The 72,089-nt window shown below is 43.4% G+C and overlaps 2 protein-coding genes across 7 annotated transcripts; one reads left to right on the forward strand and one right to left on the reverse strand.

The window, feature by feature from the left end:
* Window positions 1–16,860: 16,860 nt before the first annotated feature.
* Window positions 16,861–38,661, reverse strand: AIRIM (AFG2 interacting ribosome maturation factor). Of its 6 annotated transcripts, none has more exons than XM_073562426.1 (6): window positions 38,540–38,661; window positions 36,275–36,547; window positions 33,367–33,546; window positions 30,883–31,004; window positions 24,201–24,290; window positions 16,861–19,818 (listed from the first exon to the last, which is right to left on the reverse strand). In XM_073562426.1, exons 2-5 carry the CDS (start codon window positions 36,544–36,546, stop codon window positions 24,235–24,237), a joined length of 630 nt encoding a protein of 209 aa, XP_073418527.1. In that variant the 5' UTR covers window position 36,547; window positions 38,540–38,661; the 3' UTR covers window positions 16,861–19,818; window positions 24,201–24,234. The 6 variants fall into 6 exon arrangements, with proteins under 6 accessions (XP_073418527.1, XP_073418525.1, XP_073418528.1 ...); XM_073562424.1 differs by lacking the exon at window positions 38,540–38,661 and adding an exon at window positions 38,462–38,486; XM_073562427.1 differs by lacking the exon at window positions 38,540–38,661 and adding an exon at window positions 38,230–38,431.
* A 42-nt stretch (window positions 38,662–38,703) lies between these two features.
* On the forward strand, window positions 38,704–52,135 carry SNIP1 (Smad nuclear interacting protein 1). Its single transcript, XM_073562422.1, has 4 exons — window positions 38,704–39,003; window positions 41,476–41,581; window positions 42,946–43,457; window positions 51,548–52,135. Exons 1-4 carry the CDS (start codon window positions 38,843–38,845, stop codon window positions 51,822–51,824), a joined length of 1,056 nt encoding a protein of 351 aa, XP_073418523.1. The 5' UTR covers window positions 38,704–38,842; the 3' UTR covers window positions 51,825–52,135.
* Window positions 52,136–72,089: the final 19,954 nt, after the last annotated feature.

Here is a 72,089-nt window from a genome sequence, read left to right on the forward strand (position 1 = left end):
AATACACATATCTGGTATTTTTGCATTCGGAAAAGTCAGATCTATTAAAACATAAAATGAACTAATCCAATCAGTAAATGGCGTAATGAGAAAAGAATCGAAACACCAGAAATTTTTTTTTTGGCTGTTGCAACATTGCAACAAGAGGCAATCAAAACATCGTATCTACCCCAAAATGGTATCAGTAAAAACATTAGCTCAGAGCACAAAAAAAGCCCTTACATTGGCCAATATCTCAAAATATTAAAGAGATTTGGGTCTCAAAAATGGCAACACAAGCAAAAATGTTTCCTTTTTTATTTTCCTTTTTACAAATTTTCCACATTTTTCACACAACTTAAAAAAAAAAAACTATGCATGTTTGGTATCTGCGCAATCATACTGACCTGTAGAATCACATTGCCAAGTCAGTTTATCACATAGTGAACACAATAAATAATTATATTCCCCCTTTCCAGTACATCACATGATTGTCATGATCCAGACCGGGTTTTGAGTCCCGGTTTTTTTTTACCCGGTCTGGTCATGTCAAGAGTTAACCTTTCCCAGCCTCAGTCTGGGTTCAGGTTGGCTATTTATCGCCGCTGCTTCCTGCAGGCGATGTCAGTTATAGTTTTTGCCTAGAGCTGCTGTAGCTGATTGCTCTGATTTGTCCTGCTCTGTTTGCTGTCTGAACCCGTGCCTCTGTTTTCCCCTATTCCCGTCTTGACTCAGTGATTCCCTTTAGTGTACTGACTCCCTGGTTTTGACTCAGCTTGTATCCTGACCTTCTTCTGTCTTTTATCTTTTCCACTCCTGATTGTTACTGATCCTTTAGGCTTGTCCCTGACTCTGAGTTTGCTTGTTCCTTTGGTATTGCGCTACAGTCTAGGATTTGACCCTGCTTGTTTGACTATTCTGCTGCCACCTGTGGCAGCCTCACTGCTGCACTGCAGGCCAGCTCTGTTTAGGTGCAGTTCTGCTGCCACTCTACTGCCATCTAGTGGAGCCTGCACCTACCTGCATTGCAGCAGCGTGACAATGATGCAATGAATGGTGTCATTCAAAAGTACAACTTGTCCAACAAAAAACAAACGCTCGTATGGTTATGTGGACGGAAAAATAAAAAACGTTTGGCTCTTGGAACAAAGTGGGGTGGAAAATGAAAAAAAAAATGGAATGGAAAATGGCCCTGGGGTACAGGGGGTTAATAAAATTAATACATTTTACATTATTGGGTCTGTGCATGTTTAAAGAGAATGTACTGGGCAACATTACAATATAAGTAGTGACTTTTTATTTAAACTGTACATCCTTCATATAATAATAAATTTTATCTTTAATAGTTGTTATGTAGAACAAAATAATACCGCTATTGTCAATATAAGTCTATATCGCCATGTCCATGACACATTAGTATGCTGTTGTATACGCGCTGCTAACAGACAGGATACTTGAGGACTAACCTTGAAGGATTACAGAATTAACAATGTATTTTCATTAGCATTATATAAAACTTGCAATGTTGTTTGTCACACAAATCACTTTTAAGATTAGAAAAGAATGAAATGTATATTCTTAAAAAACATGCATGGAATAAGTTCTATATAGTAGGAACACAAAACAATAGCATCACCTGCTGGCCAGTTTGTGAAATGCAGGCATTTCCACATATTTGATACTTTTATGTCAATGTGTATTAGGCCGGAGTCACACTAAACGTATGAAAAATCTGTCTGAGTTTCCCTGCCGAGAGTCGCAAGAGTGTAATGCAAGTGTCATGCGAGTAAATCCGATTTTTCACACCTAGCATCCGATTTACATCCAAATGCAGTGTGATTGCTATCCGATTGTCATTTACACATCGTTTTCAAACAAAATATTCACCAAAACAAACACTCACAGAAACAAAATTGTAGCCCTGAACTAGGCTGGGAAGACTGCATCTGCAATAGGCAAGCAGCTTGGTGTGATGAAATTAACTGTGGGAGCAATAATAAGAAAATGGAAGACATACAAGACCACTGAATCTCCATCGATCTGGGGCTCCACGCAAGATCTCACCCTGTGGGGTCAAAATGATCACAAGAACGGTAAGCAAATATCCCAGAAACAAATGGGGGACCTAGAGCATGACCTGCACAGAGCTGGGACCATCGTATGAAAGGCTACCATCAGTAACACGCTACGCTGCCAGGGTCTCAGATCCTGCAGTGCCAGACGTGTCCTCCTGCTTAAGCCAGTACATGTCCGTGCCTGTCTGAAGTTTGCTAAAGAGCATTTGGATTATCCAGAAGAGTATTGGGAGAATGTCATATGGTCTGATGAAACCAAGGTAGAACTGTTTGGTAGAAACAAAACTCATCATGATTGGAGGAGACAAAATGCTGAGTTGCATCCAAAGAACACCATACCTTCTGTGAAGCATGGGGGTGGCAGCATCATGTTATGGGGCTGTTTCTCTGAAAAGGGACCAGGAAGACTGATCCGTGTACATGAAAGAATGAATTGGGCCATGTATCGTGAGATATTGATTGCAAACCTCCTTCCATCAGCAAGGGCATTGAAGATGAAACATGGATGGGTCTTTCAGCATGATAATGATCCCAAGCACACCGCCAGGGCAATGAAGGAGCGGCTTCGTAAGAAGCATATGAAGGTCCTGGAGTGGCCTAGCCAGTCTCCAGATCTCAACCCCATAGAAAATCTTTGGAGGGATTTGAAGATCCATCTTGCCCAGCGACAGGCCCAAAACATCACTGTTCTAGAGGAGATCTGCATAGTGGAATGGGCCAACATACCACCAACAGTGTGTGCCAACCTTGTGAAGACTTACAGAAAACGTTTGACCCCTGTCACTCTCAACAAAGGATATATAACAAAATATTGAGATGAACTTTTGTTAATGACCAAATACTTATTTTCCATCATAATTTGAAAAATAAATCTTGCCAAATCAGACAAGGTGATTTTCTGGATTTGTTTTCTAATTTTGTCTCTCATAGTTGTGGTCTACCTATGATGTCAATTACAGGCCTCTCTCATCTTTTTAAGTGGGAGAACTTGAGCAATTGGTGGCTGACTATATACTTTTTTTCCCCACTGTATAAATAATAGATAGAATAAAAGCCGGCAATTCATGTTCCGCATACAGTAATATCACAGCATGACAGGTTAGAATAGAATGGCTAGAATAGATATATATACACGTAGAATACATACAGTGCCTTGCGAAAGTATTCGGCCCCCTGGAACTTTTCAACCTTTTCCCACATATCATGCTTCAAACATAAAGATACCAAATGTAAATTTTTGGTGAAGAATCAACAAGTGGGACACAATTGTGAAGTTGAATGAAATTTATTGGTTATTTTAAATTTTTATGGAAAGTCAAAACCTGAAAAGTGGGGCGTGCAATATTATTCGGCCCCTTTACTTTCAGTGCAGCAAACTGTTAAGAACGGCGGAACGCACTAAATAAAAATAATAATAAAGTGCGTTAGCCGCTCGGGGTCCACCATGCAGTAGGAGTTACAACCGCTGCTGAGTAATGGCAGACGAGCAATATGGCGATATAATGCGCACGGGTTCAACTTCACCCGAAGTGCGCAGAGCGGGCTCTGTTCACACACAGAGGCGCCGCAACAAAAACATACAAAAGGCTGAGCCTGTTAGAGTCACAGGCCTCAGGTAAATGCACACACGGTATAAGGTCACAGGAGCAGGACCTAAGACAGAGGAGCTGCGTCCATCTAGACCTACCGTGTGTGCGGCGTCGCTACTGCGAATGCCAAGGAGGGCTGCAACTGCAGCGCGGCGCAGTACACTGCCGCTGGACGACACAGCTACAAAGCAGACGCTATGTCGGATGCTAGCGCAGAGGTGCGGTGTGCACAGTGGCCTAAGGCTTGCCACAGACTGGTTCAGACTACTGAACTAATTCCCTAACCACATGCGTAATATCAGAGGGAAGGGGTTTCATAATAAGTCAGTCACCAGAATCATACATCTGTCACCATTCACACATAGCAGTATAGTCTATACTAGCGCATGGCAGAACGGCCATGCGCACTTTTTATAGCCGTGCGGGACCTTCCAGATCTCTGAGATGGACCAATGAGATCTGGAACAGGACCTGGACACATGACTCCCGATCTCCAATGGGAGATTGTCTCGTGAGCATGCCCAGTAGGAGCACAGAGGAACTTAGTCTCTGGAGCGGTCTGTTGCAAAGTAATCTCCTCTGCAGTAGAAAGACAGCAGGAGACCGCAGAATGTGAGGCTCTGGATTCCTGCAGAGCAGACGCAGAAACCTGATGCCTAACATTATCCCCCCTCCTAGGGCCCCCTCCTCTCTGAGCCTTCCAATCCACCACCCTGTGCCCATCAGAGGCATAGGCCTCAGACTCGTCCGAAGGCAAGTCTGGTGTCCTGGTAGGTGACACGGAAAACCGGGACACGTGGAAGGTATCAGAGGTGGCAAGATCGCCAGGATTAAGAAGGGAAACTTGGGTGACCACGGGAGCTGAAAAACCGCCCGGAGCATAAGTTAAAGTGGGACGCCGCAGTGTGTCTGCGGACGTCTCCACTCTCTGTTTAGGGAAGCTTACCCAAGCACACGAGGCGCATGCCTGAATATATTTTTTACTGTCCCGAGCCCTGTGCGGCCACCATTACGACCCTGCCAGGAGTTTTGCGGTCTGCATGTAGCTACAGTGACCACCTGCCCTGGACGCGTGTGCCCACGCGAGAACCTTCAGCCGAAGGCGAGGGGGGACAAAGGTCTTGCCCGGTGGCACAGAGTTTGGCCATTGTGGGGCCCCGTTATCCTGGTAAACAGAGTGCTGACAGTGGCAACCGCAAGTGGAGCTTAGTGCCGGACACGCCTCGAGACTGGCACGAGACACCTCCATGGGCTCTGGGAGTGAACACTCTGGCTCGGGTGAGTGGGAGGTTGGGAGTCGGAGTAACCTTCCGACTGGATTGAGCACGCTCCAGCCCGCGCTCCGAAAAACAGAGATCAATACGGGTGGCAATGGCAATCAGCTCCTCCAGACTTGCAGGAACCTCTCTGGTAGAAAGAGCATCCTTAACATGCTCAGCTACACCTCTCCAAAACACAGGGATGAGGGCTTTGTCAGACCACTCCAGCTTGGAAGCCAGTGTCCGAAAATGAACGGCATACTGATTAACCGAGAGGGATCCCTGAGTCAAAGCCAGTAGCTGTAGAGAGGTGTCGTGCGTGTGGTCCCAGGAAGACATGCTTAATAGCTGTTAAAAACTGAGCAGCGTTCCGAACCTCTGGGTCACCACGCTCCCATAGTGGCGTGGCCCACTCCAACGCCTTGCCCGACAGAAGGAAAACAATAAACCCCACCTTGGCCCATTCCGTAGGGAATCGCGCAGCCAGTAACTCCAGCTGGATAGAGCACTGGCTGACGAAACCCCTACAGGAGGCGCCATTGCCAGAAAATTTATCGGGCAACGGGAGGTGGGTAACTGTCGGCGCGTGGGAGGATGTGGACATACGAGAAACCGCCTCTGCGATCGCCTGTACAGCAGCCTCCGAAGACTTCGCTTCTGCGATAACACTCTCAAGAGTAGCCAACCGGTCCTCCAGCTGGCGAATGCACTGAAGGAATTGCTACTGATCTGCCATCACTAGCCAGACCCTGGCGCTAGTATAATGTTAGGAACGGCGGAACGCACTAAATAAAAATAATAATAAAGTGCGTTCGCCACTCGGGGTCCACCGTGCAGTAGGTGTTGCAACCGCTGCTGAGTAATGGCAGACGAGCAATATGGCGATATAATGCGCACGGGTTCAACTTCACCCGAAGTGCGCAGAGCGGGCTCTGTTCACACACAGAGGCGCCGCAACAAAAACATACAAAAGGCTGAGCCTGTTAGAGTCACAGGCCTCAGGTAAATGCACACACGGTATAAGGTCACAGGAGCAGGACCTAAGACAGAGGAGCTGCGTCCGTCTAGACCTACCGTGTGTGGCGTCGCTACTGCGAACGCCAAGAAGGGCTGCAACTGCAGCGCGGCGCAGTACACTGCCGCTGGACGACACAGCTACAAAGCAGGCGCTATGTTGGACGCTAGCGCAGAGGTGCGGTGTGCACAGTGGCCTAAGGCTTGCCACAGACTGGCGCAGACTACTGAACTAATTCCCTAACCACATGCGTAATATCAGAGGGAAGGGGTTTCATATTAAGTCAGTCACCAGAATCATACATCCGTCACCATTCACACATAGCAGTATAGTCTATACTAGCGCATGGCAGAACAGCCATGCGCACTATTTATAGCCGTGCGGGACCTTCCAGATCTCCGAGATGGACCAATGAGATCTGGAACAGGACCTGGACACATGACTCCCGATCTCCAATGGGAGATTGTCTCGTGAGCATGCCCAGTAGGAGCACAGAGGAACTTAGTCTCTGGAGCGGTCTGTTGCAAAGTAATCTCCTCTGCAGTAGAAAGACAGCAGGAGACCGCAGAATGTGAGGCTCTGGATTCCTGCAGAGCAGACGCAGAAACCTGACACCTAACACAAACTCACTCCAGAAGTTCATTGTGGATCTCTGAATGATCCAATGTTGTCCTAAATGACTAATGATGATAAATATAATCCACCTGTGTGTAATCAAGTCTCCGTATAAAGGCACCTGCTCTGTGATAGTCTCAGGGTTCTGTTTGAAGCACAGAGAGCATCATGAAGACCAAGGAACACAACAGGTAGGTCCGTGATACTGTTGTGGAGAAGTTTAAAGCTGGATTTGGATACATAATGATTTCCAAAACTTTAAACATCCCAAGCAGCACTGTGCAAGCGATCATATTGAAATGGAAGGAGTTTCATACCACTGCAAATCTACCAAGACCTGGCCGTCCCGCTAAACTTTCATCTCAAACAAGGAGAAGACTGATCAGAGACGCAGCCCAGAGGCCCATGATCACTCTGGATGAACTGCAGAGATCTACAGCTGAGGTGGGACAGTCTGTCCATTGGACAACAATCAGTCGCACACTGCACAAATCTGGCCTTTATGGATGAGTGGCAAGAAGAAAGCTATTTCTCAAAGATATCCATAAAAAGTGTTGTTTAACATTTGCAACAAGCAACCTGGGAGACACACCAAACATGTGGAAGAAGGTGCTCTGGTCAGATGAAACCAAAATCGAACTTTTTGGCAACAATGCCAAACGATATGTTTGGCTTAAAGGCAACAAAGCTCATCACCCTGAACACACCATCCCCACTGTCAAACATGGTGGTGGCAGCATCATGGTTTGGGCCTGCTTTTCTTCAGCAGGGACAGGGAACATGGTTAAAATTGATGGGAAGATGGATGGAGCCAAATACAGGACCATTCTTGAAGAAAACCAGTTAGCGTCTGCAAAAGACCTGAGACTGGGATGGAGTCAATGATCCCAAACATAAATCAAAATCTACAATGGAATGGTTCACAAATAAACATATCCAGGTGTTAGAATGGCCAAGTCAAAGTCCATACCTGAATCCAATCAAGAATCTGCGGAAAGAGCTGAAAACTGCTGTTCACAAACGATCTCCATCAAACCTCACTGAGCTCGAGCTGTTTGCCAAGGAAGAATGGGCAAGAATTTCAGTCTCTCCATGTACAAAACTGATAGAGACATACCCCAAGCGACTTGCAGCTGTAATCGCAGCAAAAGGTGGTGCAACAAGGTATTAGGATAAGGGGCCGAATAATATTGCACGCCCCACTTTTCAGTTTTTGACTTTCCACAAAAATTTAAAATAACCAATAATAACCAATAAATTTTGTTCAACTTCACAATTGTGTTCCACTTGTTGATTCTACACCAAAAATTTACATTTGGTATCTTTATGTTTGAAGCATGATATGCGGGAAGAGGTTGAAAAGTTCCAGGGGGCCGAATATTTTCACAAGACACTGTAGATATACAGATGTCAATTACACACACATATATATGTATATAGCAAAAAATAGTAGAAAAGAACGGCACTCACCGGGTGGTGTAGTCAAGGCTTTATTATAAAAGCATATCAGCGGGAGAACAGGTGCAAAAAGGAGATAGCAACAACGATCGCTTCGCGCTGCAAAGGCGCTTCCAAAGGTTGCTATCACCTTTTTGCACCCGTTCTCCCGCTGATATGCTTTTATAATAAAGCCTTGACTACACCACCCAGTGAGTGCCGTTCTTTTCTACTATTTTTTGCTATGTGGATTAGCTTATTTTCCATGAATGTGCACCTAAGGGTAAAACAGTTGAATTGCCGGCTGCGTCTCTTTTATACTCGTATGATGGTTCGGATGTGTGGACTATTGTGATGGTGCTCGCCTTCTATTTCTGGAATATCTATGTATATACTATATATTAGATAGATAGATAGATAGATAGATAGATAGATAGATAGATAGATAGATACAAGAAAAGCTGGCAATTTATGTGCCGTATACTGTAAAATCACAGCAGCAGTAGATAGGATAGAAGAGATGGATTACATACAGTAAATACAAATAGAATATGTAGAAATATAGATGTCAGTGACTAATACAACTAGTACAGAGTGTGTACAGCTTACTGTACATGTATTTAATTAATAAAAGATTATTTTTTGGGAAAAAAATGGCGTGGGCTCCCACTCATTTTTTGTAACCAGCAGAGGGAAAGTCGACAGCTGGGGGACGATGTTTATAGCCTGTGAAGTGGGTAATACCCATTGAGCTTCTCAGGCTATTAATATCAGCTCACAGCTGTGTAATTAGCCTTTATCGGCTATTAAAACGGGGGACCCCCCAAAAAAAGACGTGGGGTTCCTCTATAATTAATAACCAGCAAAGGCTATGCAGACAGCTTAGGGCTGATATTAATAGCCCTGGAAGGGGCCATGGATACTGGCCTCCCCAGGTTAAAAACATCAGCTCTCAGCCGCCCCAAAAAAGGCGCATCTCTAAGATGGTCCAAGTACTGTGCAATTTTTTTCTCGCACCCATAGGCTTGCATTAGCGAGTCTCGCCCAAGTCTCGGTGACAATCGCAGCATGCTGCGATTTCACACGCACGCTGAATACACCGACGAAAATAAACAGTGATGTGAGCTGCCCCATAGATTAACAATGGGTCGAGTGCTATGAGATGTTTTCTGTATTCATCAGGCATTCTGAATAAATGCGGCCAACGATCGGCCACTAAATAATGTGACAAAGCCATTCTGCTCCGGGTAATTCCATTTCAAGTGAACCAATATAATTTTCCTCTATATTTTAAATATTTTGAAATTTTATTCTCTGGTAATAGTGTGTTATAGACTGTAAAATGTGCATAAAAAATTCTATATACAGTATTTAGTTTGTTTGTTTAATTAATTTTCAAAGTTTTAAAAAATGTGGATTTCTGTGTTGCATGCTGTAACAGCATGTCCCTCCCCTGGCTTGTGTTCCTGCACTGTAATGTAATCAGGCCTAGGTCCACCTCACTTGTACTGCATCTAGTGGGGGATTCTGTTACGGACAGCGGAAGAGCCGGTCGGAGGTAAGTATCACACATAGCAATATCGCTATAACGTCACAAAATCGGTGACGTTATAGTGATATTACTAGCGATATCGCGAGATCGGCCGGCTCCATTTCTCGTCGGGAGCTTCCTGCTGGGCTTCCTGTGGCGCCGACGAGCGACGTGTGGACGCGGGCGGGAAGACGTCAGGATCGCTGCGTCTGAAAGGTAAGTATCGTCTGCTGTATCGCTGCTGCATCGCTGTGAGATCTGCCTGTGTGGCAGCTCACTAGCGACCATTTAGCGATGCACCAGCGATCTTGACCGGGTCGTATCGTGGTCGGGATCGCTAGTGCATCACTAAATGTAAAAGGGCCTTTACTTCTGGAAGCTTCTCAATGTAGCCACATGTTAAAAGTTAGTGTGAACTTCTCCCCTAGATGGACTGATCCCAGGACAAAGGACAATAGACTCATGTGTTGGCTGAGTCAGTTGTGTGGTGACCTGCGAAGGGCTGGGATCTTATGCTGAGGCGAGATCCCAGTGACCGTGTGTATTGTTAGAAGCTGCCATGTGGGACTGTGTTGTGTCCATCATCTGCTGGATCCATTGAATTCACCCAAGGACTATTACTAATTTCCTGGCGTTGGATTGCCGGGTGGCGTCCCCGGATCTGCTCCCTTTGTGCGGACTCATTGTGGACTATTTACGGACGCTATATATCCAAAGAGATAAGGCCTACCATAAATGGCACTTCAAAATTACAAACATATCATAACAGACGAAGAAGTATGAGAACCACATACTTTACCCCCTTGGACGAAGCTGTGGCGAAATGCACGTCGGGGACAGGGCCTAACAAGGTTGTATATTTTCTTTATGCACTCTGTACTTTCTCTGCACTAGTCTTGCATCTAGTTTGTTGGTCAGAGTATTATACTGTAGCAGTGTGGTGCTATATGTATACTTACCTAAGGGATTTTATTTGGTATATCTTTTGTACACTAGTAACTATACATTTCTATCTATATAGACACACAGGTTGTGGTCATCTTATATGATAGTTCACACTGTGCAGATAATGATTAGGAATGTGTTATTTATCGCATGTGTGCATTGGCGTCTGATTTATCACTGCTGTGCAGGGAGGACATAGTGAAGATATACCTGGTATATTTCTGCATACTAGCAACTATTTTATTTTATCTGCATAGACACACATGTTATGGTCACTATATATGATAGTTTACATTTTGCAGGTATTTACTAGGTATGCTCTATTTACCCTATGTGCACACTAGTGTCTGATTCATTATTGCTGTGCAAAAAGAAAATAGTGAACTCTGTAGGGAGATTTGTTTGATTAGCTACTATGATGCTTTATTAAGACATTACAAATTTTATATCTCCCACTGGTACAATATATTTGTGATATATACAGTATGTATATACTTACCTTGTTTGGCTTGTTTGAACTGGAATATCCTTTTATTGTGGTTTTATTGTTTGACCATTGTGCTTTAATAAAATTTAATATTTTATGGCATTACTTCTTCGTCTGTTATGATATATTTACGGACGCTGCAGAATTACCTTCATTTGTGCTGCCCAGTTCCCTGTTCCAATAAATCTTGTTGGATTGTTTATTGGCCTGATGTCTCTTCCTGCTCTGTCACATACCCCGTCACACATGCCTTTACGTTTCTCCTCATAACTTAGGCCAGAACCAAGATAGAGAAACGGAAAAAACAACATTACTCTCAGAACTGTACTGGATTTCACCCGATATGTCACAAAAGTAGCTTTGTTAATATTTTACCCATATGGACTCAAACCCAAAATTTAAGAAGCATTTCCAAAAAAAAAACGTGATATAAATTTTTTTAAAAATTCAGATGTGACTCCTATGCTCCTTGCCACATCTGTGCCAAAATTCACACAGCCAAACCAGATCTCACACTTTGCACTGAAGAGGGGCAGTACCTCGAAACACAGTGCTACAGTGTCATTCTATTTTTGGCTTTTATCCTAACTCATGTGACAAGGTCGACATTGACTTTTAAGATTGCTACTTCCTATAGGTGGCACTAGAGTTCTAATCCTCTTCCTCTATGAAGAGACAATTTGCAAAATTCAAATTGGGATCTCAAAAGGATCATACTTCAAAAAATATCTATATGAACAGTGTCAATTTGAAAATCTCGAATTCAGATCTGCTCAGAATGTGGTCTGTAGGCTTCATGTCTTGTTCTGATCTTAAACCAGGCAAATCATTAGATAATTCTATAGTGGATACAGTGAAAGGTTTTTTAAATAGTGATGAAGTGAGCCGAATTATACCTGGCAAGAAAAACTTATGTCCATAACAGGCAGGCTCTTTCAAATTTGAATTTTTAACTTCAACTTCTGCCAAAATAGGATTTTCAAAATATGCTGACCTAGTGCCTAAGAATTATGTCCCAGTTGGAGGTAGTCGTACACGCTCAGTATGCGCATTGTGGTAGATCAGCTCACTCAGCTGTACACGGAGGTAAACACAGGAACACTGTCTATTTAAGAACTTCCTTTGGTTTATTAGGTGCAGCATAAACTAAGGTGTAGTAAATCAAATAAGCTGCAAGGTACTTTTTGTGAGGGGCAAGGATACAGTGCATCACTCTCTGGAAGGTAGCTGGAGCTCACTGCAGACCGAACGGCATCCTGGTATACTGAAAGCAGCAGTCAGATGTAGAAAAGGCGCCTTCTCCTTGGCACTTGGGGACAGAAGAATTTGCCAGTACCCTTTCGTTAAGTCCAGGGTGGTGATATATCTGGCTGACTCTAGCCTCTCAATTAACTCATCGACCTGGGGCATCGGATACATATCGAACTTGGACAACTCGTTCAGCCTTTATTACAAAACCGCCACTCTCTGTCTGGTTTCAGCACAAGGACAATAGGGCTGGACCAGCCACTCTTTGACTACTTAATGACACCCAGGCTCAACATCCTCTTCACCTCTTTGGAGATCACCTTACAGCGGGCTTTGGGAATCAGACACTGCTTTTGGTTCACCCTCACATAAATACAGCTGTCAGTATTTCATGCTCCACAACCTGTGTATAGGCTGGCAACTCTGAAAACAGGTCTCGGTTCTGCTGAAGCAGCTCACAGCACTGTTGTTTCTGGGCCAGCAAATGTCTCGTGCCACTGTGACATCCTCAACCCTGGCTTCAGGATGGGCCCCTAGGCACGTTGTTTCTACTGGATCTGTCTCACTATGGTTTCAACAGGTTAATTTGAGGGTGCCGTTTGTATAACAACTTGAATAGTGAGAACCCCATAGAGGCCTGTGGGACTTCTCTAACTGAGAACAGTAGGTATGGTAACAGGCAATCCCAGTCCCGGCAACCTTCTCCACAACCTTCTTCACCATAGACTTCAAGGTCTTGTTGAATCTTTCCATGAGGCCGTCCATCTGCAGATGGTACACAGATGTCCTGAGTTGGGTAATCTGGAGGGCTTTACATAATGCTCTCATTACCTTGGACATGAAGGGTGTTTCTTGGTCTGTCAGAATCTCCCTGAACAGGCCCGTCCGTGAAAAAATATGGAGTAGCTCTTGGGCTATATTACTGGCTGAGGAGTTCCTCAGTGGTACCGTGTCGCATAGTCCATGATCACCAAGATGTATTGGTGGCCTCGGGTGGACTTAACTAAAGGTACTACCAGGTCCATGGCAATACGGTCAAAGGGGACCTCTGTAATGGGTAACGGAACTAGGGGACTGCGGAAGTGGGATATGGGAGCAGTTAACTGACAGGTAGGGCACGATCAGCAGAAATTAACAATGTCCCTGTGACACCCAGACCGGTAGAACCTCTGAAGGACTTACTCTTGGGTTTTATCTACACCTAGATGCCCCCCCAAGACATGAGAATGGGCCAGATCTAGTACCCTATGTCTATAGGGTCCCTGGACTAACAGCTGCTCTAATACTTCTCCTCGCTGTTTATTGACCCGATTTAGCAACTCCTCATTAACTGCAAAGTACGGGAACCTGGTGTCGGCTCCCGGCTCTTGAGCAACCCCATTTATCGCAGACACATTTTCAAATGCCCCTTTTAGGGTAAAATCCCACATTTGCGCAGTCCCAAAATTTTACCAGGGAAATCGCCAGTTCAGGAATTTATGCCTCACTGATTGTCTCATCCTCGTCACCAGCCAGGACACACAAGGGGAACTCATTCATCTCCAACTGCGATGGGGTTTCATCAGGGCTGAGCTGGATTCTGAGTCACCTGGTATCCGGTCTTTCCGCACAAGTCACAGGCTGAATTCATATGGGTGTAGCAAACTTTGACTACCCCGACCTCATGGGACTCAGTACCCTGGCTCATTTTAATCGACACTCTCATAACGGCATAGTCCTTGGCATTCCCGCGGATACAGCGGACGCCCACAGGTTTCCTTGGGATCAAGTGGTGAGGGAGTGTGTCCCTTATCAGGGTAACCAAGCTCCCTGAGTCTAACAGTCCTGACACCAGCACCCCATTTATTGTCACATGACATGCCTGCGGGATTATAGTACGAACAGCGCCTCTCTATGCTGCTGTCCATCTCTTCAAAGGATAAGGGGCAACGGGGGGCTATATGTTCCGGACTGCGACATCTCCAGGGAGCAAGTCTTTACCCACAACCCTTGACAACCCCTCAGCGACCCCTTGGGTTCTAGAACTCCATCTAATGTTGGCATTACCCCTCTTTTGGGACTCAAGCTCCTGCTTGGTACCTCAGGAGTATGGGGATGCACCACCCCCTGGCTTTCTTAGGGATCTCATGACTACCTGGTACCGTTCTACTAGGCCCACCTGTGTGTCCACATTCTGGGGATCTCCCTGGGCAACCAAGGTTTGCACCGGCCTAGAAAGGAGTGAATGAATCTGTCCATGAAAAACCACTCGACCATCTGGGCTGGAGGATTCTGACTGCAACCATTTTTACACAAGTTGCAGTAAGTCAAACATTTAGGTTCGAGGAAGTTTGTCCCCATAATACGCCCAGTGGTGAACCCATTGTGCTCTCACCGACGATAGTCACTCCCACGAGTGTCAAAATTTCAGTTTTTAATTTGACATACTTCTGCGCATCCTGTAACACCAAATGACTTTTGGGGCTCATCAGTTAGTTAGGGGGTCAGCACCTCCTCCCACTGCTCTGGTGCTAGCTTCTCACGCTCTGCTACCCGCCCAAACACAGTAAACAATGCTTCCACATCATCACCAGGAGACATAATGGACAGCGAACATTTTGCACTTAACTTGCGCTTCTACTGGTCCATGGTCTCTCTTTTGAAATCTCTTCACCTGCAATCATGCTGTTAGCATTATTGCACTTTATGCCGGTGTCCTAACGAAATGAAAATAAAAATGGACCTATGTACCTTCAGAGAGGGTGAGTGTTGATTTTCTCCTACTCTCTTGCAAGGTTACAATGTGTGTATGATAGTGCACCACCCTGAAGAAATCTGATTAGAGGTTGCATAGCAATTATAGGGGTCTGTACATCCTAGTGAAGAGCTTTATAATTGGTGCCCCAACATTCTTCTGTATTTAACTGTATAATTAATTTGTTTGCTGTACTCCTGACAGTCCTAAAAAAAAATCTGTTTGAAAAAGGCGCCGGCTGCACAGTAGCAGCTTTCAGAAATCATAATTAGAAGAATGAATTGAGCGGTTTAGTTTGTTGAATGGGGTCATTTACTGCTGTCTTGGCACCTCAGGGGTTCTGCCAATATAACATGGAACCCTTAAACAAGTGCAGCAAATCTGAACTATAATATGGCGTTTCTTCCCTTCTGAGCTTTACACTGTGCCTCAAAAGTAGTTTTCAACGACATATGGGGTATCGGTGAACTCAGGATTAATTGCACAACAAATTTTGGGGTCTATTTTCTCCTTTTGCCCTTGTGAAACTACAAAATTTGGAGATAAAAAAGATTTTTGCGGGAAAAATGTGATTTTTTTATTTTTACGGCTTAAAATTATAAACGTCTGTGAAGCACTTGAGGGGGTTCAAGGTGCTCAGTACACATCTAGATAAGATCCCTAAGGGGCCTAGTTTCCAAAATGGTGTCACTTGTTGGGGGTTTCCACTGTTTAGGCACATCAGGGGCTCTCTAAACGCGACATGGCGCCGCCTATTATTCCAGCAAATTTTACATTCAAAAAGTCAAATGGCACTACTTCCCTTACGAGCCCTGACGTGCATGCAAACAGTAGATTTCCCCCATATATGGGGTATCGGCATGCTCAGGAGAAATTGGACAACAAATTTTATTGTCCATTTTCACCTGTTAACCTTGCAAAAGTAAAAAAATTAGGTCTAAAGGAAAATTTAAGTGAAAGAAAAGTAAATGTTTATTTTTTCCTTCAACATTCCAAAAATTCCTGTAAAGCACCTGAAGGGTTAATAAACTTCAGGAATGTGGTTTTGAGTACCTTGAAGGGTGCAGTTTTTAAATGGTGTCACTTTTGGGTACTTTCTGTCATAGAGGCCCCTCAAAGTCACTTCAAATGTGAGGTGGTCCCTAAAAAAATGGTTTTGCAAATGTTGTAAAAATGAGAAATCGCTGGTCAACTTTTAACTCTTATAACGTCCTAACAAAAAAAATTATGTTTCATAAATTGTGCTGATGTAGAAACGTGGGAAATGCTGTTTATTAACTATTTTGTGCGATATGATTCTCTGATTTAAGGGTTGCAAAATTTTTGCCAAATTTCCCTTTTTTTCCAATAAACGTAAGTCATATTAATGCAATTTTAACACTATCATGAAGTACAATATGTCACGAGAAAAGAATCTTAGAATCAGCGGGATCCGTTGAAGCGTTCCAGAGTTATGAACTCAAAGTATTGTAAAAATTGGCCCGGTCTGGAAGGTGAAAAAAGGCTTCGGGGCGAAGGGAATAACCGATCAAATTTCTTAAAATATTTTATATTTTGATAGATTGAACTTCTACGAATTCAGCGATATCAAATATGTGTTTTTTTTATCTGTTAATTTTTAATGCGGCCGGTGGTGGTGGGGTGATAGGTTTTAAAACATTTTTATTACGGTAACTAGAATTTTCAATGTGATTGAAAACATTTTCTGTACATGACTATAGGATTTGTACCTTCATGTATTGTTCCTACTTTTGAGCCTTCTTGTACCTGGCTTATAGGCCTTTTTGCTTTTTTTGCATGTATTTGCTCCCACATATGCTGCATTGTATTGCAATGCTTTTTAATGATCTATAATAAAACATTACTGATTCTATGGCATATATTTTCCTGCTTCTTCTTGTATGATTCGTAAATTATTGGAAAAGCCATTATTACTAGGCAATATATTAATTGTGATGATTCTTTTAATAGATGAGTAGTTAAAAAAAATAGCAATGCATACAATTTTATCATTCTATATCATTTCTTTACACCAGGTTTTATTTCACAGCTCAAGTGTTGAGCAAGATTACAGCAAAGAAAGGCAGAATTTGTACCAAACTCCATTCACGCATCCTTGTCAGTGTTACCATCCGTGATAAACGGACCGCTTATCTCATGTTACCCTAGCTGCACCCATTTGTTTCTCAGATAACTTTGTTCCCAAACCAAAAAAAGAATCTGGAAGCTTTTTTAATTCAAATTACAGCTCTGGCAAAAATGAAGAGACCACCACATCTAAACCCTGTCATGGGCAGCCCATTCTCCAGACCTGAACCATACTGAAAACCTCTGGAATGTAATCAAGGGGATGATGGATAGTCACAAGACATCAAAGAACTGCTTATATTTTTGTGCCAGACACAGTGTGAAAGACTGGTGGAAAGCATGCCAAGACGCATGAAAGCGGTGATTAAAAATCATGGATATTCCACAAAATATTGATTTCTGAACTCTTCCTGAGTTAAAACATTAGTATTGTTGTTTCTAAATGATTATGAACGTATTTTATTTGCATTATTTGAGGTCTGAAAGCACTGGGGGTTTTTGACCATTTTTCTTTGTCAGAAAAGAAATACAAAATGTATCGCTTGGAAATTCGGAGACATGTTGTCAGTAGTTTATAGACTAAAAGAACAATTTACATTTTATTCAAAAGTATACCTATAGAGAGAAAAATCAGACAAACTGAACATTTGAAAGCGGTATCTTAATTTTTGCCAGAGCTGTATATTCAAATTGATCACTAAACAATGGATGTTAGACCACAGATGCAAACTTAAAGAATTCTAATTTATAGAATGGCCCATACAAATGTACGGGGGATACGTGAAACACGGATATAAATTAGAATGCTTACAGTTTTGTGTACAGTCTGAGAAAAAAAACTGGGGTGCGCCTAGACATTTCACACAGATGTTTATAGCCTTCTGGTAGCCTACATTTGAACACATTTATAGGGGTTGTCGGGTCTTAGACTACAAGTCTGCAGTCATGCTATGTGACAGCAGACTAAAGGCCCTTTTACATTTAGCGATGTACCAGCGATCCGACCAGCAATCTGACCTGGTCTGGATCGCTGGTGCACTCGCTAAATGATCGCTGGTGAGCTTCCACACAGGAAGATCTCACAGCGATGCAGCAGCGACGCAGCGCACGATACTCACCTTTCACACACACAGCGATCCTGACGTCCTCCCGCCCGCGTCCAGTGTCGCTCGTCTCACACAGCAGGAAGCCCAGTAGGAAGCGCCCGACGAGAAATGGAGCCGCCCAATCTCGCGCGATCAGCGACAGACAGCGGGGGAGCCGGTCAGAGGTAAGTATCACAGATAGCAATATCGCTAGCAATATCGCTGCTGCGTCACAATATTGCTAGCGATATCGCTATGTGTAAAACCCCCGTTAAAAGTGAATCTGTCAGCTGAAACCGTGGGTGGCATTTATCAGCCACTGGCTGTACAATACACATACTTTCAATCACTGCCAGGTACCGAGCCTTAAGGCCCTTTCTCACATAACGAGATCGCTGAAGCGTCACCGATTTTGTGACGCAACAGCGATCTCGCTACATGTGACACACAGCGGCGACCGGGCCCCCGCTACGATCTCGCTGATTGTGCTCAAATGGCCTGGGCCATTTTCTGATCGCTGGTGTACGGCTGGCCAGCGCGCATCGCAGTGTTTGATGCCAACGAGCGACCTCGTTGGCGACGCAAAACACATGGACGCAGGCGGGAGTCGTCTGAATAGCCGCTGTGTGACAAGATACCAACGACCGCCGAGGTCGTTGTATGGATCGCTGCTGCGTCGGTGAGTATATCTGTCGGTTTAACAGCTCACTAGCGAGCATTTAGCGATGCACCAGCGATCCTTACCAGGCTGTAACGTTGTTGGGACCGCTGGTGCGTCGCTAAGTGTAACGGTACCCTTACAGTGCACAAGTCATACAGACGGCTTCCCGGTGGTTTCTCCTTGCCCACTGATAGTGACTGACATGCCTCTGCCTGCATGTGCATATAGCCATAGACTTGTCAGTCACTGTCAGCATGCGGGAAGAAGCCACCGGGGACACGCCTGTACAACTAGTCAATAGGGCTGATACTTGCCGCTCAAACCCTTTAGGGAATCCTTACAATGCACGCTGTGACTATTCTTTGGTGCTTGCACCTGGAGCAGGTGGTGAAGAATGGGATTAGCATACTCAGGGCCACATTCCCACTAGACTGCAGACTTGTAGTCAAAGGCACTGTATATTAACCAGGGTTTTGTCTCCAGTAACAATAAACACAGAAACATTCAGAAATTACAATTTATAATTCTATATACAAAATTCTAGATCATAATTTCCACCACAAGACTTGTGTAAAATAAGACACAGCAGCTGAAGGATTTGCCAAATTCATTAAGAGATGCACGCTTCTGTGTGCCTTCTGCAGCGCTCTGTTCAAGGCTGAAGTAGAAAACTCCAGTCCTTATATAGAGAGGCATTTATGTTTAAATATATAGTCCAAAATGATTCATTAAAGATTTAATTATGATAGTTCAGATGCTTCTTTATTTCAGGAACCCGTTGTCTTGACTTGTAGTAGTCCTTGGTGTAACACACACATAGTTTTTATCTCCGACTCAGTGAATTGTTCATGAACGTTCATAACAGGAACCCTAAAATCAGATGTATTCTGCTGGAGGAATATTACAAGTACCGATCAGGAAGTACAAGCAATGATCTGCTTCTTCACTGGGCTCTACATTGCTACCATACTTCATACTGACCAATTTCCAATTTGCAATGCTAATATGAAGTCTTTGTCAGTGGCTCTAGTTTGTGGCTTCCCGAAAGAATGATACATTCAGCAACATATCTGTAGGTAGACAAAGGAGTTATTAGAATCTAAGTACACTATAAAAAGTACATGTAGACATGTCCATGCAGCTAGGTAAGCAAGTGACACAGTTACCAAAACTGGCACCCTTGGTGGGATCCACAGTGTCAATGTGTGAAACCCATAAATGAAACCAGGCCATCCTTGAGGGAATGACTAAAAAAGTCTAAACTAGATGTTTTTACATGTAAAAGTTTCATGACCCCTCAAACTGTCAGGCTGTGTGCCCACGATGCGATTTTTAAGCGTTTTTGCCGCGATTTTCGGCGCGAAAACGTTTAAAAAACTTGTACAGAACGCACCCCATGCATTCCTATGGCATTCCGCACATGCTTTGCTAATGCTGCGCTTTTTTCTGCGGCGGAATCGCATCGCGGAAAAAAACACAGCATGCTCATTCTTTTTGCGGAATCGCAAAGAACTGCCGCGATTCCGCACCCATAGGAATGCATGAGAACCGCTTACTTCCCGCATGTGGCTATGCCCACCATGCGGGAAGTTAAGAGTCTCATGTGCGGATGGTACCCACGGTGTGGAGAGCAGACTGTCCTCCAGGCCCTGGGTACCATACCCCTGTAAAAAAAAGAATAAAAAATAAAAAATCGGGGTATATTTACCTTCCGGCGTCACGCGCAGCCTTCCCGGGCCTCAGCGTTCCCAGTAATGCCTTGCGGCAAGGACCTGTGATGACGTAGTCTCACGTTACTCTAGCTGTCTCGTGAGATCACTATAGCAACGCGAGACCAACATTATCACAGGTCTCGCAAGGCATCGCTGGGAACGGGAGCGTCGCTGAGGCTGCGCGGGACGTCGGAAGGGAAATATACCCCGATTTTTTATTTTTTTATCATTTTTAACATTCTATCTTTTACTATTGATGCCGCATAGGCAGCCTCAATAGTAAAAAGCTGGTCACACTTGTCAAACACTATGTTTGATGAGTGTGACCAACCTGTCAATCACTTTCCAAGCAATGCTTCAAATCGCTTGGAAAGTGCTTGAATTTCGCACGCGAAATCACGGCAAAAACGCGAACATAATCACGGTAAAATCGTGCGAAAAAAACGTGCGTTTTCTGGGAAGGAGTCCGGTTTTGAGTGTCCGGTTTAAAACGCTACGTGGGCACATAGCCTCAGGCTGTGTGCCCACGTAGCGTTTTTTTTATCGTTTTTGATGTGTTTTTCGGGATCAAACTGCATCAAAAACGCTTAAAAGAAGCATCCCATTCATTTAAATGCATTTTGGCCTTTTTGTGCCAATGGATGCGGTGTTTACCGCTAAGGAAACGCTTAGCGGTAAAAAATGCAGCATGTTCATTAATTTCCGCTTAGGTCCGTGTTTTTGGCTATTTCCTATAGTCCAAAAGACGCACGGAAAAAAAAATGCATCAAAAACGCGCGTTTTTTGCGCAAAAAAAACGGGCGTTTTCTGGGAAGGAGAACCCGTTTCCTGAGCGTTTAAAAAACGCTACGTGGGCACATAGCCTTATTGTGAACATAAATCCAACGAAGCAAAAACCGGAAGCTTAATTAAAATTAATCAACTTTATTGAACACGTTTAAAATACATTAAATAAATTTCAGTGGAGATACCGTTACAAAATTAGACTGTTCAACAAGGACAATACATGTTCCAAAAAATACCACAATGACAGAAAAATTCTTTTGGATACCCAATCACAAAATAATGAATGCTTAAGTTATTACATGAATCCCACTAAAAATAAATCTGAAGGGCTCGAAAAATGCACCTATTCACAGGATATATGCTAGCCTCTTAGATATGCAGCTGAAAAATGATAATCTTAAATGGTTGTGAATAAGGTATCACCTAGTGGTCATACCAACAAAGGGTTAATTGCCTAAATCAGGCTAAAAGATCATATCAGTGGCTCACACAATAATAACAATGGCTCACATATCAATATAAATAAACCACATTGACTATATAACAAAGGTGCTTTGTGACTAGTGCAAAAATATTTTAGCTGCAAAAATGCATCTGCTAATTGCAATGGCAAAGTGCCCGGAAAATCTGAAAGGGTTAATTGCCTGAATCAGGCTAAAAAAACATATCAGTGGCTCATGCAAAAATAACAATGGCTCACATAGCAATATAAATAGACTGCATTGACTATATAACAAAGGTGCTTTGTGACTAGTACAAAATACTTTAGCTGCACAGTGCATCTGATAATTGCAATGGCAAAGTGGTCAGAAAGCTGAAAGCATTATTTGAAATGCCCTAATGGTGTGTCAGCAGGATATAGGAAATCCAAATTAAGCTGTATTTTAAGGAGACATACAGTTGTGGCCAAAAGTATTGACACCCCTGCAATTCTGTCAGATAATACTCTGTTTCTTCCTGAAAATGATTGCAAACACAAATTCTTTGGTATTATTATCTTAATTTAATTTGTGTTAAATGAAAAAACACAAAAGAGAATGAAGCAAAAAGCAAAACATTTATCATTTCACACAAAACTCCAAAAATGGGCCAGACAAAAGTATTGGCACCCTCAGCCTAATACTTGGTTGCACAACCTTTAGCCAAAATAACTGCGACCAACCGCTTCCGGTAACCATCAATGAGTTTCTTACAATGCTCTGCTGGAATTTTAGACCATTCTTCTTTGGCAAACTGCTCCAGGTCCCTGATATTTGAAGGGTGCCTTCTCCAAACTGCCATTTTTAGATCTCTCCACAGGTGTTCTATGGGATTCAGGTCTGGACTCATTGCTGGCCACCTTAGAAGTCTCCAGTGCTTTCTCTCAAACCATTTTCTAGTGCTTTTTGAAGTGTGTTTTGGGTCATTGTCCTGCTGGTAGACCCATGACCTTTGAGGGAGACCCAGCTTTCTCACACTGGGCCCTACATTATGCTGCAAAATTTGCTGGTAGTCTTCAGACTTCATAATGCCATGCACACGGTCAAGCAGTCCAGTGCCAAAGGCAGCAAAGCAACCCCAAAACATCAGGGAACCTCCGCCATGTTTGACTGTAGGGACCGTGTTCTTTTCTTTGAATGCCTCTTTTTTTCTCCTGTAAACTCTATGTTGATGCCTTTGCCCAAAAAGCTCTACTTTTGTCTCATCTGACCAGAAAACATTCTTCCAAAACGTTTTAGGCTTTCTCAGGTAAGTTTTGGCAAACTCCAGCCTGGCTTTTTTATGTCTTGGGGTAAGAAGTGGAGTCTTCCTGGGTCTCCTACCATACAGTCTCTTTTCATTCAGACGCCGACGGATAGTACGGGTTGACACTGCTGTACCCTCGGACTGCAGGGCAGCTTGAACTTGTTTGGATGTTAGTCGAGGTTCTTTATCCAACATCCGCACAATCTTGCGCTGAAATCTCGTCAATTTTTTTTTTCCGTCCACATCTAGGGAGGTTAGCCACAGTGCCATGGGCTTTAAACTTCTTGATGACACTGCGGACGGTAGACACAGGAACATTCAGGTCTTTGGAGATGGACTTGTAGCCTTGAGATTGCTCATGCTTCCTCACAATTTGGTTTCTCAAGTCCTCAGACAGTTCTTTGGTCTTCTTTCTTTTCTCCATGCTCAATGTGGTACACACAATGACACAGGACAGAGGTTGAGTCAACTTTAATCCATGTCACCTGGCTGCAAGTGTGATTTAGTTAATGCCAACACCTGTTAGGTGCCACAGGTAAGTTACAGGTGCTGTTAATTACACAAATTAGAGAAGCATCACATGATTTTCGAACAGTGCCAATACTTTTGTCCACCCTATTTTTTATGTTTGGTGTGGAATTATATCCAATTTGGCTTTAGGACAATTCTTTTTGTGTTTTTTCATTTAAGACAAATTAAATGAAGATAATAATAACAAAGAATTTATCTTTGCAATAATTTTCAGGAAGAAACTGAGTATTATCTGACAAAATTGCAGGGGTGTCAATACTTTTGGCCACAACTGTACATATTCATCTCTGCAGCATTCACTTCATGCACATTTTCAACAGCACATAAATACACACAACACTACCACATACACAGTACACACACATTCTGCTCTGCTGTGTATACACATATAGCTCTGCTGCATACGTGTACACAAGCAGAAGTGCTGCGTTTATACACACACAGGTCTTCTGTACACATACACATGCACATCCAGCTTTGCTGTATTCATATACTCACACAGCTCTGCTGCATACATACACAGCTCTGCAATGTACATGCAGATGCTCTTTTGCATTCATATACACACACAGAAACTGCCGAATTCTACACACTGATTTTATTACAGCTTGAAGTGTATACACTATCACATTTTGAAGCACCATCCAGGCTTGTGACTGATCATCTAATTTGTGTAATTAACAGCACCTGTAACTTACCTGTGGCACTTAACAGGTGTTGGCAATAACTAAATCACACTTGCAGCCAGTTGACATGGATTAAAGTTGACTCAACCTCTGTCCTGTGTCCTTGTGTGTACCACATTGAGCATAGAGAAAAGAAAGAAGAACAAAGAACTGTCTGAGGACTTGAGAAACCAAATTGTGAGGAAGCATGAGCAATCTCAAGGCTACAAGTCCATCTCCAAAGACCTGAATGTTCCTGTGTCTACCGTGCGCAGTGTCATCAAGAAGTTTAAAGCCCTTGGCACTGTGGCTAACCTCCCTAGATGTGGACGGAAAAGAAAAATTGACAAGAGATTTCAACGCAAGATTGTGCGGATGTTGGATGAAGAACCTCGACTAACATCCAAACAAGTTCAAGCTGCCCTGCAGTCCGAGGGTACATCAGTGTCAACCCGTACTATCTGTCGGCGTCTGAATGAAAAGGGACTGTATGGTAGGAGACCCAGGAAGACTCCATTTCCTACCCCAAGACATAAAAAAGCCAGGCTGGAGTTTGCCAAAACTTACCTGAAAAAACCTAAAACGTTTTGGAAGAATGTTCTCTGGTCAGATGAGACAAAAGTAGAGCTTTTTGGGCAAAGGCATCAACATAGAGTTTACAGGAGAAAAAAAGAGGCATTCAAAGAAAAAAACACGGTCCCTACAGTCAAACATGGCGGAGGTTCCCTGATGTTTTGGGGTTGCTTTGCTGCCTTTGGCACTGGACTGCTTGACCGTGTGCATGGCATTATGAAGTCTGAAGACTACCAGCAAATTTTGCAGCATAATGTAGGGCCCAGTGTGAGAAAGCTGGGTCTCACTCAGAGGTCATGGGTCTTCCAGCAGGACAATGACCCAAAACACACTTCAAAAAGCACTAGAAAATGGTTTGAGAGAAAGCACTGGAGACTTCTAAGGTGGCCAGCAATGAGTCCAGACCTGAATCCCATAGAACACCTGTGGAGAGATCTAAAAATGGCAGTTTGGAGAAGGCACCCTTCTAATATCAGGGACCTGGAGCAGTTTGCCAAAGAAGAATGGTCTAAAATTCTAGCAGAGCATTGTAAGAAACTCATTGATGGTTACCGGAAGCGGTTGGTCGCATTTATTTTGGCTAAAGGTTGTGCAACCAAGTATTAGACTGAGGGTGCCAATACTTTTGTCTGGCCCATTTTTGGAGTTTTGTGTGAAATGATCAATGTTTTGCTTTTTGCTTCATTCTCTTTTGTGTTTTTACATTTAAGGCAAATTAAATGAAGATAATAATAACAAAGAATTTGTGTTTGCAATCATTTTCAGGAAGAAACTGAGTATTATCTGACAGAATTGCAGGGGTGTCAATACTTTTGGCCACAACTGTATAACGTGCATGCCACAGAGAAACACTAACAGGAGATATTAGAGAGAACCTGTCAGTATGATTTAGCAATGTAAGGGCATGGCCATAATGGTGCTGTTATACACATTAAAACTAAACCTTTAGTGTAGAAATCCGTGTTGTGGTTGTTCTTCAATCAACATTTAAAGTTTTGGGGTATTAGCTTTAGGTGCATAGGAGCGGGATTGTGGGTCCACGGCTCCTGTTCCGGCACGCTTTGCCTGCCTCTGGTGTCTGTGTGACAGGTCACTGCTTGTTAGTGACCATCTTCATGTTTGATAAGTGGAATGTGTGAATTTGGCCTTAGAGGCAGTTTGTGGCTGTACAGTGCAGCCTACACTTGACATGTATGGAGTAGGCTCAGCTCCTGAACCCGCTCTCTACACTCTCCCCTGACATGCACCATACATGTATGGAAGATGTCGACAGGGCTGTGAAGTCAATAAGCCAAACCTCCAACTCCTCAATTTCTCTGACTTCCGACCCCACAACACTGGTCACTACTGAGACTGTACATAAAGTGCAGCGCAGATTCATCTCAACTAAATGCCAAGATCCTCAGATCAGGAACAGAACAGACATTTAAAGGGCATTTCATAACTTTCCCAAATTCTTATGAAAGCATTTACAGCACATCTAGCATTGAACTACTGAACCCAAAGTATTATATATTTTAGGAATCGGTCCATTTTATACTGACTCCATCAAAATGAACACCGACTCCACAGCCCTGGATTTCAGGAAGGTATTTATTTTTAAAAGGTATGATCGGCGTGAGCTCTGGTTTCCGATACGTGTGAGTGTCTTCCTCCAGTAGACGTTCAAGCTCGATAATGATGCACGTCAAAGCACAGGTTCGCTCTGCAGACATTTTAGACTAGTCTATGGGCCCATCGGCGAATACGTCTAAATTTATTTTTGCTGGGGGGGTTCGGCTGTAAGACCCGTTGAGCCCACCGAGCCTGTAACTAAAAGCAATGTGAAACCAACCTAAAGCCCCCATCACACACAGTGAAATCGCTAGTGAGATCGCTGCTGAGTCACAAGTTTTGTGACGCCACAGCGATCTCACCAGCGATCTTGCTGTGTGTGACACGTATCAGCGACCACACCCCCCCCCCCCCCGCCGGGTATCGCTGATCGTGCTCTAATGCCCTGGACATTTTTTTGATCGTTTGTCTCCAGCTGGCCAGCACGCATTGCTGCATGTGGCAGCGGGAGACTGTCGATCAGTGAGCTGGAGCTGGTATCCAAGGTAATCCGCGGGTAACTAAGCACGCGCTTCGCTTAGTTACCCGCTGTGTACCTTGGATGCCAGCGTGCTCGCACTGGGAGCTGGTATCCAAGGTAAACAGCGAGTAACTAAGTGCCAAGCGTGCTTTAGTTACCCACTGTTTACCTTGGACACCAGCTCCCTATGCGAGCACGCTGGTATCCAAGGTAGACAGCGGGTAACTAAGCGACGCGCGCGCTTGTTACCCGCGTCGTCGCTGGTCCTGATTGCTGGTGAGATCTGCCTGCAATCACCAGCGATCATGTAGCGACACACCAGTGATCCTGGCCAGGTCATATCGTTGTCGGGATCGCTGGTGAGTCGCTATGTGTGACGGGGGCTTTACTGTGAATTCACAGGTCATACCATTCCTCAGCCCATCATTTCATGTAAAGGGCCTGTCACAATAAGTGATATCGCTAGCAATATCGCTATAACGTCATTGTTTTTTGTGACGTTATAGCGATATTGCTAGCGATGTCGCTATGTCTGATACTTACCTCCGACCGCTCCCCCGCTGGTTATCGCTGATCGCGCAAGAACGTCCTGGACCATTTCTCGTCTTCAGCTTCCCGCTGGGGCTTCCTGCTGTGGAGACGAGCGACGCGTGGACGCGGGCGGGAGGACGTCAGGATCGCCTCGTCTGACAGGTAAGTAGCGACCCCCGACCCCTGCGATGTCGCTGGTGAGATCTGCCTGTGTGGCAGCTCACTAGCAACCACTTAGCGATGCACCAGCGATCCTGACCGCGTCATATCGCTGGTCGGGATCGCTGGTGCATCGCTAAGTGTGACAGTACCTTAAGACAGGAGGAGGATGAGCAGTGCAGTATGACAAAGGTAAACACTATTCACAGGTCCTCTGACAATGGTGCATCTAACTAGTAGAAGTGCATGTGTAAACCACAGCATAATGGCATCACACTGAGGCCTTGCTCCCATCCAGACTTTCTCAAGATCACATACCTTAAGGCTGAGTTCACACGTTGCATTTTTTTTCGCGTTTCCGCGGCGGTTTTAACCGCGCGATTTTGCCGCGAAAAATAAGCATCCCATGCATTCCTATGGGATTCCGCAATGCTTTGCTAATGCTGCGGTTTTTACCGCAGCGGAATCGCTTCGCGGTAAAAACCACAGCATGCTCATTAATTTTGCGGAATTGCGGCGATCCCGCACCCATAAGAATGCATTGTTCCGCTTACTTCCCGCATGTGGCTGTGCCCACCATGCGGAAAATAAGCAGAACATTTGCGGATGGTACCCACGGTCCAGAGGAGAGGAGACTGTCCTCCGGGCTTTGGGTACCATATCCCGGTAAAAAATAGAATATAAAGTAAAAAATATTGTTATTCTTACCTTCCGACGTCCCGCGAAGCCTTCCCGCCTCTCTCCACACTCTCGTTCCCAGTAATCCTTTGCGAAAATGCCCGCGATGGCGTCCGTTCTCGCGGGATCGCGAAGTCTCGCGGTCATCGCGAATTACCGCGAGACATCGCGATCCCGCGAGAACGTACGTCATCACGGGCATTTTCGCGAAGGATTACTGGGATCGGCTGCGCGGGACGTCGGAAAGTAAGAATAACACCATTTTTTATTTTTTTTTACATTTTATCTTTTACTACTGATGCTGCATAGGCGGCCTCAGTAGTAATAAGTTGGTCACACTTGTCAAAAACTATGTTTGATGAGTGTGACCAACCTGTCAATCAGTTCTCCAGGCGATGCTACAGATCCCTTGGAAAACGCTAGCATTTTGCAAGCTAATTACGCTTGCAAAATGCTAGCTTTTCCGCGGGAAAATCGCGGGAATTTAAAATGCGATTTTCCCGAGGAATGGAATTCTGGAATTCTCGCGGTAATTTCCGCGAGAGTTCCGGTATGTGTGAAAGTAGCCTAAGAAGGTCTGTATGGATGAAAGATGTGCTGTGTTGCCATTATGCTATATGGTTCTACTAATTAGATGCACCATTGTCAGAGGACCTCTGAACAGTGTTTACCTTTCCAGCATGGCCTCTCCCTGAAGGCTTGTCTAGAGCATGACAATTGTTAGACTACAATGCTCAGCCTCCTCTCATCTATCAAGAAATTATGGGCTAAGGAAGTGGTATAATCTGTGAATTCACAGACAAGATTTTGAATAGTTCCTTGACAGAACCTCTGTTTAATATATTTTTCCCTGCATCTATTGTGAGTAAACAGTGGAGATTCATCATTCCACTGATTGCATAGTGTGAACTACAGCCTTCTTATTGGCACCTAATGAAATCTGGACTCTCCCATTGTTATTCACTCGAATATTCAAGTGCCTCCACTGAATCTCCATGCTTGTTGATTCAATTGTGAATAGAGCTCTACAGAAAACACTCTTTTCTCACTTCCAGGGTTGATTAAACTCTATGAATGCCGATTCCAACATTTACAGAAGTCACCTAATAACTGCATGTACTACTTACCCCTATGCCTGCACGGTTTGTATTCCATGTGTTGCACAGTTGGTGAATATTTCAGCTCTTAGGGGGTTAAACACTAAAGCTGGCTATATTTGGATATCTTTATATGCAGCTATTTACTACTTGCAAAATATTATATTTCTGCTATTTTTTTGTTTTCTTATTGGCCAGTAACCAACCAATGTGTTTTTTTATGTTTTCCGTGTTCAATTTATTTGCATGCATATTGTTGTTTCTATGTGCACAATTTTTCCAGTAATGCATTTAAATGTTTGGAGAGTTGAGGGGATTTTCTAAATAATAAAAATTAGACTAAGGCCTCTTTCACACTTCAGTTTTTTGCATCAGTTATAATCCGCCAAAAAGGCGGACAAGCGGATCCGTTCTCAACTGATGTGAACGGATGGCACAGGATCCGTTTTCAGACGGATTCTGAAAATGAAGAAATCGCTGGCCGGGAAGGGGAGAGGGAGAGAGAGAGAGAGAGAGAGAGAGAGAGAGAGAGAGAGGGAGAGGGAGAGGGAGAGGGAGAGAGAGAGGGGGAGAGGGGGAGAGGGGGAGAGGGGGAGAGGGGGAGAGAGGGAGAGAGGGAGAGAGAGAGAGAGAGAGAGAGAGAGAGAGAGAGAGAGAGAGAGAGAGAGAGAGAATTTTTTTTTTTTGTCCGGCACCCAGAAAGAAATTCGGGTTAAATCAGTGTTTGCAGGATCCGCCAGAGGAAAAAACGTTACAAGCTCCGTTTTGAAATTTTTGAGGATGGTGACGGACAGCAACTTTTGGCGGATCCTCACAAAAAACGGATGCAACGGACATCAATCCGCCATTAATGCAAGTCAATGGGAAAAAAAACGGATCCTCAAAAAAAATTTGAGGATCCGTTTTTTTTCAAAACCTGGCGGATTGTGACTGATTGTAAAAAACGGAAGTGTGAAAGAGGCCTAATTATTTATCTTCTTGTTAATTCTGGACTGTTTGTGTTTCATTTTTCTACTAATTCATATACCAGAAAAGCACCCAAATAATTCACTACGGTATTTTCGATAATGTGGAGCATTTAACATTTCCTTGGGTGTGCACTCGCTATATTTTCTTCTGTTTTTCATTATTTAATCTTATATAGCGGTATTGTTGGTAATATTGGTCTTGTGGTAAATTTTGATTTCCTCCAGGCAGGGAAAAAATTGTAATAGACATGTCCATCTGGAGAAGGGGAAGGGGGATGAGCAGCATGGGCATGTGCGCTTTCAAATACGGGGACCCCCAATGTATAGGAAGGCATGCTTACAGATCCATATGCATGCATAACACCTAAAATAATGAGCAGAACTCTGATCCACCCTTCAGGACAAGCCCTTACACAATACCTTCTTCTGTTAGCCAGAGCAAATTCCAGATCTCGCCTTGTTGAGCTGGGCATCACTAAGAGCTACATGTCCAAAAAGTATAATTTCTCCTTGCGGAGAACGACATGCTAAGCATGTCGAGATGAGGAGACTTAAAGCCGCAATGCTCCTCTAAGAGATACATGGTCACCCATTCATTTCATGTCAGAAGATATATTTCAGTCGTTATACAATACCTTCAACAAGATGTTGCTTTGTTGTGACTTTATCATTTAATCTTTCCCAAGAATGAGTTAAATCTTTGATATCTGACAATCGGTTATCCTGCACATTTAGAAGAAGCTTCCTTTGGAGGTATCTATGACGTAGTTAAGGCAACTTTTCCTAGATGGCACTCAGACTTTTCTAAACCCTTGAAGTCTCTTTCCCATGACCAGCTGTGTGCTCATCTAATCAAGGACGCTGATGTTATCTAACATGGTTAACCCCTTCACGACATCCACCGTACATATACAATGCAGTGGGAAATGCAATCCCACTAACCCGCCATGCATGTATGGCGTGACGATCATCAGCAGGTGCCAGCTATACTTCATAGCTGACGGCATGCAGAATGCCCACAATTAGTGCTAGTGGCTCTCTCCTTGCTCCGATCGGCACAAAGCAATGCCAATTGTATCACTTCGATGGTCTCTTTGGCTGAAAAATGGCAGCAGGCTCACCCAGGTATGGTGGCCTGTAAGGTCCTGCTTTGAGCGGGACCTCACAGGCCTTCTGTATGTGTCTCATCGACAGGTCTAATACCCTGCAATGCAAAAGCATTGCAGAGTATTAGGTCCACGATCAGACCAGGAAAAGTGGAAGTCCCATACTGGGGCTAAATAGAAAAGTAAAAAAAGGGAAATAAAGTTTGCAAATATGTGAAAAAAAAAATAAAAAGGAAATTTAAAAAATGGAAAAATGTTTTGCAAGTATAAAATCTGGTGATTTCAGTTAAAATAAAAAGAAAAGGAAAAAAAAGTACACGTTTGGTATGCCCGCATCTGTAACTAACCAATCTTTAGAACTGTCATATTATTTAACTCATTTGGTGAACACTGTAAAAAAATGGACCAAAAATTTAGCTTTTTTGTAATAACACAAAATATAGAATAAAAAAGGTAGCAATGAATACGTAATTTTGTCTCCCAAAAAATAAGCCCTTCGATAGCTCTGGTGATAAAATAAATAAAGTTAAAGCTACCTGACTATGATGATGGAAAAACAAATTGTAAAAAAAATGATGTTAGTCTGCAAAAGAAGCAAAACAAAAAAAAAAAGACCTATTAAACCTGTGATCACTGCGATTGTAACGACCCAAAGAATCAAGTTACCTAATCACTTTTACCGCACAGTGAATGGTGTGGAAAAAAAAATAAAAATAAAACCCATCTATAAATTTCTGTTTTTTGTTCAATCTGCCACCCAAAAATTTAAAAAAAGCAATAAAAAAAAGTATGTACTCCAAAATGGTACTAATAAAATTGTCAACTCACCCAACAGAAAACAATCCCCTACAAAACTCGAACAGCAGAAAAATAAAAAAGTTATACCTCTCAAAATATGGCAATGCAGTAACAAATACTTTTTTATATATATATAAATCAGTGTTTTAGTGTGCAAATTATGAAAATACTTGCACTGGCCCAAAGAATAAAGTCGTCTTATCAGATTTACTGAAAGATGAAGAGAGTAAAAAGGCGTAAAAAAAATAAACATAATTCCTGAATTGCTTTTTTTAATTGTTCATTATATTTTGCAAAGATTAAAATAAAAAGGAAATAAAAAAATTATTTACCTACTAATAAATAAATAAAGTTGCACTCTGTAGCTCTATAGCATGTAAACATGTAATATATGACATCTGAATTGCATTACTGCTCTGGATAATAAGAAAAATGATTTGACCAATTCATGCATGCCCAGCAGCCAACGACAAGACGATCTCCGGTTGCTCGGAACCTATCTAATGTGATTCCTTTCTTAAGGCCCTTTTACATTTAGCGATGCACCAGCGATCCGACCAGCGATCTGACCCGGTCAGGATCGCTGGTGCATCGCTAAATGATCGCTAGTGAGCTTTCATACAGAAAGATCTCACAGCGATGCAGCAGCGACGCAGCGCACGATACTTACCATTCACACACAGCGATCCAGACGTCCTCCCGCCCGCCTCCACGCGTCGCTCGTCGTCTCAGCAGGAAGCGCCCGACGAGAAATGGAGCCGGACATTCTCGCGCGATCAGCGATGGACAGCGGGGGAGCCGGTCGCTGGTAAGTATCACACATAGCGATATCGCTAGCAATATCGCTATAACGTCACAAAACCAGTGACGTTTTAGCGATATTGCTAGCGATATCGCTTAGTGTAAAACCCCCTTTAGGCTGGTAAGGTAGGTAGGTCCTCTCTGCCATTAAAACCGCCACAGGCTGATGGGTGGACTGCTCAGTCAGAGAGCAAATATACAAATAGCAAAAGACTGGTAAGTAAAGGTGCAAACTGAGTAGCCATCGCAATACATAACAAAGTTGCACTCTACACACATATATGTATTTTTTCTATTTCTATCTACTGGCTATCACGGTACGAAGATAATTTTTTCCTGTGTCAGATGGCATAAACTTGTGCATAAAGACGTGAATTTCCTTCAAACAGTAAAAATCTCATTTAGAAAGGATACTGGTTTCGGTAATATTTTTCGGTGTCTTGCAGCCACTCCAACATATCGGCTATAGAAGGGCTGTGACAGGTGCGTTCCAGGGATGCCTCGAGGCTGAGCCTCTCCATGTTCACTTCATAAACATAGAGAACCGATCCCACCTGGTGGCTGACAGAGTCCCTTACTCCTTGGAGTATACACCTGCAATAATAAATCAGTCCTGTCATATTGCATGTATCTTACCTTCTTGACATAACTGGAACACTACATTTACCATAGAAATTATTGTTCTACATGCCAACATATACGGTAGATATCATATGATCCATTATAGCTCGGAGTCCCTGAGCCATGATGACCCCTCTTCTCTGTGACACTGCTATGTTGGTTGGGCAGCCAAGATTTGCTGCAAATTCACTCCAGTGTATTTTTTAGTATGTCAGCATTTTAGCACAATTTTTGCTAACTGTGCAACGTCTAACGCCAAAATTTCACCAAAACAGTTTATCTCCAAAAAAAGTCTTTTTTTTTTTGCTTTGGCTAAATTCATGAATCGCATGAACCATTTTGAAGAATTTTCTGCCAAAAATGGAAACTAACACCACGAAAGAAAAAGCCTTAGTGATTTATAAAAAAAAAAACCCCAAATGATGATTTGAGACCTGTGTTTTTTAACCATGTTAAAAATCACATGCCCTGTGATTCACAAATCATTTGCGGAGTTTTTTTGCACTTAAATGCTGGTGTTTTCAACAATATACCAGGAGAAAACTAGAATGGAGTTCCACCAAATTTTTGCAGTTGATAAACCAGGCAAAGATATCTGGAATCATTAAACCCTTCCAAAAAAGCAAAAAATAAAATAGAAAGGCATTAACAAATAAAATAGTTACAAAATGACAAAATAGAATTGGGTGCAAACAAAAAAAAAGGTGCAAAACACACATACAACTAACTAGACAAAAAACAGGTACCAATGCAATGATAAATCAGGGCCAAAGAGGATTCTGTGTTTTGAAATATCTGAAGCACAAAAAACAAAACCGTAAATAATGAAACACTAAGGCTCTGTTCACACTAGGCATTTTTTCTGCAGCAAAACCTGCACTCTTGGCAGAAAAGAAGCAGCATTTTGGACTGCGTTTTTCAGGATCCCAAAGATCAGCTTTGCCACAGAAGCATGAACACGGGTCACCAATGCAAGACATATGGTCATGAAAAAATCCACATACAATTGTAACAGCAGGAGGAGGAGAATTGGTCTCCAATAGTTTACCCAAGACCCTGGCAGAGCATTGAGTTTGCAGGACACTGTTGACTTTTACACTTTGCCTGATCAACTCAAGGACTGACCATTGTTCAATTTCACACCTTGACCAGCCAATGTTTATTTTGTAAAGGGCCTGTCACACTAAGCAATATTGCTAGCAATATCGCTATAACTTGTGACGTTACAGTGATATTGCTAGTGATATCGCTGTGTCTGATACTTACCTCCGACCGCTCCCCCGCTGGTTATCACTGATCGTGCGAGAACGTCCTGGACCGCTTCTCGTCGTCAGCTTCCTGCGGCACTTCCTGTGGAGAGACGAGCGTGGAGCCAGGCGGGAGGATGCAGGATCGCCGCGTCTGACAGTTAAGTAGCGACCCCCGTCCCCTGCGATGTCGCTGGTGAGATCTGCCTGTGTGGCAGCTAACTAGCGACCACTTAGCGATGCACCAGCGATCCTGACCGCGTCATATCACTGGTCAGGATCGCTTGTACATCGCTAAGTGTGACAGTACCTTAAGCATCACTAATTTAATTAAACTGCCATTCTCAGGTGACCAAGACAAGATGGTAGACCTGGGAAAAAAAAAATCACAAAAATAAATGCTGTACTTGTTTTTATCACTAAAATGCAGCAAATCCTGATACCGGCAAACTTTCAGCATTTTTTTTCACCACCCATTACTTTCAATGGCTGAAAAAAGTTGAAAAAACACTGAAAGAAGTGACATGCTCTATTGTGCAAATAAACAAGAAGAGGACACAAAATACAAGCTGTGGGCATGAGATTTCTGAAATCTCATAGACTTTGCTGGTACTGTAAAACGCAGCTGAAAATTTGCATTTAAAAGAAAATGCTGAAAAAGCCCCTAGTATGAACATAGGGAAACTGAAGCAAGACCAGGACAGTGCAAACTTCCTGCTGGAGCTTGACTGCCCGCACTGCGGGTGCATCTTCCGATGACACTGCATGAGACCATGAGGTCATGAAGATGTAGGGGCCTAGCGTGCTGATATCTGAGTGCCAGATGGGGAAAAGTTTGCACTGCACTTGTCTGGCTGCCATGTATTACAGAAGTGGACATCAGACTAGAGTGCTGCTAATTTTTTTTTGCTCTAATAACAAGCAAATAAATTTACAATTCTTGACGTGCTGAGTTTCTAGAGTTGACATCTGCTAATGATAGTGGACATCAAAATCTGAAAAAGCCACCGGAAACATCTAAAGTATATAGCCTGGGTTCGTTATTTTAGCATTTCAATCATACAGCTAGTTTTCATTTTTGCGGTTTTATTTTTTTTTTTGCCCTTTTTCAAAGGGGCAAAACTTTTTTTTAATTTGCCTTCATTATGGAAGTACAAGAGATTGTTTATTTGAGGGATGAGTTGAAGTTTCAAACAACATCCATGCATTACCATATAGAGAAAGGAAAAATGGATGAAAACACAAAAAGGAGACAACAGCAGTGATGGTACATAGCTCTGATTGCTGCTGTTTTAGGCAGTCGATGGTTGTGTAGCACAGCCGGCATCTGACCTGTGTGGAACATGTCAACCTCCTAACATATATTTCTATCATTGAGGGCTTATTCATAAACACGGATTTAAGATTTAGTATCAAGTATACAAACTTAAATTTCAACCACGGTGAAAACCTACATGTTCTCATTGAGCTTCTCAAGAGTTAGGTCAATGGCAGCCTCAAGTTTATAATGAAGGCGATCTTGTAGATCAGTAAAAGCACTGAGGGGAGTCTTTGAAAAGACAACTTTCTGACAAGCCTGCAGCTGCTCTGCCAGGTTACTCAAGGAGCTCACCAAGGGAGCGCACTCTAATATAGCTCGGTTCCATTCCTTATGTTGTAGCTCTACAGCATTGAAGCACCGTCTGAGGGACTGCTGAACAGAATGCAGGGCGGCATCTTCTGGCATTCTAGAAAAGAAATGTATATATTGTAAATCATTACATAATATAGAAACATATGGTTGCAAGAAAAAATAAGAGAACACTGTAGGACAACCTAGATTGCTATCTAAGCCATGACTGTAGACAAACACAATCTGACTAATCGAATAAAGTACAAACAGTTGTATTGAGCCCAGAACATTTACTAGTGATAATGTCCTATGCCATACGTAGTAAGGGATGAAGGCTAGGTACACAGTGTTTGTGCCCACTGTATACTCAGGAGGTATGCTACCAACAGTGTGCACGGTCAGGAAGAATGCTACGGAATCTGCCTGCTATAGGGACCCATTGCAAGAAAATGTAAACTGCTTGGTACACGCTTCTTTGCAATGGTAATCTGCATCAGATGGCGCCGCCTGCTGCTCTTTCCTATGTAGTAAAACAACCGGTATGTGTGCACGGACCTGCCGCACAGAAACTGTCAAACTATGGCAGAGGGCTAGCACATATGAGGACGGCTTCCCCGCTAACAAGCAGCAGCTCTGGAGGATAGGACTTTGTATATATGGTGCCGTAATAGCTCATAGCAACATAGAATTTTGGAACCTGCATAAAGGTTATACGCCTGTAAAACCCCAGCATGGTAACAGGAAGACAAAAATGTGCTTCCATTTTCTGGCTGATGTCACTGGAGGTTGCTTAGGATGAGGAATTTTGATTTGTGGGACATCGGTGAAGGCAGAGAAAGGAGCAGCTAGTATTATTCTTCAGAAGAAAAGCCGAGTGCCCTGTCTTCAAACCACTTTGTGTTATGCTGCACCAGCCAGGATATAATGGAACATCAATTTCACCAGGATTGTGGTGGTAGCAGGACCAAAATCTTTCCATCGGGTTTCCTTGAAGGGAACCTGTCACCCCCCCCCCCCCAGGGCGTTTTTAACTAAAAGAGCTACCTTCAGCAGCACTAAGGCTGCACTCTGTGAAGGTGGCTCTTCTGTTTCTGACCCCCATTAACGGTGAAATATTGATTTTTATAACTAGGTCCTCATACCTGGAATCAGTCAGAGAGGTACGGCGTGTCCCTCTGTTTAAGCCGCCTCCCAGCTATCCATCAACCCCCCCCTGTAGCGTCCCGGTACTGCCTCCTCCTGTGTTGGATGCCGGAGGGCGCCTGTGTCGTTCCAACAGTTCCTGGGTATGCGCAGTGCGCGCTGCCTGGGAACTGACATCAGGCTATTGCGCCTGCGTGTTTTGGAGTCCCCTGATCCCGTCCCGCAGTGTGTTATGATGTATTCATACTGCAGCGCTGGGGATCTTGCACCTGTGAATTGAACAGCTTTAGCTTCGCCTGCCCCATCTCCCTCCTCTGGCAGTGTCTGATGAGCTGTACTGCCAGTTCCTCTCAGCTCATCAGACACTGCCAAAGGAGTCCCGGATATCCTCTGTAAGCTATGATCATATGGACTTGCTGAAAGATCTTTAAGTCGTGAATCTGCTGAAACATCAGCATGCGTGATATATCGATTGTTCTGCATTATTTTGCATTGTTTCAGGGGATTACACAATTTGCATTGAACAAACCCTTACGTTGCAGTCTTTAACAGCAGTCAATGTGGCGCCCTAAGCCTTATGCCAAAAAAAAAAAATCACCACATATCTGCAAAATGTGAACTCAGCCTTAAAAGTAAACTATTGTGAAAAAATACCTGCAGAATAAATCAGTTATTAAATGTATTTGCTTCACACATTTTTGGCAATTTTTGTCTAAGAATAGAAATGTAGCTATTTCCCCATTGCTCAGACGCTTTTGTCAGGAAACAATACATGGATATAGCCCAATGGTCGACCCTGTCACTAGCTCTTGTACTGAAAGGTCATCGTGAAGGGAGCAGGGTCAGGAATGTGATTGGTGGAGCTTGTGTTATCAGCTGTGTATACCCCGCACACGGGGACGGACCACCAGTGACCCAGCCGCCCCCGATACCAGCGCACATGCCCGGAGCCGAGGAGCTGTACCTGAGACATGGGATGGGCTAGAGAACGGCCCTCTACGTCATCACTCTGCGCTCTCAACAAGCTTTATTGAAACGCAAAAGAACATGTGAACACTGAAGTCAGCCGTGCATTCCGCTACGTCACTGGTTTACGGCATCTACTAGTTAACGACGCAAAAGGTCTTCTACGCATGCTTGCAGCCAACCGGAAGTGATGTGCTGTGTACCGGAAGTCTCGACTCTCGGCAACCTCTGGTGTTTCCGGCGTTGTAGTAGTCGAAACTAATCTCAACCTGTACTGGGGAGCGCAGTGGCAACCAGGACGATGAAGGAAGCGGAGAGGAGGCATAAGAGGAGGCCGCACAGCCCGGACGTAATTCCTATGAAGGAGGAGAAACGGAGTCCGAACAGGCGGCACCGCAAACGGCGAAGTCCGAGCTCCGACTGCAGTAATGGGGACTCCCCGGCGGCCGGGAGGAGAAGCAGGTACGTTACACTGCGGGCCACATCTCGGCTATGGTAAGGCCGGGGGAGAACTGCGAGCCGCGTGCAATGGCCGCAAAGGAGACACTGGGATTTTGGCGCGTCCACTAATGAAGGGTTAGCTGCAGTACTCCGGCCGCATTCCTAGCAGGCCCGAAATACAGTAGCATTAACGAGATGTTCCACAATAGGATGTGTGTAAATAAAATGTCCCTGTGCTGAGATAATCTTATAATGTGCCCCTGCTGTGTGCTGTGTAATGGCCGTGTCTCACCGTACAGGGGCATAGCCTGATCATACCACAGCTCCTGGGCAGGGGAGGAAGCAATAGAGTATACAGATATTACAGCAGGGGATCTCAGCTGATTCTTTATGAGGTAAAACATTTCCCTACCTGTTTTTACGCAATGTTTTACCTCCAAAGAGAGAATTTGCTACAATCCCCTGCTGTACAGTCTGTATACTCTTTCTGCTTACCCTCTAGTCAGGAGCTGTGGTATGATCAGACCATGTTCCTGTACGGTCAGACACGGCCATTACACAGCACACAGCAGAGACACATTATAAGATTATCTCAGCACAGGAACATTTTATTTACACACATCCAATTGTGGAGCTTATTATTCCAAGATCTTTTGATTAAAGTGTAGTTTATTGAATTTGGTGTATCTGGTGGTTAGTGTGCAGTGCCCTTCACAGATGTAATCCAGTCAGTGACTGGTACATTTCTGGAACCATTACAGTGAGGTAAATCTTCATGAGTTTTATGGGCGGGCACCCATATTGGCATGGGTTGGCGTGTAAACACCAAATGTCATATTTTTCCACATATTCACAGTTGCACAAAGATGTTGTGACTTATTAAGGTGTTTTACGCCCGAAATGTCTTGCTGAATGAAGGTCTTTTGTGTTATTTGCCTTTCTAAGTGGAGCATAGATGGCTGCAGTAAGGCAGCCAGTGACTGATTCTTGCTGCCCTCGGTGCAGGCAGTATGAATCGGATGACGGCTTCTCTTTATGGAGCCATATGTAGGTGTCCCTCCAGTGTTAGGTGTTTGTCTGAGACTAATAAACACTGATGGCATGGATAGACTCAGCTGCATGCTTGGCAAGGCATCGGCAATTATACACTTAGTTCTTTTACAACCCCAGACTTTTGGCTCGGAATGAATTCTGATCAGCGATATTGCAAGGTGCTCACCACATATTTAGTGCTATTTAACATAGAACCATTGTAGTTGCTGTATGTTCATACAAGTGCTTGGTTGCAAGCATATCCCTTTTTACATAAGGCAATGCCCTGTTGACAAATAATAATTTGAAATAGAGACCGGCACCAGGTTTTTGCGAAGTAATGTGAAATCGGTATATTGTAGAGACCCTGATTCCAACAATGCATCATTAACTGGGTTTTTTACTGTAGTTTTGATAAAATCACTTATCAGCAGGAGATTCACTCGAAAATTTAGTAAATTACTGCTTTGTAGCCCTCCATATTCTTGAGCTCTGTATAACCCCACTTCAGCAATGATTGACAGCTGCCTGTGTGCACTGTACAGGGACAGAAATCTGCTAATCAGTGATGTGGATGGAGTTATATAGAGCTCAGCATACTGACCACTGCTTAATCGGTTATCAAAACTGCAGCACCAAGTAAAGTAGGTGACACATCTCTGAATCAGGGTCTTCACCCCTACATTATGCTACTCTCAGATTGGGTAGCAACAACCTGGTGGCAGTCACTTTAAACTCATCATAAAATACGCAGTCAGGCAAGCAATCAGCATTTGATTAGCGGATATGTTTACATTGTCAATAGTTGGGATTGAAGGTTCATCAGAGCCAGGATCAGCCTGTGTAAAATGGCCTTTATTTGAATTAGTAGGACCTAAGCATGATACTCATTGAGATCATGATCATTTCCTTGGTAACCCCCCTAGCCAGTGCGCTGTCGCACCTGATCTGAGGATCCGTTGTGAAGTTTAACATTGTAGGGACGATTTAATGCGGTTCTCTGGTGAAAAGGTAAACTTGGCAGTGGACAGCCAAGGAGTCAAAGCAAGAAAAGAATGCATACTCATCCCCACACTGCTGTCATGCGGTCTCCGTGCAGGGAGCGATGGCATCAACAGCCTCTTTAGCTTGATTGCTTACTGTCTGACCTCCTTGTTTGATGTCACACAGACCCACACAGACCATGAGTTATCAATCAAACTGCCTGCTGGGCAGGTAACGACCTGAGGAGGCATTGGCTGGTGTTGTGCTCTGTCACTTCCAGATCACTTAACGCTTCACTGGCATATGCATTGCAATTCAGCAAGCAGTGAAAATTTCAAGCCGTCAATTTATAACAAAGATCTGCAGGCCAATATGTGTGATTTGAGGGGTTGATCTTACTGACAGATTCCCTTTAAATTTCACTAATATGATTTACTTGTAGATGCTAAACATTCGTGTTTTTTGTTTTTTCTATAGGTCACCAGGGAAACGGAAAAGGTCACATGTAAAACGAAGCCGATCTCCAAGGAGTAGGAGGCAAAGAAGTGAAAGTCCTCCACACTTTCCTGTGAAAATAAAACAGGTACATATGGGGTTTCCATTTTCGGGGAAAAATCAAATAAAAAAATCTGAGTTCCGGTACCAGTTAATAGTTTGGACGTGCCTATTCATATAGTGGTCGTCCTTTGTCTTACTGGAATGTGCACATTGTAGATTCAAACTGGAGGCATCAAACACAAGTGAACACATATGGTCACAAGGAAACGTGTGAAATAAACCTTAAATTCCTCAAAGTTACTCCACTTTTACTCTGATGACTTCTTTAAAACATTTGGTATTTTCTAGTCTGCCACTCAGAATCTCTCTGTTCAGGGGTGTGAGCTGCAGAAGTTGCTCCTTGTCTGGCAGCCTCATTGAGACCACTTCAGCACCGGGTAAGGCTATGTGCCCATGTAGCGTTTTTGATGCAGAACATTCCTGAGCGGAAACGCACACCCTCTTCCCGGGAAAACGCATGCGTTTTATGAAGCGCTTTTGTAAGCGTTTTTGACGCTTTTGTTAAGCGTTTTCGCATGCATTTTCCTATGCGTTTTTGCAATACAATTGAATGTATGCGGAAACGCATGCGTTCCCGCAAAATTAATGAACATGCTGCGTTTTTTTCTGCTTAGCGTCTCCGCAGCGGAAAAAAACGTACCATTAGCACAACACGTGCATTTTCCATTATATTACATTGGATGCTTTTTTTAAGCGTTTCCACAGCAGAAACGCTTGTCTAAAAGCGCCTTTGAAATGCTTAAAAAACGCAACGTGGGCACACCGCCTAATAATGACATTGCTGCAGAAATGACTAGGCAAGAGAACCCCTTTGTTTTAGATGCTTGCTTTCATTGTCTTTTACAGTTTATGAAAAAAATCTTACTTGACAATTATTAAAGAATCACTCCATCAAAGTTTTTATCTTAACAAATGGCAGTCATCATATTATATAACACTGTGTACTTACAGTGCTCATTTGCCCTTATACACAGTAAATTCTCATCTTTTCTCTGTTTTATGTAGAAAGGGGAATTATCTTTTCCCTGCAAAAAATCATCTCTCTTCAACTTCCAACCCTCTGGCACGGCTCCTAACGCCTCGCCAACCTCCGGGGATTTGCAGTGATGACTCATGGAGGGAAGAGAGACTTGCTGTTTCTATGTAGAGCTTAGAAGGATTCAGCTAGTCTGTGTTCAATCACGTGATGTCATAGATTTTATGGAAAACAGAAGAATTGACTGTAGAAAGGCAAAATGAGCAATTGTAAGTACACAGTGTTGTATAACATAATGACTGCAATATATTAAGAGGATAAACATTTTGTTGGGAGGAGTGCTCCTTTAAGTATAGATTTTTATTGTAAAATATTACTGATTATATACCTTATATGTACGAATGTTTCCAAAGGAAAGAGATGAGAACTCGCACAGAATTCATGATGACCGGCAGCCCACGCATAGGAACCGACATAGAGACCAAACTGATAGAAACCGGAACAACCTGTCCAGACACCGAGAAAGGGAGCGGGAGGAAAACAATTTCAGGGAGCAAAGAGCAGAAAGAGAATTCCACAATGACAGGAGGAGAGAAAGAAGACAAAGAGAAGAGCAAGAAGGAGAGCAAGGGATGGAGTCTGACAGCACTACTAATAAGAAAGACGCACCAAACTTTGAACTTTCTGGAGCATTACTTGAAGACACAAATACCTTCCGAGGTGTGGTAATAAAGTACAGTGAGCCTCCTGAAGCTCGTGTACCAAAGAAGCGTTGGCGATTATACCCTTTCAAGAATGATGAGTCTCTCCCAGTCATGTACATCCACAGACAGAGTGCATACTTGCTGGGCAGGCAAAGGCGGATTGCTGATATTCCTATAGATCATCCTTCCTGCTCCAAACAACATGCGGTCTTGCAGTACAGGTAATAATAATTTCTACCTTTTCATTGAGGGGCATAGTGCTGGAACTAACAATTTTAGGCTATGTGCACATATTGCAAATTTGTTTGCGGAAATTTCTGCACGGTTTCTGCATCTCGGCAGAAAATGCAGTGGAAATTCTGCGCTTTTTTGATGCGGATTTGAATGTGGAATTGTGTGCGGATTTGTTAGCTAAATAAAGATTTATTGGTTGAAATGTGCTTCAACCAATATAGGCGCTATTCTAGATTCTCCACCCACAAACTCTTCCTCCTTCTGATATGTCCTTTTAACAAATCTGCTGCGTTTTGGCAGCAAATCCGCAAATCTCTACATCTGTGTTTTTGCTGCAGATTTGAGTGACTGAATGGGTGAAAAATGCTATAGATCCGCAAAAAGAATTGACATGCTGCGGAAAATAAAATGCTCCGAATCAGGACGGAATTTTCCACATCATGTGCTCAACAATTTGGAATTCGCATTGATTAACCTTGCTTTAGGAATCCTTTGCATTTTTGGTGCAATTCCGCGCAGAAAAAAACCCGCTGCGGATCCGCAACAAATCCGCATCGTGTGCCCATAGCCTTATTATTTTTGGTTTTGTTGGGGTCTGTAGCTTTGTCGTTAAACAATGGTGTGACATCAGTAGGACACCATGTCACTAACATTTACAGCTGCTTGTAAGACTTGAGGATATAATCAGCGCCGGCTGTGTATGTTCTGATACACTGCATAGTAGTAAACTGCATGCATTTATATTTTAGCATTATTAACCCGTCCACAAATGGTCGTAGTTGTAATTTCATTTTGCTATTGAATTGCTTCATCTGCACCTACATTGAATGGTAAACTATCAGGTCCACCTATTATTTTACTCTACCAATCATCAGTTAGTCCCTTATTTATGTATTCCAGGAATGTTTTTACTGTCTTACATAACTGCATATATTTGAGTATTTATAGCACCTCTATCTATGCTAGTGAAAAAGGACTAGTCCGATGAGGCATTGCTCAGTAGCTGGAGTAGTGTGCCCTGGAAGTGATTGACGGTTGGTCACTGCACTGTTTGGGTCTTAAAGTTTGCGCAACTCCCTGCATCTCTTCTGGCCCTCTCAGAGCTATGACAGGGGAACACAAGTGCCAGGAGGAGCGCAAACTGGAAAGACTCAAGCTCCGCAGTGACTGATAATCACTGCTGAAGGAGCGTGACTGCAGCTGCTGAGCATGGATTAGTGTCTGCGAGTAAATGCCTCGCCGGACTAGTCCTGGTTAATTCGCATGCAGAGAAGTGCTGTATAGAAGTTACTTTTACTTAAATGTGTTTTTGATTTTTTTTTTTTTTTTTCCAGTTTCAGTGCACTTGGATTTTTTTTTCCCTATTTCCCAGCACATATCATGGGTAAACGTCATCTCTTCCTGCAAACAATTTAAACAAAATGATACTCGCACTATGAATCAATGGAGAATAAAAATATATATGTGTGTGTTACCTGTAGGATCAAGGCAACAAACTCATAAGCATTAGATGTTAGAGGATACTGAGTATTGATGGATCAAACTACAAAAAGACAAAACAAAGCATAAGTTTTAAATCTGAAAATGCAAAGTCATACCAAAAAAAAACAAAGTGTGAAGTGTCCAAGTTAGACTCTAGTGACTAAGAGCATGGTCGGTATTGCGTTCTAATAGTTAATTAAAAACACCTACCATATAACTATACAAACATAAATAAAAACAGAAACAAACACACTGGGGGAACCATAAAGTGCTATAAATGTACCTTGCACATACCCCCATTGTGACTATTACCTCTGAATAGGAGTGCAGTGGGAAACGCCCGATGGTTCACTAATGTGAACAGACTTTTAAGCAGTAGATTCACTGCTGTGAGCGGACTTTTAAGCGATAGAAGCCAGTGGCATATATTGCTAATCATTTAGGAAGTCTCTCAATTAGTAGATAAAAGCTAACTATGCAGACATAAATAAAAACAGAAACAAACACACTGGGGGAACCATAAAGTGCTATAAATGTACCTTGCACATACCCCCACTGTGACTATTACCTCTGAATAGGAGTGCAGTGGGAAACGCCCGGTGGTTCACTAATGTGAACAGACTTTTAAACAGTAGATTCACCGCTGTGAGTGGACTTTTGCTTTTGAGCGGTAGAAGCCAGCGGCATATACTTGCTAATCGTTTAGGAAGTTTCTCAATCAGTAGAAAAAAAACAAATAAAACACCGAGCTCTGTTCCGGTCGGTAACAGGCTCCAGGTGCTGGCAAACGTCCGATAATTCTCCAATGGTGATAGATCCCGCGTGAATGGCGTGAGAGCAGGGAAATGAGCATAAATGATCGCTCACCAAAGTAGACACAGTCCAACGGCGGTCAGCATACCAGCCGCATTATAGATTGTAGGCACCTGCGGTCAGCGTGGTGTGAATCTGGCAGGACCTGCGATGATAATCCAGATCACGAGAGGCGCGCAATCACGTGATGTCTGATAACAAGAGTGCTGCTTGAGCCAAAATTTCAACTAGTTTCGGAATAGCACGGATTCCTTCCTCAGGGATCTTCCTGCAAACAAACAATTATTATACAGCTACGTCCACCGAAAAATAAAGGGGATCTGAATCATTCCCTTTAAGGAGGGGCTATTCCTATCTGTAACACAATGCGCCATAATTGTCTGATCGATGTGTTTCATCTCCATTCATAAAGGCAGTGTGAGATGGTCACCCGTTCACTAGATGGGTCCTAGATGTGAACATCTCATGCCACCATGAATGGAGAGTTGACCAACATCTATCATACAATTATACTGTAGATTATACCATTAATGTCGACCGGAAACATCGCCAACATAAATGGTACATTCTCTAAACGGGATACAGTCAGCACTGGGGACCGCAGGGATCTGTGCTGGGACCAATTCTTTTCAATCTCTTTATTAACCCCTTTACCCCCAAGGGAGGTTTGCACGATCATGGCCGGGCCAATTTTTACAAATCTGACCACTGTCCCTTTATGATTTAATAACTCTGAAACGATTCCATGGATCCCGGTGGTTCTGACATTGTTTTCTCGTGTCATATTGTACTTCATGTTAGTGGTAAAATTTCATTCAAATAACTTGCATTTATTTGTGAAAAAAACGGAAATTTGGCGAAAATTTCACAATTTTCCAACTTTGAATTTTTATGCCCTTAAATCACAGAGATATGGCACACAAAAAACTTGATAAGTAACATTTCCCACATGTTTACTTTACATCAGCACAATTTTGGGACCAAAATTTTTTTTGTTAGAAAGTTATAAGGGTTAGAAATTAACCAGCAATTTCTCATTTTTGCAACACCATTTTATTTTTACGGACCACATCACATTTGAGGTCACTTTGAGGGGTCTATATGGTACAAAATCCCCAAAAGAGACACCATTCTAAAAACTGCACCCCTCAAGGTGCTCAAAACCACATTCAAGAAGTTTATTAACCCTTCAGGTGCTTCACAGGAATTTTTTGAATGTTTAAAAAAAAAAAATGAACATTTAACTTTTTTCACAAAAAAAATTACTTCAGGTCCAATTTTTTTTTTATGTTACCAAGGGTAACAGGAGAAATTAGACTGCAAAAGTTATTGTGCAATTTGTCCTCAGTACACTGATACATGATATGTGGGGGGGGACCACTGTTTCGGTACATGGAAGAACTCAGAAGGGAAGGAGAGCCGTTTAACTTTTTCAATGCAAAATTTGGCTGGAATTCAGATCGGACGCAATGTCACGTTTGGAGAGCCCCTGATGTACCTAAACAGTGGAAACCCCCCACAAGTGACCCCATTTTGGAAACTAGACCCCCCCCAAGTAACTTATTTAGATATGTGGTGAGACCTTTGAATCCACAAGGGCTTCACAGAAGTTTATAACGTACAGCCGTACAATTAAAAAATCATATTTTTTCCACAAAAATGATCTTTTCACCCTCAATTTTTATTTTTCCAAGGGTAACAAGACCCCAAAAGTTGTTGTGCAATATGTCCTGAGTACGCTGATACCCCACATGTGGGGGTAAACCACTATTTGGGTGCATGGCAGAGCTCGGAAGGGAAGCAGCACCATTTGACTTTTTTGACTGGAATTGGGATTGGACGCCATGCCGCGTTTGGAAAGCCCCTGATGTGCCTAAACAGTGGAAACCCCCGACAAATGACACCATTTTGGAAACTAGACCCCCCTACGGAACTTATCTAGATGTGTGGTGAGCACTTTGAATCCGCCAGTGCTTCATAGAACCTTATAACGCCCGGGCGTGAAAATAAAAAAATCATTTTTTTCCACAAAAATCTTTTTGCCCCCAATTTTTTATTTTCCTAAGGGTAACAGGAGAAATTGGACCCCAAAAGTTGTTTTTCATTTTGTCCTGAGTAGGCTGATACCCCATATGTGGGGGTAAACCATTGTTTGGGCACATGGCAGAGCTTGGAAGGGAAGGAGCACCATTTGACTTTTTCAACGCAGAATTGACTGGAATTGAGATCAGACGCTATGTTGCATTTGGAGAGCACCTGATGTGCCCAAACAGTGGAAACCCCCCCAATTCTAACTCCAACCCTAATCTCAGCCCTAACCCTAGCCCTAATGGGAAAATGGAAATAAATACAATTTTTTTTTGTTTTTTAATTTTATTATTTTTCCCTAACTAAGGGGGTGATAACGGGGGGTTTGATTTACTATTTAATTACTATTTATTTTTATGTTTGGCAGCTGTCGCACACTAAAAGACGCTTTTTATTGTAAAAATAGTTTTTGCATCAGCACATTTTGAGACCTATAGTTTTTTCGTATTTTGACCCACAGAGTCATGTGAGGTCTTATTTTTTGCGGGACGAGTTGACGTTTTTAGTGGTACCATTTTCAGGCGCATGACATTTTTTGATTGCTTTTTATTCAGATTTTAGGGATGCAGAATGAACAAAAGCCAGCATTTCAAGAATTTCTTTTGGGGGGTGCGTTTATACCGTTCCGCGTGCAGTAAAATTGATAATGCGGTTTTATTCTGCGGGTCAGTATGGTTACAGCGATACCTCATTTATGTCGTTTTGTTTTTTTTTTGTTTTGGTGCTCTTATGCAGTGAAAACAATTTTATATAAAAAATAAATATTTTTGCATCGCATTATTCTGCGAGCTATACCTTTATTTTTTCGCTGATGACGCTGTATGGTGGCTCGTTTTTTGCGGGACAAGATGACGTTTTCAGCGGTACCATGGTTATTTATATCCGTCTTTTTTATCGCGCGTTATTGCACTTTTTGTTCGGCGGTATGATAAATCATTTTTTTTTTTTTTTAGGGGTTCGGTAAAGGGGTTAACTAGTGGGACAGTTTTATAGGGCGGGTCGTTAAGGACGCGACGATACCAAATATTTGTACAATAAAAACTTTTATTGTTTTTTGTTTTTGTTTTTTTTTTATTTCCAAAGAATGAATTTATTAGGGAATATTTTTTTTTTTTTTATAATTATTATTATTTTTTTTTTCTTTATTACAATGTCCCAGGGGGAACATAACTGTCATGTGACAGATCGCGGATCTGTCACATCACAGATCGCTGTGACAGATCAGCGATCTGTCACAGGCATTGAAGCCGGCTTCCTCATGCCTGCGCTTTGCAGGCACTAAGGAAGCCAGCTCCCTGCAGGCCCCCGAAGGTCCCCGTCACCATCTTGGATCCGGGGACCTGCTGGGAAGGAGCCCCCCGCAGCAGCGCTGCACATTGCGCTGCTGTGGGGGGCTTAGGGAAGCACGGAGGGAGCCCGCTCCCTGCCAATGCTTCCCTTTAACCCCCGGTACACCGCGATCGTGTTTGATCGCGGTGTGCAAGGGGTTAACGTATCGGGGGAGGTCCGTGACCGCCCCTGACACATAGTGCCTGGTGTCAACTGTGATAATCAGCTGACACCCGGCCGCAATCAGCTGCGCTCCCCCTGTGCGCGCAGCTGATCACGCTAGACATACTATCCCGTCCATAGGCATAGGGGCCCGGGTCCCATGGATGGGATAGTGCGTCTGATGTCAGAAAGGGGTTAATGACCTTTTGGATGGGTTTGAGAATAAATTGTCAGTCTTTGTTGACGACATCAATCTATGTAGGATACTAAAATCTGAAATTGACATTACAATATTGCAAATCGATCTCTGGATAAGGTGTCTGAATGGGCAAACACTTGGCAAATGAGATATAATGTAGATAAATGTAGAGTAATGCACCTAGGATGGAGTAATCCTATTGCTGCATATACCTTAAAGGGAATGTCACCCCTTTTTTTTTGAGGTATCATATGATATCATTCAATTGTGTGTCACATAAGGATTCTCTTAGTACTTTTGCTTCCCCCTGACCCCGCACCTTTCATGCATAAATAAATCTGAACTGATATAAAAAAGGTAGTTATGCATGAAAGGTGCAGGGTCAGGGGGGAAGCAAAAGTACTAAGAGAATCCTTATGTGACACACAATTGAATGATATCATTATATGATATCTCAAAAAAGGGGTGACAGATTCCCTTTAAATGGGAGTGTACTCGGGACTACAGAACAGGAGAAGAACTTGAGTATTCTGGTTACAAGTAAGCTGAACACTAGTACTCAATGCCAAGCAGCAGCCGCAAAAGCAATCAAGATGTTGGGATGTATACAAAGAGAGAGAAAATCCGGTGATCCCAACAATATTGTTACCCCTTTATAAATCATTTGTGAGGCCACATCTAGAATATGGGATCCAGTTTTGGGCTCCACATTCAAAAAGTATATTCAGAAATCAGTCAGTTCAAAGGCGGGTAACTAGATTATTACAATGGGATGCTTGTTTAGCTTAGAAAAAAAAGCCTCAGAGGAGATCTTATATATATGTGGTCAATACAAAGGACAGGCAATGACTTATTCCTTCCAAAGACCATACTAAGGACCAGGGGGCACTCATTATGGGTGGAGGAAAGGCGATTCCGACAGCTAAATAGGAAAAGGTTCTTTACAGTTAGAAAAGTTAGAATGCGGAATGCCCGATCACAAAAATTAAAAATGACAAACACTATAACAGCTTTTAAAATGATTTCCTCAGTACACATAATCTTGTGCGTTATAGTTAAATTAGTGACAAAAAAAAACAATTGTTGGAGAAAGGTTGAACTTCATGGACCAAGTTGTTTTTTTTTTTTTTTTGTTTTTAACAAATGCTGAGGCATGCACGCCTGTAAGTTGTTTATAGTCCAGAATTATTGTGTGCGCAGTCTTTTTTTTTTTTTTTTTTTTTTTTTTCCTTGAGGCGGATTTCTTCAGAAACCATGTGCACTTAACCCCTTATATACTCTTCACCTGAGGGTATCCCGTGAACAAAGTTATATCTTGTAATAATAATAATTTCCACAATAGGATGTGTGTAAATAAAATGTTCCTGTGCTGAGATAATCTTATAAATGTGCTCCTGCTGTGTCTCACCGTACAGGAACATGGTCTGATCATACCACATCTCCTGGTTAGGGGAGGAAGTAAAAGCATATGCAGACATAGCCAGGGATTGCAACTGATTCTTTCTTTGAGATAAAACATTTTTTAAAAACAGTCAGGGAAATGCTCAGCCTCACGGAAATATTCCGCTGTGACCCTCTGCTGTAATGTCTGTATACTCTTTTGCTTCCTCCCCTGCCCCAGGAGAGCTGTGGTATGATCAAACTATGTTCCTGCACGGTCAGACACAGCCATTACACAGTACACAGCAGGGACCCATTTATATGTTAATCTCAGCATAGGAACTTTTTTTTTTTCTTCGACACATCCAATTGTGGAAATTATTATTACAACTTATTAAAACCAACTTTAAATTCACTTTGTTTGGGGCAAAACCCCTTAAACTCATCCCACACACAAGCAGCTCCCATGCAAGCTACATATGTGGAAAAATAAAAGTTTGGGCTCTGAATGTATTGTCGTAAGCATTCAAATACAAATTTTTTAAATAATGTCACTTTGGCGTGAATGGATAAAGGGGTTTGACTGGTGTGTGTAATTTTACCGCATTTTGTCTTTTTCTCTAGAATGGTGGTGTTTACCCGGGCGGATGGAACAACAGGTCGACGGGTCAGACCATACATTATTGATCTGGGGTCTGGAAACGGCACATATCTGAACAACCAAAGAATCGAGCCACAGCGGTACTATGAACTGAAAGAAAAAGATGTACTGAAATTTGGCTTCAGCAGCAGGGAATATGTAGTTTTACACGAATCGTCAGACACTTCAGAAGTGGACAAGAAGCAGGATGATGACGACGACGAGGTGGATGATGAGGTCGATGAGGGGACAGAAGACTAACAATAATGCCCAATGGACCAGTCATATCTGATGTGAAATCTGGTTTTCTGGGGAGGATCTGTAAATCCCTGCCTCATTATGTCAGTAAGATCATGCAGGACTAGTGGCATCGGTGTGCATTGTTTCCAATACTCAGGTGTAATTAAACAGCGTTCCTGTGAACTGCGACCTCTGAGACATTGTCTTTGTAACACTGCTGTTTATATTCTGTAAATTTGTAACTCTGTATATGTTTCACTATATCTTTCCATGGACTAATGCCATTCATGTGAAGGTATCACATACTGGAATTAAAGGTACCCTTCTGCCTCCCGGAGAGTTTATTCAATGAGTTGGCAAAAACACACTAATAGTTTGGTTCTTAGTGAGCTAACAAGACCCCATTTATAAAGGCACAAACAGTGATTCTGCACTAAAGTAATATTTTTATAAAAAGAAAAGTTAATTTTCTGCGGGATGTTACTCCATTCTGTATGCCTATGGCACCTAACCATCTCCAGTAGGTTAATATTTAGAGATAAGTGTATAAGCCAACAGGCTTGATAAGCGGGCTTAGAGCCTATAAAATGGTGACAAATCTCCAGGTTTTATTCTGTATTCTACTCTTATTCTTTTCTCTACAAAATAGAACTGACCAAGAAAGTCACAATGAAAGTGTGTGTGTATGTACTTGTATACATACAGTTCTGGCAAAAATTGAGACCACTTTCAAATGTTCAGTTTGTCTGATTTTTCTCTTTATAGGTATATTTTTAAGTAAAATTTAAATTATTCTTTTAGTCTTTAAAACTTCTGACAACATGTCTCCGAATTTGCAAGCGAATAAATTTTTTTTTTCTGACAAAAATGGTCAAAATTTAAAAAAAAAAAAAAAAAAATGCTTTCAGACGTCAAATAATGCAAAGAAAACAAGTTCCTAATAATTTAGAAACAACAATACAAATGTGTTAACTCAGAAAGAGTTCTGGAAAAAGAATTAAGAGACCGCCACATCAAAACCCTGTCATGTGCAGCCCATTCTCCAGACCTGAACCCAATTGAAAACCTCTGGAATGTAATCAAGAGGATGATAGATAGTCACAAGGCATCAAATAAAGAAGAACTGCTTACATTTTTGCGCCAGAAGAAGTGTGAAAGACTGGTGGCAAGCATGCCATGACGCATGAAAGCTGTGATTAAAAATCATGGTTATTCCACAAAATATTGATTTCTGAACTCTTCCTGAGTAAAAACATTAGTATTGTTGTTTCTAAATGATTAGGAACTTGTTTTCTTTGCATTATTTGAGGTCTGAAAGCACTGGGGTTTTTTTTGTTTGTTTTTTTTTTTTTTTAATTTTGACCATTTTTCTTTTATTACTTGGAAATTCAGAGACCTGTTGCCAGAATTTTATAGACTAAAAGAACAATTTCTAGGTATATTTTTGAGTAAATTGTAAAGAGAAAAAATTAGACAAACTGAACATTTGTAAGTGGTCTCAATTTTTTCAAGGTATATATGTAGTGTATATAATTTTTTTTTTCTCAAGTAATTGAGGCTAAAAATAACTACTGTAACTGGTTTAGTTAAAAATTGTGCACCATTTAACTTTTATAGCTTCTGTATTGCGCTTGCTCCAAAATCAGTTAACTGAGAATCAGTCAGTGTGCTCGTGACTGTCTGATGGCGGTTGTAATTTTTTAACCATTTTTTTCAGAGCTCTCACCTGCTTTATAACTACAGACCACATCAAAATTTAATATGCAAGGAAACTACTAGCCTGTAAAAGCTAAATAATGCAAAATTTGTAATGAAACCCGACTACAAAACAAAATTTTTTTTTATTTTTTTTGGCCCCATGTACATGCATTTCAGTAAAAAAGAAAGCGACCTATTTAACCCCTTAACGTCCAATGACTGACACAGTCCATCATTGGACGCTCATCGCCGGAGCCCGCACCTTTTCTGGGACATGACAGCTCATCTGATCAGTTGACATGTCCCCCTACAGCCGGTGGGTGAAATCGCGATTCACACAAGGCTGGTAACATGTGAAATGCCGCTCTTCACAGTGGCATTTAACATGGAAGCGCGTCCTTTCCTGCTCCCATCGGCGCTCGTGTCACATGACCGTGTGTCTTCCACGGGTTGGCATGACAACCCAGGGTCAGGAAAAGACTCCTTTGGTTGTCATTGCTGCATAGCTATGAGCACCACCTAGTGGTCTGTGATCATAGCAAGTGAGCATTTCTGATACATAGAGCATGCATGGCTGCAGCCCTGCTATATGTATCAGAGGCGATCAGACCAGTTCAGCTTCAAGTTTCCTATGGAGACTATTGAAGCAAGTAAAAAAAAAAAAAAAAGTTTTTAAAAATAGAAAAGCTCAAATCAACCCCCCTTTCACCCCATTCAAAATAAAACAATAAAAAAATCAAATGTACACATTTGGTACCGCTGCATTCAGAATTGCCCGATTTATCAGTATAAGAAAATTAATAGAATCGGATAACGGCGTAGCGAGAAAAAAAAATCAAAACGCCAGAATTAGTTTTTTTGATCACTGCAACGTTGCAATAACGGGCGATTAAAAGATCGTATCTGCACCAAAATGGTATCAATAAAAACATCAGCTCGGCACACAAAAAAATAAGCCCTCGCCCAACCCAAGATCACGAAAAATGGAGACGCTACGGGTCTCTCAAAATGGCAACCTTTTTTCTTTTTTCTGTAACAAACGAATTTTTTTACACCACTTATATAAAAAAGAACCTAGACGTGTTTGGTGTCTATGAACTCGTAATGACCTGGAGAATCATAATGGCAGGTCAGTTTTAGCACTAGTGAACCTAGAAAAAAAAAAGCCCGACAAAAAACAAGTGTGGAATTGCACTTTTTTTTTTTTTTTTTTGCAATTTCACTGCACTTGTAATTTTTTTTCCCATTTTCTGTTACATGACATGCAAAAATCAATGGTGTCGTTCAAAAGTACAACTCGTCTCGCAAACAACAAGCCCTCACATGGCCATTTTGACCAAAAAAATAAAAAGTTATGGCACTGGGAAGATGAGGAACAAAAAATGAAAATGCTAAACCAAAAATACCCTTGGTCATTAAGGGGTTAATGGCAATGTTGTGTAGGGATGTTCCTACTGTAGTAAGATGAGACCTTTCAAATATGCTTTTAGCCTTGGGAGGAGAGCAAAGTTGGTCCAGCCCCAGGCTACAGCCAGAGGACTGGGGCAGTAGAGGCAGGAGTATATTAGATGGTTGTCGGCTGAACGATGTTTTGGCCTATCGTTCGGCTAAAGGCCCCGTCTCACTAAGCGACTTACCAGCGATCCCGACACCGATATCAAGGTGTCAGGATCGCTAGTAAGTCGCTATGTGATCGCTGGTGAGCTGTCACACAGACAGCTTCACCAGCGATCAGCACAGCGATGCCGAGCGCCCGGCATCGCTGGCCATCCTGTAAAAAATAGAATCAAAATAAAAAATATAGTTATTCTCACCTTTCGACGTCGTGTTCAGTCATCCCGCCTCTCTCCACGCTCCGGTCCCAGTGATCCTTTGCATGAATGACCGCGAGATTTCACGGTCTCGCGGGATAACAAAGTCTCGCGGTCATTCGTGCAAAGGATCACTGGGACCGGGAGCGTGGAGAGAGGCGGGATGGCTGAACGCGACGTCGGAAGGTGAGAATAACTATTTATTTTATTATTTTTTACACCTGATCGCTGGTCTCCCGCTGTCACACGCAGCGATGCGTGCTGGCCAGCGGGAGACCAGCGACCAAAGAATTGTCCATAGATTTCTTGCAGCGATCAGCGATACCGGCAGGGGGGCCGCTCGCTGATCGCTGTCACACAGCGATCTCACTGGTGAGATCGCTGTTACTTCACAAAAGTTGTGACTCAGCAGCGATCTCGCTACCGAGATTGCTTAGTGAGACGGGGCCTTAACAGCCATCTCTGTCCCATACCCAGAAACTCTCCCTTGGCTTGAGTGCTCCTGTGTTCTTTGTGAGAAAGCTGCCAGGTGACACGTTGGAAGCATATGCCTGAGATAATGCAATTGTCAGCCTGATGGATGTAAATTGGCTGGAGCTCCCAATACACGTTAGAACGTTATCTGAGACCTTATATAGACATTAGTCTAAGGTATATGGTGGCCCTGAGGCCTCTTTCTCAAAACCAGATGTGGAAGGAAACATTTGCACTACTTCCATGGTTTGGCTTACAGTGCTGATGGAAAACTCAGTGGCCTCTGAATAGTTGATGGGCTCACAATACCTCTTAAATCTCTCACAACCCCTGTAATATCACAGTGCTGCTTAGATTTGGGGTAAATGGCTGTAGACCTCTTTAAGCAAACAGTTAATGGAAACATATGTGTGGTAAATTTTCTGTGTAGCCCGTCCCACTATCAATCAATCCTCCCCAAGATGCACTACTAGAGTATTTTTATATATGTATATAATGCCCTCATTCTCCAGCACGTAACATCTGAGGAAGTCACAAACAATGAGATGGTAAACTCATCTAGAATGACTGTCTTTTGGACCAGACAGTTTTACTAGTATCATGCGTGTAGTTATGGAAAAGGCAAAACTGAGTTTTGCTAATTTGGAGGAGTGATGTAGGGAAACTCATTGGGAATGGCATCTCCAAGAGAGGCTGTGTAGTTGGGTCGTTGCCTCGTTAGATTGACTTTCATGGGTTCTCCATTCATACACACCCAGTGCCATAATGCAATGTGGGGTCTTGTAGATGGTGAGGAAATAAAGGTTTGCCTTACATTAGTGGGGCTCATGAATCCTTGTAGACTGCTGGATGCCATGGAGTCCATCTTTGTTACTTTGTATTTGTGACTTGTATGTGTGGTTCCATACATAATGTTTTGTACTGTATATAGTCTCAAAATATGAAATAAAGTCGAATTTGCATATTACCCCAAATGTCGATGCTGCATGCCACATGGTCACACTCCTGTGCATTGCTTGATGTTACATTTTAACCCTTTCCTGTACATGAGTAGGGCGGACTTTCTCCACTGTTCTAAGAATATGCACCAAAGCCCCGCTTATCACAATGTTTTCCTTTTTTACAATATCTGATTGATCATCATTATACTTTTTGAAACATTTCATGGATTTCTAGATATTTTTTTCCGCAAGATTTAGTACCGCAGCAGCGTGTAAAATAGTGAGCATCAAAAAGTTACTGAAGTGTGAATAAAGCCTACCAATGGCTGAATGCTGAAGCACCTACGTCTCAGTGAAGGCCTCTCGTCTGCTATAATCTGTTAGCACATAAATCCAAAAAAGAAATCTGTCAATAGCAAAATAGCCCCTGCTTGGGTAAAAATGAAGGCTAGCTTTTTTTTTTTCTTCAGACTCTAGGTGAATAGCATTACCAGGCTTCTTTAGCATAAGGCTATGTGTGCACATTGAGTAAAATTTCTGCATCTCTTGGCAGGAAAAACAGCTGCAAAAACGTGTTTTTGATTGATTTGAGTGAGGTCAATGGTGAAAAACACAGAGAATATTTTCTGCACCAAATCCACAAGACAAAAATAAGCAATGCATACATGAATGAGGCTTCAGGTTTCTCATTCACTTTGCTGCCATCAGGATTGCTTCAGGTTCATGTAGAAATTCTGCAAGGAAAAAATGCACCAAATCTGCAACATGTGCACACAGCCTAATTGGTACTATGTGAACGTCTAACTGATCAATTAATACAGGGGTGGGCCTGTGATGACCTTTGCTCTGGGGACCAAAGTGCTCGGGCCCAGAGCTGTGTTTTGCTCTATGTTGTTTCTCTGTAAGCACATACATGCAGCGTTCACTATAAGGTGCTGTGACCCGTGCCATGGAAGATTATGTCAGTGAGGACATGCTCTGTGGGCAGAGTTAGCACATAATAAGCTCCTCTTGAACAGAATAAACCACCGTCTCCAGTGGTGTCTATGCCCCATCCCAGTGTCCCCAGTAATGTACAGTGGGGGAAATAAGTATTTGATCCCTTGCTGAGTTTGCCCACTAATAAGTAAATGAACAGCCTATAATTTTAAGGGTAGGTTAATTTTAACATTGAGAGATAGAATATCAAAAATAAAATCCAGAAAATCACATTGTATAAATTCGCTCAACTCTACTTCTAATCAACTTGTTACCTGCATTAAAAACAGCTGTCTTACATTGCCACCTTTATAAACGACTCCTGTCCACAGACTCAATCAGTCAGACTAACCTCTAGAACATGGGCAAGACCAAAGAGCTTTCTAAGGATGTAAGGGATAAGATCATATATAGAAACCGTTGGCACAACTCATTAAGGTGGTGGTGCACAAGTAGGATCCCAATCCGTATGTTTGTATAAACTAACTTGGCACACACACGTGAATTATGAAGGTGAGAAGAAGTATTTTAATGAAATGCAGTACATACAGTAAACGTTTCGGTCACAGCGACCTTCGTCAATGTACTATGTAATGTACTGAATACACTTGTTTATAGGGCAACCTGTCCTTAAAGAATAATGCCAAAGCATAGAGGATTGATTGTTGAATCAAAAGAACCGGTTATGAGGGCGTGAGGTGGGTAATGGTCTGGACGCGGTTTCCACCGCTTGTCTCCCGTGGTGTGACCCAAATGGCCCTGGGGAGGATGTCCTGTTACCCACTGGGTATTCTAAGATTCGTGATCAGAGTAAAAGCATCAGCCCAAGATTAATTTTATAGTTTAATTGCCTTAAGGGCGTACTAGATAATTACAGAAATATACAGAAAGCTATACAATGGAATTACAGTGGATTTGCAGTCAGAGTAAAATATAACAATAAGGGTACAAGACTTAGAGATATTAGGCTGGAGGTCAATTTACCAGATTGTAGGGTGCATGTGGGTGCCGGGAGCTCTGCAGTCCACAGGTACAAGAATCTTAGTTGCCGGACAGACCCCCAAAGCACGGGCCGCTACTCCCCTTGGCAGGTCTGTCCCCAGTTCCTTCTTAGATCACCATCGTCTGGTTCTTCTGTGTGAGTGTCTGTCTCTGCCATGGGCTGCTAGTTCTTAAACGCTAGATTCCCCCCCTGTGTCAGAGGGTGGGCTAATAATCTCCACCCTTTAGCTCTCTGCAGAACTTATTCCCAATATCTAAGAAAGGGGGTAACTTTCAACAGCATGATCGGATCAGGACATGAGAGGTACCAGTGAATGCGGTTTGTTTTGCCTGTCGTGTGAAGAGCAAACATGGCCCCATTGGTTCGCTGTGGAGGGCCAATCTATGTATCTCAGGTCCCAGAACCCTCACCGACTCAGGAGTCACTGCCAGATGCGCGATTTCCTCAGGGTCTCGGATATTTTTCATGAGTCCATAACTCGAAAGATGTGCTCATAATCCATGATCCTAGGATGGAGCCGGAGAGGCTGGGAGAGAGAATGGATGTGTATTTCTGTGTCTAGCTGGCAGGTACCTTCTAGTTGAAGCCCTCAGGCATCTTCCTGCCCCATGCTGGCATGGCTCCTTACCTAAGCTTTGAAGTTCTGTTTTGTGCCTTATCTCATTATCATACTAAAAGGCCTTGCTATTCAGCATTGGAACACTAAATCCTGCTTTCTTCAATATGCTTACAGGCCCTGGGGGGGTAGGAGCAGTTAACTCCTTCATCACAAGGAGGATTTATATAAACTAGAAGCTTGGGCTGATAAATGGCAAATGAGCTTTAATGGGGATAAATGTAAGGTCATGCACTTGGATAGAACAAGCAAGACGTACAGTTAGGTTCATACATACTTGGACAGAGACAACATTTTTCTAATTTTGGTTCTAGACATTACCACAATGAATTTTAAACAAAACAATTCAGATGCAGTTGAAGTTCAGACTTTCAGCTTTCATTTGAGGGTATCCACATTAAAATTGGATGAAGGGTTTAGGAGTTTCAGCTCCTTAACATGGGGCACCTTGTTTTTAAAGGGACCAAAAGTAATTGGACAGAATAAATAATTGTAAATAAAATGTTCATTTCTAGTACTTGGTTGAAAACCCTTTGTTGGCAATGACTGCCTGAAGTCTTGAACTCATGGACATCACCAGACGCTGTGTTTCCTCCTTTTTGATGCTCTGCCAGGCCTTCACTGCGGTGGTTTTCAGTTGCTGTTTGTTTGTGGGCCTTTCTGTCTGATGTTTAGTCTTTAACAAGTGAAATGCATGCTCAATTGGATTGAGATCAGGTGACTGACTTGGCCATTAAAGAATATTCCACTTCTTTGCTTTAATAAACTCCTGGGTTGCTTTGGCTTTATGTTTTGGGTCATTGTCCATCTGTAGTATGAAACGACGACCAATCAGTTTGGCTGCATTTGGCTGGATCTGAGCACACAGTATGGCTCTGAATACCTCAGAATTCATTCAGCTGCTTCTGTCCTGTGTCACATCATCAATAAACACTAGTGACCCAGTGCCACTGGCAGCCATGCATGCCCAAGCCATCACACTGCCTCCGCCGTGTTTTACAGATGATGTGGTATGCTTTGGATCATGAGCTGTACCACGCCTTCGCCATACTTTTCTCTTTCCATCATTCTGGTAGAGGTTGATCTTGGTTTCATCTGTCCAATGTTCTGCCAGAACTGTGCTGGCTTTTTTAGATGTTTTTCAGCAAAGTCCAGTCTAACCTTTTGATTCTTCATGCTTATGAGTGGCTTGCACCGTGCAGTGAACCCTCTGTATTTACTTTCATGCAGTCTTCTCTTTATGGTAGATTTGGATATTGATACGCCTACCTCCTGGAGAGTGTGGTTCACTTGGTTGGCTGTTGTGAAGGGGTTTCTCTTCACCATGGAGACTATTCTGCGATCATCCACCACTGTTGTCTTCCGTGGGCGCCCAGGTCTTTTTGCATTGATGAGTTCACCAGTGCTTTCTTTCTTTCTCAGAATGTACCAAACTGTAGATTTTGCCACTCCTAATGTTGTAGCAATTTCTCAGATGGGTTTTTTCTGTTTTTGCAGCTTAAGGATGGCTTGTTTCATCTGCATGGAGAGCTCCTTTGACCACATGTTTCCTTCACAGAAAAACCTTCCAAATGCAAGCACCACACCTCAAATCAACTCCAGGCCTTTTATCTGCTTAATTGAGAATGACATAACGAAGAGATTGCCCACACCTGTCCATGAAATAGCCTTGGAGTCAATTGTCCAATTACTTTTGGTCCCTTTAAAAACAGGGTGGCACATGTTAAGGAGCTGAAACTCCTAAACCCTTCATCCAATTTTAATGTGGATACCCTCAAATGAAAGCTGAAAGTCTGAACTTCAACTGCATCTGAATTGTTTTGTTTAAAATTCATTGTGGTAATGTCTAGAACCAAAATTAGAAAAATGTCTCTGTCCAAATATATATGGACCTAACTGTATAATTATGTGCTTAATTGTAAAGCACTGGGCAAAACTGTAACTGAAAAAGACCTGGGTGTATGGGTGGACGACAAACTCACATTTAGTGGCCAGTGTCAGGCAGCTGCTGCAAAGGCAAGTAAAATAATGGGATCCATTAAAAGAGGCATAGATGCTCATGGGGAGAACATAATTTTACCTCTATATAAGTCACTAGTGCGACCACACTTAGAATACTGTGTACAGTTCTGGTCTCAGGTGTATAAGAAAGACATAGCTGAACTGGAGCGGGTGCAGAGAAGAGCGACCAAGGTTATTAGGGAACTAGGGGGTCTGCAATACCAAGACAGGTTATTACACTTGGGGTTATTTAGTTTGGAAAATCGAAGGCTTAGGGGAGATCTTATTACAATGTACTGTATAAATATATGCGGGGACAGTACAAAGACATTTCTAATGATCTTTTTACTCTTAGACCTGTGACAGGGACAAGGGGGCATCCTCTACGTCGGAGGAAAAAGGTTTAAGCATACTCACAGACGCGGATTCTTTACTGTAAGAGCAGTGAGACTATGGAACTCTCTGCCATATGATGTTGTAATGAGTGATTCCTTACTAAAATTTAAGAAGGGACTGTATGCCTTTCTTGAAAAGTATAATATTACAGGGTATATACACTAGTTTCCTTAATATTGCTTTGATCCAGGGAGCTAGTCTAATTGCCGTATGTGGAGTCGGGAAGGAATTTTTTTCCCCAATGTGAAGCTTACTGTTTGCCACATGGGTTTTTTTTGTCTTCCTCTGTATCAACATGTTAGGGCAAGTAAGGATAGATTATGGGTTGAACTAGATGGACTTAAAGTCTTCCTTCAACCTTAATAGCTATGTTACTATGTTACCTGTCACGCCAAGGCAGGCGGAGCAAGGTTAGTGAACCCAGTAGACCACAGAGTACTCTGTGGTAGCTGAACCCTAGGAACCAGTCGGACAAGGATATCAGATGAATCAGCAAAGCTTTATTCAGGTTATAAAGCAGGTGAACCCACAAGGGAGAACCCCCTGGGCTGAAACGGAGCTCCGGCGAGCGAACCCTTATACAGGGATAGACTCGGCGCAGCCAAGGAAGCTCACGTGCAACAGCTCCAGAGACCAGAGGGTCAGACCCAAATGGGACAATGGTACTAGGAGAGGAGGACAGAGAGGTCCAGGGAAGCGGAGAGTGAGAACCAGCAGGGCCAAAGGATACCATCAGTGTCTGAAGGTAGATGGTAGGTATTCAAAACAACGGCACTAGGGAAACAACACTGGATATTAGTTCAGGCAAGACAGAATAAGCAACCACTGATCTGGGACCTGAGAACAGCAACTAAGAACAAAGCACAAAGTTGCCCAGGCACCTCCCAAAGGAAGTGAGACATTACCGTAAGTATGAACAGATCATCACAGCACAGACAGCCCTAATAGAGAACAGGTGCTCTGCTGCTTTAAGTATGTGCAGGAAGCAGGGTGCGCCTCCTAAGAGCATTTCCAGGAGACCTGCCAAGGGGATGCAGATTCCTAGCAGGGAACGGAGCCGCCGATCGTCTGAAGCCACAGACAGGGTGAGTGAGGTGCATAGCACCACGTGAGGAGCACCGGTCTCTCTGTCCATGAGGGACTAGGTCCACGGCTGTAGGTATGACAGTACCCTTCCCCTTGCACCTCCCTTCTTCACTCCAGCCAGGAACTTTCTAAGGAGGTACAAGGCATTAATGTTATCCTCAGGCTCCCAGGATCTCTGCTCAGTACCAAATCCCTTCCAGTCAACCAGAAAAACCGTTTTGTTCCCTCTCCGTTTTACATCAAGTATGGCCTTGACCTCAATGACATCACCAGCAGAGACAAGGGAATGAAAGCTCCAGGATCCCGGAAGTCGCGTCCGAGGACGACGGCTTAAGAAGGGAGACATGAAAAGAGTTGTGGAGCCGCAAAGAGGAAGGCAACTTCAGTTGGTAGTGTGAAGTACAGTATTCAGGTGTACAGGACATCTTGTTCTCCAGGATCCATTTTTGTGCTTGCGACGCCATTTTGTTGTTTACAAGATACATTTTGTAATTAGGTGAAAGTTCGCAGCTGTTATGAAACTAGACTGTTCTAGCTTGTACAAGATATGAGATATGAGACCCTAAAAGAATGTGCTATTGTTCTATTCTCTATGTCACGTAATTAGGGACATATTCCGGTTTTCTTGCAATATTATTGGCTTACAAAGGGAAATGAAGTTATTGGTAGTTGAGAACTTTGCATAATTAAGCAAAATGTTATAAAAGAAGTGACTAAAATAAAGGGGCTTAGTGATCTGCCTGGATCCTCCCGTACAGAGACCCCCGTCTCCGTGTGGTCATTCCCAGTTGCTAGCAACGCCCTATTGTCAGGAACACCGCACTGCACTTGCTCACTGAGCCAGGGCACGTGTCCTGAGTACAAAGACTGTGCAAAAAGATACCTGCGGAGCGAGCAGCAGTGGTGACAATGCATGCTCCAGGACCTGAATCACGTGACTGCTGGGGGCGTGGCCTAAGCTCCACAGAGCTAGGAGCTGCAGGGAAACTCCTAGAAGGGTAACTACAGGACAATGTTACCAAGGGGCATAGACAGAAACCAGATCAAGCCGAGGTCAAAGCACGAGATAGCAGGACAGTACCAAAGGGATTAGACAGAAAGAATAGTCAGGACGTAGCAATAGATCAGAAAACCAGAACGGGCAATAGACGGTACAATAGGGGTAAACTGTAATGGAGTAACAATAGCCAAGCCAGGAGGTCAGAACCAGAAAAGACAATGGTACCAAAAACGAGAGACGGAGTACAGAGTGAAGGAACAAGCCGGGTCATACACGGGAAGCAAACAAACAATACAGAGTACACACACACCAGGGGTCAGACACACCAGCATAGCAGTATAACTGACAGAGAATGCCAGTATGAGTGAGCATAAATACCCCTCCCAGATCCAAAGAGAGGCCGGCAATGTTAACCCTGTCAGAACAGGACATTAACCATGTCCTAACCATGACAGTACCCCCCTCTTAATGGGGGGCCACCGGACCCCCAGGTTTCTCAGGGTACCTGGCATGAAAAGCCCGCACCAGTCGATCAGCGTGCACCGAACTGGCCGGAACCCACGATCGATCCTCAACGGAATATCCCTTCCAATGGATAAGGTACTGAAGTCTCCGGCGCACCCACCGCGAATCAATGATGCGCCCTACCTCGTACTCCAGTTGACCCTCTACCAACACTGGTGGAGCCACGGATGAGGGCACAAGGAAGGGCTGCGTGCTAGGAGCCACGCAGGGGGCACGCCACACTGGCCAGTACACACGGCTGTACACAAACACGTGGCACTTACCACGGCACAGGAGACGGCCAAGGGGAACCCACGCCGGGGTTCAATGCAAGGACAAGGTCAGTTATAATGTCAGGAACACCGCACTGCACTTGCTCACTGAGCCAGGGCACGTGTCCTGAGTACAAAGACTGTGCAAAAAGATACCTGCGGAGCGAGCAGCAGTGGTGACAATGCATGCTCCAGGACCTGAATCACGTGACTGCTGGGGGCGTGGCCTAAGCTCCACAGAGCTAGGAGCTGCAGGGAAACTCCTAGAAGGGTAACTACAGGACAATGTTACCAAGGGGCATAGACAGAAACCAGATCAAGCCGAGGTCAAAGCACGAGATAGCAGGACAGTACCAAAGGGATTAGACAGAAAGAATAGTCAGGACGTAGCAATAGATCAGAAAACCAGAACGGGCAATAGACGGTACAATAGGGGTAAACTGTAACGGAGTAACAATAGCCAAGCCAGGAGGTCAGAACCAGAAAAGACAATGGTACCAAAAACGAGAGACGGAGTACAGAGTGAAGGAACAAGCCGGGTCATACACAGGAAGCAAACAAACAATACAGAGTACACACACACCAGGGGTCAGACACACCAGCATAGCAGTATAACTGACAGAGAATGCCAGTATGAGTGAGCATAAATACCCCTCCCAGATCCAAAGAGAGGCCGGCAATGTTAACCCTGTCAGAACAGGACATTAACCATGTCCTAACCATGACACCTATGAATTAATTTGGAAATCACTGGATCAACCGTGAAGGGTTACTTTAGCCCTCCCTAAATAGCTACCCCGACAGTAGCATACCTCATTGATTCTCCAAGGGACCTCAAATGCACCCATGAACCAAGGAGCAAACTTGTAGGAGAGAACCTTGAGACGAATGTGCCTAGAAGAGAGCCATACCTTGTCCCCAGGTTGGAATGGAGGGGATCCAGATGTCTCTTGTCTGCGTGATCTTTCATCCGCATAGATACCCTTTCTAATGAAGCCTTGGTCTTGGACCAGATCTTCGAGAAGTCTCTACCAGGTCCTCGGCTGCTGGATTACTGAAAGTGGTGTTCAAGGGGGTAGGAATCCTAGGGTGTTTCTTGCCTGCATGCCTGCACTTATCCTGCCCTCATAAACCTTGTCCATGTATGCTTTTCTGAAATAAAGGACTTAGGTTTTTATGATACGATAAACAGAGTGTGCTGCTTTTTTTCCTTATTTTTTGGATTGCCTCGTGTGCTTCTTCAAGCAAGCACCTTCATTCCCGTGCTTTCACCCTGCAAAGTGTTGCTGACTCAGAGTCCACCCACTCCACCAGTAAGTAGACTGTTTCTTAGTGCCATTCTAGTGCCATTTTTTTCTTTTTTGATTTAGACCCACCGACATGGTTGTTGTAAGAGAACTCCACCCATGGCAACAAGGCAACCCAGTAACTGTACCCAGTGAGTATCTGGTTCACCCGTTCCACCTGCTATTGTACTGCTGGTGACATGCCGAAGAGAAATCCAAAAGAGACCTCCAGCTGCTTGCAGAGGGATCGCCAGAACCGGGACACGAACTGCACTCCCTTGTTGGACACAATATGAAGCGGTAAGCCATGAAGACGGAGAACATGTTGAACAAACAACTTGGCCAGCTTGAGTGTGGAGGGAAGACCAGATAAGGGAATGAAGTGACCCATCTTGGAAAATTGATCCACAAAGACCCATATCATAGTACAACCAGAAGACACCGGCAAGTCGGTGATGAAATCCATCGCGATGTGCTTCCAGGGAGCAGACGGCACGGGGAGAGGCAGAAGACGACCAGTGGGAAGCTTTTTGGGATTCTTATTGCGGGCATACGAGGGAAAAGCGGCGACAAAATCACTGACATCTGGACGCATCTTGGGCCACCAGTAGTGCCGTGAAATCAGCTGGGGTCTTCTTAAGCCCCGCATGACCAGCAAACTTAGACGAACATCCCCATAGAAGTACACATTTCCTGTCCGAGACACGGACAAATGTCTTACCGGAGGCGGTTGCAACAGTCGGACAGGTGCTACGGTTATTATTTTACACGGATCAATGATGTGGCGGGGTTCCTCATCTAGGTCGTCGGAGATAATAGACCTGGATAAAGCGTCAGCCTTGATGTTATTTTCAGCTGGACGGAAGTGGAGACAGAAGTTGAACCGGGCAAAGAATAACGACCATCGAGTTTGACGAGGATTTAGCCTCTGAGCCGACTGAAGGTAGGACAAGTTTTTATGGTCGGTGTAGATAATAACCAGATGCACTGCACCCTCCAGAATGTAACGCCATGTCTCCAAGGCCATTTTGACGGCCAACAGCTCCCGTCACCAATGGAGTAGTTACGTTCGCAGGGAGAGAACGGCTTGGAAAAGAACCCACAGGTCACCATCAAGAGGAAGCGTCCACATCCATGAAAAACTACTTATTGACCATCGGCTTATGGAGAGCGGGAGCAGTAGAGAAAGCTTGTTTGAGGGACAAAAAGGAAGACTCTGCCTTCGGAGGCCACTCCTTAGGATCGGATCCCTTTCAAGTCACAGCGATGAGAGGTTTGGTCAGCTCCAAGAAGTGTGGAATAAACTGCCGGTAGTAATTGGTGAACCCTAGGAATCGCTGAATAGCCTTGAATCCAACAGGACGCGTCCACTAGAGAACAGCAGACACCTTCTCAGGATCCATTTCGAGATCCGTGTCAGAGATGATGTAACCCAGGAAGGGCAGAGAGCTCCGCTCAAAGAGGCACTTCTCAAACTTGGCATACAGACGATTCTCTCTTAACCGTAGGGGGACCTGACGGACAATTCTCCTATGAGTAGGAAGATCCGGAGAAAACACCAAGATATCATCCAGATATACAGTACAACCACACAGATGTAGAGAAGATCACGGAAGATGTCATTGACAAATTCCTGAAATACTGCTGGCACGCTACTTAGCCAGAAAGGCATTACCCGGTATTCGTAGTGACTGTCACAAGTGTTGAAGGTGGTCTTCCACTCATCCCCGGGATGAATCCTAACGAGATTGCAGGCTCCTCGGAAGTCCAATTTAGTGAAGATCCTGGCCCCACGGAGGCGATCAAAGAGCTCTGGAATAAGAGGCAGAGGTTATTTATTATTCACTGTGATAGCACTGAGACCTCAATAGTTGATGCATGGACGTAAAAACCCATCCTTTTTCACGAAGCAAAATCCCGCATCAGCTGGGGAGGAAGGAAGATTTCTTGATAAACCCCTGAGAAAGGTTCTCTTTGATATAGTCGGACATTGCTTGAGTCTCTACAAGCGACAGAGGGTAAATTCGACCTCTGGGAGTAGTAGAACCTGGAATGAGATTGATGGGACAGTCATACGACCTGTGTGGTGGTAGAGTCTCCGCTTCCTGTTTGTTGAACACATCTGCAAAGGACCAGTAGGCCGATGGTAACCCAGGCAGGGCTGAAGGAGGTCGCGGAGAGTGACCTGGTTGCACAGGTGTGAGACAGTGATGACATGACTGACCCAAACGAATGACGTCTCCTGTCCACCAATCCAGGACCGGTTCATGTGTTCGAAGCCAAGGAAGACCTTGCAGAAACGGAGGGGAAAGGTTTGGTAGCACATAGAAGGCGATCTTCTCTTTATGAAGAGCTCCGATCTGAAGTTCCACCTCTTCTTTGATGCCTAGGATGGAATCTTGCAAGGATATTCCGTCCACGGAGGTGATGATTTGAGGATGCTGCAAAGGAACAACAGGAATCCCAAAATGACGAACTACAGCTTACTGCACAAAGTTACCTGCTGAACCGGAATCCAAGTACGCCGTCTCAGAAAATCACCCGCCACCAGCCGACACCTATATAGACACAGTAAGGGGTAGAGAGCATTCACTCTCACCAAGGAAGGCCTCGCTTTCCAGACCTAGGCGGAGTAGTTTTCCGGCCTCTTGGCAGCGAAAATGGGTAGGACTCCCACAGTATAGGCACAGCTTCTTGGCAAACCTCTCCTCACATTCTCGTTCACCCAACTTGATGTGGTCAACCTCCATAGGCTCGGGAATTGGAGTTGGAGCTGGAACTGATGGAATAAGGGGTCTTTGGAAAGATGGAGCTACAAGGGGAAATCGACTCTTCTGGGCTCTTTCCTTGGTCCGTTCCTGAAAGCGGAGATCGATTCGGATGGTGAAAGAGATGAAGTCATCCAAAGTATCGGGTAGATCCCGAACCGCCAATTCATCCTTAAGTCTCCCGGATAACCCACGTCAGGTTAGTCGGACCAATGTAGCTCAGAAGCCAGAGTACAGAACTGGACCGAGAGAGAACCTTGTTGTGGGTTGAAGAGATCTTCCATCAATGATGCCACTCGACCTGGCTCGTCAAAGATCTTGCGGAAGGTGTCCAGGAAATTTTGAAGATGGGACACAATGGGATCGTTCCACTCCAGTAAGTGATTGAACCATACCAAGGCTTCTCTTTCCAAGTGGGAGGTGAGGAATGCCACCTTAGCTACGTCTGTAGGATACTGCTGGGGCAACAACTGGAAATGCCGCTGACACTGATTCAGAAATCCCCTGCACAACTTGGGATCACCAGAGTATCAAGTGGGTTTACAGAGAGGAGGAGAAGTGCTGGATGCAGCGGCAATCACTGGATCAAGCACTGGTACCGGAGGAGAAGCTGCCGTCATTAGCATGTTGGTCAGGTATTCTTCCACAAAGGTCATATAATTCAACATTTGGGTTTGCATCTCACGTTGCCGGTCAAGTTCCTAATGTAAATCCGCAATTTGTGTAGTATTGGTGGGTTCAGCAGCCTGAAGAGAACTAAGACGGGCATCCAGGGTCTGCATGAAAGTCACCAGTTGATTCTGTCTTTGTCGAAGGCCAGCCAGTTCCCTTTGGGTGGAGAATCGGGCATCAGCGGGGTCCATGGACTGGGCAAAATCTGTCACGCCAAGACAGGCGGAGCAAGGTTAGTGAACCCACTAGACCACAGAGTACTCTGTGGAAGCTGAACTCTAGGAACCATCCGGACAAGGATGTCAGATGAATCAGCAAAGCTTTATTCAGGTTATAAAGCAGGTGAACCCACAAAGGGGAACCCCCTGGGCTGAAACACAGAATTCCCCCGAGGGAGCTCTGGCGAGCGAACACCTATACAGGAACAGATGGTGCAGCCAAGGAAGCTCACGTGCAACAGCTCCAGAGACCAGAGGGTCAGACCCAAACGGGACAGTGATACTGGCAGAGGAGGAGCGAGAGGTCCAGGAAGGAACTGGAGAATGAGAACCAGCAGGGCCATAGGATACCGTCAGTGTCCGAAGGTAGATGGTAGGTATTCGAAACAGCGGCACTAGGGAAAAACTCTGGATATTAGTTCAGGCAAGACAATGCAAGACAGACTAAACAACTGCTGATATAGAACCTGAGAACAGCAACTAAGAACAAAACACAAAGTTGCCCAGCCACCTCCCAAAACAAGGGAGGACTTTAAGTATGCATAAATCATCACAGCACAGACAGCCCTAACAGAGAACAGGTGCCCTACTGCTTTAAGTATGTGCAGGAAGCGGGGTGCGCCTCCTAAGAGCATTTCTAGGAGACCTGCCAAGGGGATTCAGGTTCCTAGCAGGGAACGGAGCCGCCGATCGTCTGGAGCCACGGACAGGGTGAGTGAGGTGCATAGCGCCGCGTTAGTAGCACCGGTATCTCTGTCCATGAGAGACAGAGCCGACGGCTGAGGGCATGACAATACCTTTGACTGAGAAGGAATAAGAATTGAATCTGTTGAGACCAAACCAATTTTCTATTTAGAGCACTAGCACTTTAAGATATTGTTTGTTTGTCTGTACGTACATATTGGCCAACAACCTTTTTAGGTACGTAATTATTAAAAGATATGCTTCAAATATTTTTTTTGCCTTGCCCTGCTGAAAGCTCACCCTTGAAATAGTTTCCTAAAATAAAGTATTTTTTCCCAGAAAATTATTACAATTGTTTTCATATACACATGTTTATTTCCTTTGTGTATATTGGAACAACACAAAAAGATAGAAAAAAAGGAAAATTGGACATTTTCTAAATTTTCACCAAATTTCAGATATTTTCGAAAATCATATTGAATAATTTATATCATGAAGTACAATCTCAGAATCACTGAGATCCATTGTAGTGTTCCAGAGTTTATGTGACACTGGTCAGAATTGTAAAATTTGGCCTGGTCATGGATGTGAATACCAGCTTGAGGGTGAAGGGATTAACTCACCTCTAAGTGATGGCTGGAACGGATTCTTTTTGGTTCAATTTGTAATTTTAAGTGGTATTTATGATGTTGCTACTTTTAACTGCTTTTCTAGGTTTACCTGAGTCCGAAGCGCAGGTGAGTTTGCGACTTTTATAAAGAAAGCGTAGCAGTAAGTTGTAGCGATCACAGATGTATGTTACACTGCATGTCTACTTATAGTGGGAAATCCATCACTGCTCTCATTACATCTCTAGTAGAGTTGAGCGAAACAGGTCGGCCAGATTCATAAGTCGCCGACTTATGGCAAAGTCGGGTTTCGCCGACCGAAACCCGACCACATTGTGAAGTCAGCCATGCGGTCGGCAAAATGAGCGCCAAAGTCGGATTTCCCAGAATGCTTACACGTGACTTTTTTCAGCCACTGAGCAAGGACGTACACTGTGGGCAACGAGATATGTGCAGCGTCCGGGGAGAAAGAGAGAGAGAGAGATTTTGCGCACTTTAAAAAAGTGGTCCGGCATGTAGGTGTGTTTACTGTCCTCCACTCCCTGCCGACTTTGCTTCCCCATTGACTTGCATTGGGCTTCGTGTTTCAGTCGGACCTTTGACTTTTCACGATAGTCGGCCGATTTCGTTCGACTCGACTTTTGAGAAAGTCGGGTTTCATGAAACCCGACTCGACTCTAAAAAAGGCAAAGTCGCTCATCTCTAATCTCTAGACCTCAGGCAGTTGGAGCTCTGCCGTATACATCACACAGGAGACACCAAGACTGCTATATATACATTAAACCACCAAACGTTTAAAAGAATCAGCGTAGGGTATTCCATTTATTATGTACATATTGCCATAAGGCAAATAATCCCTAACTAAAGATTATATTGTGAATAAAATATAACTTTTATTTATTAAATTAATAGAACTAATGTGTAATATTAAAAACACAAGTTTGTATTGGTCACTACTGAGAATCTTCTTCTTTTGTCCTGAGTTGCAATTTATATGTTAATGGTCATGATTTACATCACTATATGGGGAGGGGGCTTTCAATTGTATGCATAGGCATTTAGTATGTTCAAAATGTAAAGAATCCTCTTAGGGGGTACAATTATTATTAAAAGTGATCTGTAGCAATTCCTTTCATAGATTCAATAAGATTTCTTTCACAAAATGTTGGCAGAGCCCCCGCAGCGCCGGACAGCCCCGCAGCAGCACCAGAAACCCGCAGCGGCGCGCCGCACATCGGAGCACTCCCTCACCTAGTCTGCAGCATCACCC

Source organism: Dendrobates tinctorius, unplaced genomic scaffold (genome assembly GCF_039654945.1).
Source record: "Dendrobates tinctorius isolate UK_male_01 unplaced genomic scaffold, ASM3965494v1 ptg000015l, whole genome shotgun sequence".
Classification (NCBI taxonomy): Eukaryota; Metazoa; Chordata; class Amphibia; order Anura; family Dendrobatidae; genus Dendrobates; species Dendrobates tinctorius.

Coding starts and splice junctions, on each gene's coding strand:
- AIRIM (XM_073562426.1), bottom strand. CDS start 36,546: ATGCCAGAAGATGCCGCCCTGCATTCTGTTCAGCAGTCCCTCAGACGG. Junction 31,005..33,366: donor GAAAAATATTACCGAAACCA/GTATCCTTTCTA, acceptor ACTACGTCATAG/ATACCTCCAAAGGAAGCTTC. Junction 24,291..30,882: donor AAAGCAACATCTTGTTGAAG/GTATTGTATAAC, acceptor GGTACACACAAG/GACACAGGACAGAGGTTGAG.
- SNIP1 (XM_073562422.1), top strand. CDS start 38,843: ATGAAGGAAGCGGAGAGGAGGCATAAGAGGAGGCCGCACAGCCCGGAC. Junction 39,004..41,475: donor GCGGCCGGGAGGAGAAGCAG/GTACGTTACACT, acceptor TTTTTTCTATAG/GTCACCAGGGAAACGGAAAA. Junction 41,582..42,945: donor TTCCTGTGAAAATAAAACAG/GTACATATGGGG, acceptor ATGTTTCCAAAG/GAAAGAGATGAGAACTCGCA.